The 60,948-nt window shown below is 43.1% G+C and overlaps 1 protein-coding gene and 1 long non-coding RNA gene across 12 annotated transcripts; both read right to left on the bottom strand.

Moving 5' to 3' along the window:
* Positions 1 to 11,366: 11,366 nt before the first annotated feature.
* Positions 11,367 to 11,631, bottom strand: LOC149979011 (uncharacterized). Its single transcript, XR_016486123.1, has 2 exons — positions 11,542 to 11,631; positions 11,367 to 11,483 (listed from the first exon to the last, which is right to left on the bottom strand). It is a non-coding gene; the product is annotated as an uncharacterized LOC149979011 (long non-coding RNA).
* Positions 11,632 to 11,785: 154 nt separating this feature from the next.
* On the bottom strand, positions 11,786 to 52,488 carry LOC118938462 (NLR family CARD domain-containing protein 3). Of its 11 annotated transcripts, XM_090197576.1 has the most exons (15): positions 49,922 to 50,280; positions 43,557 to 43,654; positions 41,062 to 41,244; positions 39,493 to 39,609; positions 38,604 to 38,720; positions 37,503 to 37,587; positions 37,151 to 37,373; positions 34,991 to 36,785; positions 34,533 to 34,706; positions 30,364 to 30,537; positions 27,678 to 27,851; positions 25,015 to 25,188; positions 24,802 to 24,848; positions 15,929 to 15,967; positions 11,786 to 12,669 (listed from the first exon to the last, which is right to left on the bottom strand). In XM_090197576.1, the coding sequence occupies exons 2-15, from the start codon at positions 43,637 to 43,639 to the stop codon at positions 12,116 to 12,118; spliced, it is 3,939 nt and encodes a 1,312-aa protein (XP_090053702.1). In that variant the 5' UTR covers positions 43,640 to 43,654; positions 49,922 to 50,280; the 3' UTR covers positions 11,786 to 12,115. The 11 variants fall into 11 exon arrangements, with proteins under 11 accessions (XP_090053702.1, XP_090053704.1, XP_090053703.1 ...); XM_090197578.1 differs by lacking the exon at positions 41,062 to 41,244; XM_090197577.1 differs by lacking the exon at positions 15,929 to 15,967 and having other exon boundaries at positions 49,922 to 50,242.
* Between the last annotated feature and the right edge of the window lie 8,460 nt (positions 52,489 to 60,948).

Below are 60,948 nucleotides of genomic sequence, written 5' to 3'. Positions count from 1 at the left end.
CTACTACTACTGATCATCATTACTGTATGGAATACTAGGGGTTAAATAATGATGCAGGCAGCTTTCTACTACTACTGATCATCATTACTGTATGGAATACTAGGGGTTAAATAATGATACAGGCAGCTTTCTACTACTACTGATCATCATTACTGTATGGAATACTAGGGGTTAAATAATGATACAGGCAGCTTTCTACTACTACTGATCATCATTACTGTATGGAATACTAGGGGTTAAATAATGATACAGGCTGCTTTCTACTACTACTGATCAAATCAAATCAAATGTTATTTGTCACATACACATGGTTAGCAGATGTTAATGCGAGTGTAGCGAAATGCTTGTGCTTCTAGTTCCGACAATGCAGTAATAACCAACAAGTAATCTAGCTAACAATTCCAAAACTACTACCTTATAGACACAAGTGTAAGGGGATAAAGAATATGTACATAAAGATATATGAATGAGTGATGGTACAGAGCGGCATAGGCAAGATACAGTAGATGGTATTGAGAGCAGTATATACAGTGCCTTGCGAAAGTATTCGGCCCCCTTGAACTTTGCGACCTTTTGCCACATTTCAGGCTTCAAACATAAAGATATAAAACTGTATTTTTTTGTGAAGAATCACAAGTGGGACACAATCATGAAGTGGAACGACATTTATTGGATATTTCAAACTTTTTTAACAAATCAAAAACTGAAAAATTGGACGTGCAAAATTATTCAGCCCCCTTAAGTTAATACTTTGTAGCGCCACCTTTTGCTGCGATTACAGCTGTAAGTCGCTTGGGGTATGTCTCTATCAGTTTTGCACATCGAGAGACTGACATTTTTTTCCCATTCCTCCTTGCAAAACAGCTCGAGCTCAGTGAGGTTGGATGGAGAGCATTTGTGAACAGCAGTTTTCAGTTCTTTCCACAGATTCTCGATTGGATTCAGGTCTGGACTTTGACTTGGCCATTCTAACACCTGGATATGTTTATTTTTGAACCATTCCATTGTAGATTTTGCTTTATGTTTTGGATCATTGTCTTGTTGGAAGACAATGATCCGTCCCAGTCTCAGGTCTTTTGCAGACTCCATCAGGTTTTCTTCCAGAATGGTCCTGTATTTGGCTCCATCCATCTTCCCATCAATTTTAACCATCTTCCCTGTCCCTGCTGAAGAAAAGCAGGCCCAAACCATGATGCTGCCACCACCATGTTTGACAGTGGGGATGGTGTGTTCAGGGTGATGAGCTGTGTTGCTTTTACGCCAAACATAACGTTTTGCATTGTTGCCAAAAAGTTCAATTTTGGTTTCATCTGACCAGAGCACCTTCTTCCACATGTTTGGTGTGTCTCCCAGGTGGCTTGTGGCAAACTGTAAACAACACTTTTTATGGATATCTTTAAGAAATGGCTTTCTTCTTGCCACTCTTCCATAAAGGCCAGATTTGTGCAATATACGACTGATTGTTGTCCTATGGACAGAGTCTCCCAGCTCAGCTGTAGATCTCTGCAGTTCATCCAGTGATCATGGGCCTCTTGGCTGCATCTCTGATCAGTCTTCTCCTTGTATGAGCTGAAAGTTTAGAGGGACAGCCAGGTCTTGGTAGATTTGCAGTGGTCTGATACTCCTTCCATTTCAATATTATCGCTTGCACAGTGCTCCTTGGGATGTTTAAAGCTTGGGAAATCTTTTTGTATCCAAATCCGGCTTTAAACTTCTTCACAACAGTATCTCGGACCTGCCTGGTGTGTTCCTTGTTCTTCATGATGCTCTCTGCGCTTTTAACGGACCTCTGAGACTTTCACAGTGCAGGTGCATTTATACGGAGACTTGATTACACACAGGTGGATTGTATTTATCATCATTAGTCATTTAGGTCAACATTGGATCATTCAGAGATCCTCACTGAACTTCTGGAGAGAGTTTGCTGCACTGAAAGTAAAGGGGCTGAATAATTTTGCACGCCCAATTTTTCAGTTTTTGATTTGTTAAAAAGGTTTGAAATATCCAATAAATGTCGTTCCACTTCATGATTGTGTCCAGCTTGTTGTTGATTCTTCACAAAAAAATACAGTTTTATATCTTTATGTTTGAAGCCTGAAATGTGTCGCAAAGTTCAAGGGGGCCGAATACTTTCGCAAGGCACTGTATATCAATCATTATGGCGACTAAGTCAGGGAAAGCTAAATCTAAGTCTAGAAGATGTCAATGTCTAGCTGTCTGTCTTCTGGACTGCTTTGAGTTCAGCAACAGACACACCTCAGAGAACTTGGCAGAGGAACTGTTGAGAGTGGCCAGAGAATGGCAAGTAGATGGAAAAGTGGTCTGTTGTGTTAGCGACAATGCAGCTAACATAACCAAAGCCATGAAATGTTTAAAATGGACCCATCATCCATGTCTTGCCCAGACAATCATCCTGATTGTCAGAGATGCTCTGAAGGTGATGAAGCCCACTGTGGACAAAGTGAACGCAGCTGTGGAATACTTCCACAGGAGCGCTGAAAACCTAGTCTACACAACGACAGATGGGGATGCCTGAGCTGAGGCCTGAACAAGACTGCACTACAATGTGGAATTCAACATTTTATACGTTGAAACAGTTTCTTGAGTCAAAGGATGCCATCATCTCTACCCTGGCCATTGTCAATGCACCTGTTGATGTTCTGACCCAAGAGGAATGGGAGGTGGTGGAGGAGGTGTGCAGAGTCCTGGAACTCTTTGAGCAGGTCACTGTGGAGATCAGTGGAGAGGTACAGTAAGCAGTTATTACTACATCATTATTTAATCCAGTATTATATATGTATATGAGCAGTAGATGAGAATGTAGTATCAGACAAAACATGAACCTGAACTAATAAGTTACTGTTCTCTCTTTTCAGCTATGCGACAGCCTCAAAAATGATACTCCTGTGTAAGGGTCTGCAGCGAATCACAGCCAGCCGCCAGAGAGAAGCAAATGTAACCACAGGACATGTGACAGAGATGATGGACACCCTATGTTCATCAATGGTTGTTGATTTTGTCGCACTGCTTTGCTTTATCTTGACCAGTTGTAAATGAGAACTTGTTCTCAACTGGCCTACCTGGTTAAATACAGGTGAAATAAAATGTAAATTAAAAATACATAAAATGGATAGAAAGTTCCACAGGATGGAATATAATCACGTGCTATCAGAAACCGCTGCACTTGACTCCAGGTTTAAGAAGTTAGCCTTCAGTGATGCCAGAGAGATTGATGAGGCTTTTCAAAGAATAACCTCAGCAGCAGGGAGGGACAGCCCCAGCAGTCAGCTGGCTCAGGCACCAGGGAAACAGGCAGAAGACGAATCAGATGGAGCAGAAGCACCAGCATTAGTGCCACAACCGTCTGCTGTTTGGATGCTGTTTGACAAGAGAGCAACTGGGGATGCAGCACGAAGGAATCCCTCAGCAGGTGCAAGCCCATAATGGAGGTCCGATCCTATTTGGAGGATCCCCTCAAAGATCTGCAGATCCTCTGAGCCGGTGGAAGAATAAAGCCTCTGTCTACCCACGGCTTACTAAAGTCAACTTTACTTTCTGCTCAGCTGTCTCTCCACCCTGATAATAAATTGTTAACTGGTATCTTCCACCAGATGGCAGTAAACACCTGCTGTTACTCGACATTACGTGACTGTTCGGTTTCTTGGTCCTGATGACTCCTGTGAAATGTCTCAGCGGTGGAGTGCTGATCGAGGATCAGGTCCCCCTTCCCCATGTAATCTTATCCATTATGGTCTAAAAGGATAAACTTGTGGCGTCACTGGTGTACGGGATAATGATGACAGAACACTGTGTTTGTGATCCTTATACTAAGTAATAATAATGTCATTCAATGTATTTATCCTCTTACTCTGTCCTCAAGCATACAGCACTAAACATACAGCCATCTCAGGGCATCAACATCTCCTGGGGGGCATATCAACATTCTACATGGACTTCCCCTCCTTGTCTCCTTTCCTTCATCTATCAACATTCTACATGGACTTCCTCTCCTTGTCTCCTTTCCTTCATCTATCAACATTCTACATGGACTTCCTCTCCTTGTCTCCTTTCCTTCATCTATCAACATTCTACATGGACTTCCTCTACTTGTCTCATTTCCTTCCTCTCAACTACATAAGAGAACTGGACAGGTGAAAGCAATGTTTCCACACCTAGTTGTCACACCCTGACCTTAGAGAGCCGTTTTATTTCTCTATTTGGTTAGGTCAGGGTGTGATGTGGGGTGGGCATTCTATGTTTTGGTTTTCTATGATTTTGTATCTATGTTTTGGCCCGGTATGGTTCTCAATCAGGGACAGCTGTCTATGCTTGAGGGACAGCTGTCTATGGTTGTCTTCAGTAACGATGTTATGTCTGGGTCTATACCTGTGTCCTCATCCTCATTCAGTAACTATGTTATGTCTAGGTCTACATCTGTGTCCTCATCCTCATTCAGTAACTATGTTATGTCTGGGTCTATATCTGTGTCCTCATCCTCATTCAGTAACTATGTTATGTCTGGGTCTATATCTGTGTCCTCATCCTCATTCAGTAACTATGTTATGTCTGGGTCTATATCTGTGTCCTCATCATCATTCAGTAACTATGTTATGTCTGGGTCTATACCTGTTTCCTCCTTCAGTAACTCTGTTATGTCTGGGTCTATATCTGAAGGCCCTGAAATCATAGCCTCATACCAGACTTGGGTAAAGGTCATTGTAAGTATTTGAGGTGAACTTGATTTCCACTGATCATTAAACATTTGGGACTATTCCATTCCATTTCAACAACAACTTGAAGTTTTGGTAATAAATCATGGTGTGACAGTGACACTCTGCCTCCACCTAGTGGTATCCACACAGTTCTATAGGGGTCCACCTAGTGGTATCCACACAGAGTTCTATAGGGGTCCACCTAGTGGTATCCACACAGAGTTCTATAGGGGTCCACCTAGTGGTATCCACACAGAGTTCTATAGGGGTCCACCTAGTGGTATCCACACAGAGTTCTACAGGGGTCCACCTAGTGGTATCCACACAGAGTTCTATAGGGGTCCACCTAGTGGTATCCACACAGAGTTCTATAGGGGTCCACCTACTGGTATCCCTACCGAGTTCTACAGGGGTCCACCTAGTGGTATCCACACAGAGTTCTATAGGGGTCCACCTAGTGGTATCCCCACAGAGTTCTACAGGGGTCCACCTAGTGGTATCCACACAGAGTTCTACAGGGGTCCACCTACTGGTATCCACACAGAGTTCTACAGGGGTCCACCTAGTGGTATCCACACAGAGTTCTATAGGGGTCCACCTAGTGGTATCCCTACATAGTTCTACAGGGGTCCACCTAGTGGTATCCACACAGAGTTCTACAGGGGTCCACCTAGTGGTATCCACACAGAGTTCTACAGGGGTCCACCTAGTGGTATCCACACAGAGTTCTATAGGGGTCCACCTAGTGGTATCCCTACAGAGTTCTACAGGGGTCCACCTAGTGGTATCCACACAGAGTTCTACAGGGGTCCACCTAGTGGTATCCACACAGAGTTCTACAGGGGTCCACCTAGTGGTATCCACACAGAGTTCTGTAGGGGTCCACCTAGTGGTATCCCTACAGAGTTCTACAGGGGTCCACCTAGTGGTATCCCCACAGAGTTCTACAGGGGTCCACCTAGTGGTATCCCCACAGAGTTCTACAGGGGTCCACCTAGTGGTATCCACACATAGTTCTACAGGGGGAACCCTGCACACCTGCCATGTCATTTCAACACATATGGTTTAGGGTTCAGATCTGGCATCATTGGTTTCACTCAGGTTCTGTAGTACAGGAAGTGTCCTGGATCTCTTTCTACTCTGAGGACAGTCATAGTCTCCTGAAGGAGCAGGTTTCTCCCAGTATCTGGTGATGCACTGTCTGCAGAACGTGTGTCCACAGGTGATAGAGACAGGATCCCTCTGCACCTGGTGACACACTGGACACCTGGACTGATCCTCTGGCAGAGAGCTGAAAGAACATTATTAAAACATAAAGACATTGTCATTCTTCACGGCTATTTCTCAGCTAATCTTAATATCATGATTAACTTCTTAATATATTCCGAGATTAAAGGGCATTGGTCCACTTTGAACATATTCAGGAAGATCCATTGACCAGTCAGTCACTCTTCATAGAGACAGCTGGGTACCGGAGACCGATCTCAGGGTCTGGTTGGAGCCTCAGGAATTATCAAGTAGATTTCAACAATGCATCTTTAGTTATTAAACCCCATAGTATTACGGACATATTCAATGAATCCCTATCCCAGTCTGTTGTTCCCACATGCTTCAAGAGGGCCACCATTGTTCCTGTTCCCAAGAAAGCTAAGGTAACTGAGCTAAATGACTAGCACTCACTTCCGTCATCATGAAGTGCTTTGAGAGACTAGTCAAGGACCATATCACCTCCACCCTACCTGACACCCTAGACCCACTCCAATTTGCTTACCGCCCAAATAGGTCCACAGACGATGCAATCTCAACCACACTGCACACTGCCCTAACCCATCTGGACAAGAGGAATACCTATGTGAGAATGCTGTTCATCGACTACAGCTCGGCATTTAACACCATAGTGCCCTCCAAGCTCGTCATCAAGCTCGAGACCCTGGGTCTCGACCCCGCCCTGTGCAACTGGGTACTGGACTTCCTGACGGGCCGCCCCCAGGTGGTGAGGGTAGGCAACAACATTTCCACCCCGCTGATCCTCAACACTGGGGCCCCACAAGGGTGCGTTCTGAGCCCTCTCCTGTACTCCCTGTTCACCCACGACTGCGTGGCCACGCATGCCTCCAACTCAATCATCAAGTTTGCGGACGACACAACAGTGGTAGGCTTGATTACCAACAACGACGAGACGGCCCACAGGGAGGAGGTGAGGGCCCTCGGAGTGTGGTGTCAGGAAAATAACCTCACACTCAACGTCAACAAAACTAAGGAGATGATTGTGGACTTCAGGAAACAGCAGAGGGAACACCCCCCTATCCACATCGATGGAACAGTAGTGGAGAGGGTAGTAAGTTTTAAGTTCCTCGGCGTACACGTCACAGACAAACTGAATTGGTCCACCCACACAGACAGCATCGTGAAGAAGGCGCAGCAGCGCCTCTTCAACCTCAGGAGGCTGAAGAAATTTGGCTTGTCACCTAAAGCACTCACAAACTTCTACAGATGCACAATCGAGAGCATCCTGTCGGGCTGTATCACCGCCTGGTACGGCAACTGCTCCGCCCACAACCGTAAGGCTCTCCAGAGGGTAGTGAGGTCTGCACAACGCATCACCGGGGGCAAACTACCTGCCCTCCAGGACACCTACACCACCCGATGTCACAGGAAGGCCATAAAGATCATCAAGGACAACAACCACCCGAGCCACTGCCTGTTCACCCCGCTATCATCCAGAAGGTGAGGTCAGTACAGGTGCATCAAAGCTGGGACCGAGAGACTGAAAAACAGCTTCTATCTCAAGGCCATCAGACTGTTAAACTGCCACCACTAACATTGAGTGGCTGCTGCCAACACACTGACTCAACTCCAGCCACTTTAATAATGGGAATTGATGGGAAATGATGTAAAATATATCACTAGCCACTTTAAACAATGCTACCTAATATAATGTTACATACCCTACATTATTCATCTCATATGTATATGTATATACTGTACTCTATATCATCTACTGCATCTTTATGTAATACATGTATCACTAGCCACTTTAACTATGCCACTTTGTTTACATACTCATCTCATATATACAGTGCCTTGCGAAAGTATTCGGCCCCCTTGAACTTTGCGACATTTCAGGCTTCAAACATAAATATATAAAACTGTATTTTTTTGTGAAGAATCAACAAGAAGTGGGACACAATCATGAAGTGGAACGACATTTATTGGATGTTTCAAACTTTTTTAACAAATCAAAAACTGAAAAATTGGGCGTGCAAAATTATTCAGCCCCTTTACTTTCAGTGCAGCAAACTCTCTCCAGAAGTTCAGTGAGGATCTCTGAATGATCCAATGTTGACCTAAATGACTAATGATGATAAATACAATCCACCTGTGTGTAATCAAGTCTCCGTATAAATGCACCTGCACTGTGATAGTCTCAGAGGTCCGTTAAAAGCGCAGAGAGCATCATGAAGAACAAGGAACACACCAGGCAGGTCCGAGATACTGTTGTGAAGAAGTTTAAAGCCGGATTTGGATACAAAAAGATTTCCCAAGCTTTAAACATCCCAAGGAGCACTGTGCAAGCGATAATATTGAAATGGAAGGAGTATCAGACCACTGCAAATCTACCAAGACCTGGCTGTCCCTCTAAACTTTCAGCTCATACAAGGAGAAGACTGATCAGAGATGCAGCCAAGAGGCCCATGATCACTCTGGATGAACTGCAGAGATCTACAGCTGAGCTGGGAGACTCTGTCCATAGGACAACAATCAGTCGTATATTGCACAAATCTGGCCTTTATGGAAGAGTGGCAAGAAGAAAGCCATTTCTTAAAGATATCCATAAAAAGTGTTGTTTACAGTTTGCCACAAGCCACCTGGGAGACACACCAAACATGTGGAAGAAGGTGCTCTGGTCAGATGAAACCAAAATTGAACTTTTTGGCAACAATGCAAAACGTTATGTTTGGCGTAAAAGCAACACAGCTCATCACCCTGAACACACCATCCCCACTGTCAAACATGGTGGTGGCAGCATCATGGTTTGGGCCTGCTTTTCTTCAGCAGGGACAGGGAAGATGGTTAAAATTGATGGGAAGATGGATGGAGCCAAATACAGGACCATTCTGGAAGAAAACCTGATGGAGTCTGCAAAAGACCTGAGACTGGGACGGAGATTTGTCTTCCAACAAGACAATGATCCAAAACATAAAGCAAAATCTACAATGGAATGGTTCAAAAATAAACATATCCAGGTGTTAGAATGGCCAAGTCAAAGTCCAGACCTGAATCCAATCGAGAATCTGTGGAAAGAACTGAAAACTGCTGTTCACAAATGCTCTCCATCCAACCTCACTGAGCTCGAGCTGTTTTGCAAGGAGGAATGGTAAAAAATGTCAGTCTCTCGATGTGCAAAACTGATAGAGACATACCCCAAGCGACTTACAGCTGTAATCGCAGCAAAAGGTGGCGCTACAAAGTATTAACTTAAGGGGGCTGAATAATTTTGCACGCCCAATTTTTCAGTTTTTGATTTGTTAAAAAAGTTTGAAATATCCAATAAATGTCGTTCCACTTCATGATTGTGTCCCACTTGTTGTTGATTCTTCACAAAAAATTTTGAATACGTTCGCAAGGCACTGTATAAACAGCTGAATATGCACATTTACCAAACAATGCAGTGCCTAATATGTTTCTCCTTCCGGTATGAAACTTCAATAGCGAATGACTCACTTTACGCTGGAGCTTACTACATGGGTTGGTCTTGCAACACATAAACGTGACCAATTGCCGTTTACCTCAGCTCATTGGCTATCTACCCAGCTAGATTTCAAGACGATCAGTGGTCATTGGGTTAAAAGACAGTCAATCAACGAAACAGCGGGCAAATCATTGATGCACAATGATGTCATGACTTGTCTTCAAATCGGGTGATGGGCCATTTCGTCCCGCGAAATGGCCCATCACGTATGATTGTGTTACAAACAAACCAGTTGATTGCAGTGAAACCAAACATGACTGGAAAAGTCATGTTCCGTGTGGGTGATTTACCTGGAATATGTCGTCGAAAATGGAATGAGACGGAATTCACGACACAAGCGGTTCACAAAATGTTTTGTGTTAGGCTATAAAAATGGATTTTATCAAACAAAAGATAATTCATTGTGTAACAATGAGCATTGGAATTGCAAACAGACGAAGATCATCAAAGGTAAACAATTTATTTGAATGCAGTTTGTGATTATGTTACGCCTTTGCATATTGTTTTTTATGGGGCTCTATGCTCAGATAATTGCATCGTATTATTTCGCAGTAAATCCTTTTTTAAATCTGACAACGCAGTTGGATTAGCAAGATTCTAGGCTTTCGATACATGTGAGACACTTGTATTTTCATGAATGTTTAATATGACTATTTATGTAGCGATCACCGTATGTTGTGGAATTTCAGCCCGCTAGCGGGTTCCGTGCGCAGGGAGATACATGTCACATATCAGTTTGCAAACAATGTAAAAAAAAATATAATAATTGCGTTAATAAAGCCGCATACAAACATGGTCTCCTTTTTGCTTTCTTAAGTATGACAGCTCCAAATTGCAGGTAATTCAGCATAGTTTAGTGCTTTCTATGGTGGTGGGGCAGCCAGTGGAACATAAGGAGCATAGGGGTTGATAATGTTCTCTAGTTGTGCCGTGATTGACTCAATGTTCTGTCACTCATGGGGACACTACATCACCGCAAAATGTACAGGTAGAGCTTGAAAATTCAAGCCCCTTTGGTGCTGCCATAGAGTTACATTAGAAGTTCCCATCCAAGAAGGCTCAAGGTCATTGGCCACAGATAAAATTACGTCAAATCACATATCTACCGTAGCTTTGATTAGACTGATCACGTCAACATCATACTTTCAAAATCTTAGCTAGCAGTCATCCTCATGAATCACGTTGACAATCTACTGGCAAATAATTGTTAATCCTTGTCATATGAAGATAAATAATGAAGAGAAATGACAGATAAAATGTATCATTGCTCATCGGCAGTTGGATATAAATGACTAGGAGGACAAGAGATCTTTCACCACTCGGCTGGAAAACAGAGAGATTTTTGAATACCTTTTGTAGTTGTGGCCAGGGAGATGTCTGGGTCCAAGCCAAGTGAAACAGGTCAAAAGTCACATCGCTTTCATCACGATTCAAAGATCAAGGCAGAGTCTATTTCATTGTATATGAGAAAAACCTTTAATCAAGCAGCTGCGAGGGAGAACTGATTTCACAGGGAAGGAGCTCAAAGAGTAAACGGTTACATGTCCCTTATAGAGTGGGAGGTAATAACACAATCATATTGTTATACAACAGAGAATTATTTTATACAAGCAAAAGTTCCGGAACACAATGGCATTGTGTTAGGGTGAGACATACCAGGAGTCTATGAAAGGCATGACATCACAGTCCAACACAGAACCTATCCTTTTAGAAATTACAACACCAATTCTGCCACCACACTGTACATTCATTCAGTGTACTGTCATATTCTGATCAGTATTAAAACATTTACACCTCTCTTCTTCCATCTATTACTGTACTGTCATATTGTGATCAGTATTAAAACATTTACACTTCTCTTCTGTCATCTAGTGATCAGTATTAAAACATTTACACTTCTCTTCTGTCATCTATTACTGTACTGTCATATTGTGATCAGTATTAAAACATTTACACTTCTCTTCTGTCATCTATTACTGTACTGTCATATTGTGATCAGTATTAAAACATTTACACTTCTCTTCTGTCATCTATTACTGTACTGTCATACTCTGAACAGTATTAAAACATTTACACCTCTTCTTCCATCTATTACTGTACTGTCATATTGTGATCAGTATTAAAACATTTACACTTCTCTTCTGTCATCTATTACTGTACTGTCATATTGTGATCAGTATTAAAACATTTACACTTCTCTTCTGTCATCTATTACTGTACTGTCATATTGTGATCAGTATTAAAACATTTACACTTCTCTTCTGTCATCTATTACTGTACTGTCATATTGTGATCAATATTAAAACATTTACACCTCTTCTTTCATCTGGTTGATTAACTTTATTAGTCACATGTACATTTCATTCAGTGGAATTGAGTTTATACAGAAACAAGATTGTCGTGCCAAGACAAATAAATATTTTTGACAACAATATTTACAAACCCCAAGAATCCCAATAACAACAAGATCAATGATTTCGAAAGGAAACCAGTTTTTACAATTAATTAATGACCCCAGTTGACCCCAATGTCTGTCAACTTCAATGGTGTTTATTCATGAATATTTAAAATCATATGTTTACACACTAGAGAGATATTCTACATTGTTGCTCCAGTATGTCTTACTGAACATGACCATTAGAGTGAAACATCATGTTGTGTTAGACAAAGGGACCACCTGACACAGGGACACCGAAGTGCCCTCATACCAAACATAAAAACCTGGATAGAGGGGCTCAGTGAATGTGGTGTAGAATGTGTACAGGTGGGTCAGTGTGTCAGAGGAGACTCTGTAGAAGGACAGAGTGCCGGCTGGCCAGTCCAGATACACTCCTAGTCTGTGGGAGCTGGAGGGGGGGACGTCTATGTGAGTGTGACCATTATTGTGCCAGGCGTTGTTTTTAGGGCAGAACAGACTCCAGGACTTGTCATTGTATCCAAGCCCACAGTCTCTTTGCTTTCCTGTCCTGCTGATTCCTTTATAAGTCACTCCTATGTAACTATCTTTTCCACTCCACTCTACCTCCCAGTAACAGCGCCCAGTCAGACCCTCTGTACACAGCACATTTCCACGGTCCATAAATCTCTCTGGGTGATCAGGATATGGCTGCTTCATCAATCTCCTACATGTCACCTTTCTGTTCTCCTCAGACAGAGAGAGGTATCTGTATGCTGTGTTTGGGTCCAGTTTGAGATCACAGGCATCTGATGGATGAAACCAGACACAATATTAGGAATCATCATCATTAACATTAGAGCCTTAACTCACTTTTCACTGATTCATTTAGGGCATGTTCTCGACTTAGGAATGTATGCCTTTCCTACGCACTTCTCAGTATTTGGTATTTAGACTTATCTTATTCAGTCGTGTAAAACTCTGCAGGTGTGGCTACCTTGCGCACTCTGAATGCATTTCATTCAACAGATGAAAACCCTCCCACTTGCTGGCCAACAGATTTTCCCGTGGAGTTTTCATTCAGTGGGGTTTTTAGTGCATTTATCTTAAGCCATCACTTTAAATACAGTGTACCTTTCAGTTAGAATTTAGTCAACAGATACAATAGAATATATGGAGAGAAGGTGTTCAGAATATAAGGGATCAATGAAAGAAAGCCATCCTAAATATATGCATTTTCATCTCTGTTTCAGCACCAATTCGTAGATTAGAAAATTAATTATTTAGGGTTCATTTTATGAACCTTCAAAAACAGGGTTGGAGAAGGAATGAAAACAGTGGTTTGATTCATTCTGAAAATTGCAACATTCAACCTATGGTAATGCTGGAAGGTTAATGTACATAGAATTATAACAGGGAGAATAGTGTACAATAGTAGGCTGTACCCTGGTCTTTTGCTGCTCTAACCATGGAACTGTGTGATGACATAGCCAAGTTCAGCGCCATGAGTCGGGTTCAAACTTTTAAGGCATGGGTTGCACTTTTGAATCATACAGATTGAATTAGCCTACATGTATTTGTTGTGTTATCAACTGTTACTAACGATTCTCAGCAACAGTCACACGGCCGTGACAGCATTTACAGATGACGCAAGTGAAGGTAAACAAAACAATGTAAATTAATGGAATGATAATGTAGGCTATACGAACTGAAGGGAACTAAATGTCAATTGGCAATTGAATGTGTTATTATTATATGGGCTATTGGGCTTCTTATTTGGGATTTGGGAGAAATGTTGCCAGTAACCACCCAGGGGGAAAAAAATTGAGGTCACAGGATTTTCTATGGGAAACCCTATTTATTAGGAACCTGGTTGCAGTTCATATGGCTTCCACTAGATGTCACCAGTCTTTAGAAATTGTTCAATTTTGTTATTTTAAGAAATTAAGAAGTAGTCCTATTCATTGTAAGTGTCACTCCAGGTGGACTCTACTGTTTAGGTGCACGTGAACAGGAGCGCACTCCACATTGTTTTTATCCTGTATTAGAAACAGTTTATTCCGTCTTAAATTGTATCGATTATTTACATTTTAGGATACCTGAGGTTGGATTAGGAACGTTGTTTGAAATGTTTGGACCAAGTTTACAGGTAACTTATTAGATATTTTGTAGTCATGTTGGGTGAGTTGAAACCGTGTATTTCTGAATCAAATGCTCCAAATAAAATGGACATTTTTGGGACATAAAGAAGGACATTATCGAACAAAAGGACCATTTGTGATGTTTCTGGGACAATTTGGAGTGCCAACAGAAGAAGATCTTCAAAGGTAAGGCATTAATTATATTGCTATTTCTGACTTTCGTGGCGCACCTGCCTTCATGGTTTTGTATGCGGAACGCTGTCCTCAGATAATAGCATGGTTTGCTTTCACCGTAAAGCCTTTTGAAATCTGACACGGCGGCTGGATTGACACGAAGTTTAGTTTTAATTGAATATACATTTGTTATTTAACCGTTATTAACTAGCAAGTCAGTTAAGAACAAATTATTCTTTACAATGACGGCCTACAACTGTCAAACCTGGGCGTCGCTGGGCCAATTGTGCGCCGCATTATGGGACTCTCAATCACGGCCAGTTGTGACACAGCCTGGAATCGAACCAGGGTGTCTGTAGTGATGCTGCAATCACTGAGATGCAGTGCCTTAAACTGCTGTGCCACTCGAGAGCCCTATAATCCGAGATTGTCTGGAGTCCCTGCAATGCACGTCTCGTGTCTGAGCCACTGAATTGCAACTCCACTTTATCTCTGTACTGACGTTTTGCCTGTTTGGTTGCCTTACAAAGGGCATAACTGGTGTTGTGACAATACTGTCATTAATCTGATGACTTATTTATTTAATCCACTAACTATGTTTAATTGTTACCCAATTAAATGAATCATGTAACAGTTAACCTGTTGAGTGTAGGGGGCAGTATTTTGATGTTTGGATGATAAACGTACCCAAATGAAACTGCCTATTTCTCAGGCCCAGAATCTAGAATATGCATATAATTGTCAGATTAGGATAGAAAACACTCTAAAATTTCCAAAACTGTCAAAATATTGTCTGTGAGTATAACAGAACTGATATTGCAGGCGAAAACCTGAGGAAAATTCAACCAGGAAGTGGCCTCTATTTTGAAAGCTCCATGTTCCATTGCATACCTTCCCTCCATTTAAAGGGATATCAACCAGATTCCTTTCCCTATGGCTTCCCCGTGTTGTGAACAGTTTTTAGACATAGCTTCAGGCTTTTATTTAGAAAAATGAGCGAGAAAGATCACATCGTGTCAGTGTATAGCTGGGTGTCACAAGAATTTTGCTTGCGCAACAGTTTGGAGCAGTAATTGTGTCTCTCTATCTCCTATTGACGAAGCTAAAGTCCCGGTTGATATATTATCGATTATATATTTTAAAAACAACCTGAGGATTGATTATAAATAACGTTTGACGTGTTTCTGTGGACATTACGGATACTATTTGGAATTTTGTCTGTGATGTCGTGACCGCTCTTTCCTGTGGATTTCTGAACATAATGCGCCAAACAAATGGAGGTATTTTGGATATAAAAATTATCTTTATGGAACAAAAGGAACATTTATTATGTAACTGGGAGTCTCATGATTGCAAATATCCAAAGATCAAGCGATTTAATTTATGGCTTTTCTGACTTTCGTGACCAATCTACTTGGCGGCTAGCTGTTTGTAAATGTGTGTGAGAGTGTGTATATATAAATAATGATTGACTAAGACATGTTCCTTGGGCTGTTTTCTTCTTAGCCAGACATGTTCCTTGGACTGTTTTCTTCTTAGCCAGACATGTTCCTTGGGCTGTTTTCCTGGCCCTCATATCTGAAAGGTTATCCATGTATTACTTGGCCTAACTGTACTTTAGCCATTGTCATTATGTAATGTATATCAGATCCTTCAAACATCTCAGAACGGACTAGGGAACATTGAGACGGCATCACCAAGACGTCACACTAAGAAGACTGTGGCCTTATGAAGAGACGGACATTATGTTTACCTTTGTTTTCAAAGTGTTGCCAACAAAAAAAAACATGACCTGCAAAAAAAACAAAAACAATTTAGTGGTCAGCTCCACCTCTACTTACATAAACGCTTGGATAGCTTTCGCCGAAAAGCATTATTGAAATCTGACAGGTGGATTAACAACAAGCTAAACTGTGTTTTGCTATATTGCACTTGTGATTTCATGAAAATTAAATATTTTTTGTAATTTAATTTGAATTTGGCTCGCTGCAATCCAGCTGATGTTGACGTAAATGATCCCAAGAAGTTTTTTTTACATGTTTTTATTTTCTATTTCACCTTTATTTAACCAGGTAGGCTAGTTGAGAACAAGTTCTCATTTACAACTGCGACCTGGCCAAGATAAAGCATAGTAATTCGACACATTCAACAACAGAGTTACACATGGAATAAACAAAACAGTCAATAATACAGTAGAACAAAAGAAAACAAAAAGTCTATATACAGTGAGTGCAAATTAGGTAAGTTAATGAAATAAATTGGCCATGGTGGCGAAGTAATTACAATATAGCAATTAAACACTGAAGATGAATGTGCAGGTAGAGATACTGGGGTGCAAAGGAGCAAGATAAATAACAGTATGGGGATGAGGTACGTAGATAGATGGGCTGTTTACAGATAGGCTAAGTACAGGTGCAGTGATCTGTAAAATGCTCTGACAGCTGGTGCTTAAAGCTAGTGAAGGAGATGCGAGTCTCCAGCTTCAGAGATTTTTGCAATTCGTTCCAGTCATGGGCAGCAGTGAACTGGAAGGAAAGACGACCAAAAGAGGAATTGGCTTTGGGGGTGACCAGTGAGATATACCTGCTGGAGCGCGTGCTACGAGTGAGTGCTGCTATGGTGACCAGTGAGCTGAGATAAGGCGGGGCTTCACCTTGCAGAGACTTGTAGATAACCTGTAGCCAGTGGGTTGGGCGACGAGTATGAAGCGAGGGCCAACCAACGAGAGCGCACAGGTCGCAATGGTGGGTAGTGTATGGGGCTTTGGTGACAAAACAGATGGCACTGTGATAGACTGCATCCAGTTTGTTGAGTAGAGTGTTGGAGGCTATTTTATAGATGACATCACCGAAGTCGAGGATCGGTAGGATGGTCAGTTTTACGAGGGTATGTTTGGCAGCATGAGTGAAGGATGCTTTCTTGCGATATAGGAAGCCGATTCTAGATTTAATTTTGGATTAGAGATGCTGAATGTGACTCTGGAAGGAGAGTTTACAGTCTAACCAGACACCCAGGTATTTGTAGTTGTCCACGTATTCTAAGTCAGAGCCGTCCAGAGTAGCGATGCTGGACGGGCGAGCAGGTGCGGGCAGCGATCGATTGAAAAGCATGCATTTAGTTTTACTTGCGTTTAAGAGCAGTTGGAGGCCACGGAAGGAGAGTTGTATGGCATTGAAGCTCGTCTGGAGGTTAGTTAACACAGTGACCAAGGAGGGGCCATAAGTATACAGAATGGTGTCGTCTGCGTAGAGGTGGATCAGAGAATCACCAGCAGCAAGAGCAACATCATTGACGTATACAGAAAAGAGAGTCTGCCCGAGAATTGAACCCTGTGGCACACCGATAGAGACTGTCAGAGGTCCAGACAACAGGCCCTCCGATTTGACACACTGAACTCTATCAGAGAAATCGTTGGTAAACCAGGCGAGGCAATCATTTGAGAAACCAAGGCTGTCGAGTCTGCCAATAAGACTGTTGTGAAAGCCTTGACCAGGTCGATGAATATGGCTGCACAGTAATGTCTCTTATCGATGGCGGTTATGATGTCGTTTAGAACCTTGTGCGTGGCTGAGGTGCACCCATGACCAGCTCTGAAACCAGATTGCATAGCTGAGAAGGTATGGTGAGATTCGAAATGGTCAGTAATCTGTTTGTTAACTTGGCTTTCGAAGACCTTAGAAAGACAGGGTAGGATAGATATAGGTCTGTAGCAGTTTGGCTCCCCCTTTGAAGAGGCGGATGACCGCGGCAGCTTTACAATCTTTGGGAATATCAGACGATACGAAAGAGAGGTTGAACAGGCTAGTAATAGGGGTTGCAACAATTTCGGCAGATAATTTTAGAAAGAGAGGGACCAGATTGTCTAGCCCGGCTGATTTGTAGGGGTCCAGATTTTGAAGCTCTTTCAGAACATCGGCTATCTGGATTTGGGTAAAGGAGAAATGGTGGGGGCGGGATGCTGTGGAGGGTGCCGGGCAGTTGACCGGGATAGGGGTAGCGATGTGGAAAGCATGGCCAGCCGTAGAGAAATGCTTATTGAAATTCTCAATTATAGCGGATTTATCAGTGGTGACAATTTTTCCTAGCCTCAGAGCAGTGGGCAGCTGGGAGGAGGTGCTCTTATTCTCCATGGACTTTACAGTGTCCCAGAACCTTTTTGAGTTAGTACTACAGGATGCAAATTTTTGTTTGAAAAAGCTTGCCTTAGCTTTAGCTTGCCTGTGTATATTTGTTCCTAACTTCCCTGAAAAGTTACATATCACAGGGGCTATTCGATACTAATGCAGAACGCCACAGGATGTTTTTGTGCTGGTCAAGGGCAGACAGGTCTGGCGTGAACCAAGGACTATATCTATTCCTAGTTCTACATTTTTTGAGAGGGGCTTATTTAAGATGGTGAGGAAGGCACTTTTAAAGAATAGGCATCATCTACTGACGGGATGAGGTCAATGTCATTCCAGGATACCCCAGCAAGGTCGATTAGAAAGGCCTGCTCGCAGAAGTGTTTCAGGGAGCGTTTGACAGTGATGAGGGGTGGTCGTTTGGTCGCAGACCCATTACGGATGCAAGCAATGAGGCAGTGATCGCTGAGATCTTGATTGAAAACAGCAGAGGTGTATTTGGAGGGCGAAATAGTTAGGATGACTTATATGAGGGTGCCCGTGTTTACTGATTTGGGGTTGTACCTGGTAGGTTCATTGATGATTTGTGTGAGATTGAGGGCATCAAGCTTAGTTTGAAGGATGGCCGGTGTGTCCCAGTTTAGGTCACCTAGTAGCACGAGCTCAGAAGATAGATGGGGGGCAATCAGTTCACATATAGTATCGAGTGCACAGCTGGGGGCAGAGGGTGGTCTATAGCAAGCGGCAACCGTGAGAAACTTGTTTCTGGAAAGGTGAATTTTTAGAAGTCGAAGCTCAAATTGTTGAAGCTCAAAATGATTCAGACACGGCTAAGACATCTGGGTTGGCAGAGTGTGCTAAAGCAGTGAGTAAAGCAAACTTGGGGAGTAGGCTTCTAATGTTAACATGCATGAAACCAAGGTTTTTACGTTTACAGAAGTCAACAAATGAGAGCACCTGGGGGTGGGAGGTGAGCTAGGCACTGCAGGACCTGGATTAACCTCCACATCACCAGAAGAACAGAGGAGAAGTAGGATAAGGGTATGGCTAAAGACTATACGAACTGGACGTCTAGCATGTTCAGAACAGAGAGTAAAAGGAGCACGTTTCTGGGAACGATAACATAGATTCAAGGCATAGTGTACAGACAAAGGTAAGGTAGGATGTGAGTACATTGGAGGTAAACCTAGGCATTGAGTAATGAAGAGAGAGATATAGTCTCTAGAGATGTTTAAACCAGGTGATGTCATTACATATGTAGGAGGAACAACATGGTTGGTTAAGGCATATTGAGCAGGGCTAGAGGCTCTACAGTGAAATAAGACAGTAATCACTAACCAGGACAGTAATGGACAAGGCATATTGATATTAGAGAGAGGCATGCGTAGCCAAGTGAACATATGGGTCCAGTGAGTGGTTGGGCTGGCTGGGGACACGGCGATTCAGACAGTTAGCAGGCTAACAAGCTAACAGTTAGTAGGCCGGAGCTAAACAAGCTAGTAGACCAGGGCAGGCTAGCAAGCAAGCAGTTAGCATGGGCTAGCAGTTAGTAGACCAGGGTAAGCTAGCAGTTAGCAGACCGGGTTAGCAAGCAAGCAGTTAGCAAGAGCTAGCAGTTAGCAGACCGGGCAGGCAAGCTAGCAGTTAGCAGACCAGGGCCCGGCAGTTTAGCAGTTAGCAGACCGGGTTAGCAAGCAAGCAGATAGCAGGGGATAGAAAGTTAGCCTTTTGGGGGGGGGCATCGCGATGGGGGTAAGTCTGTTTTTGCCTCTTCGTGCGCTGACGTCGATAGACCAGTCGTGGAATTAGCAGGGTTCCAAGTAGCTCTAGGTAGCTAGCAGGCCAATATTGTAGCCCAGGAGTATGCTTCGGTGGTAGCACAGGAGCCCTGGCCGGGCTAGCTTCAAGCTAAATTGGTGCTTGCTCTGGGATGGAAACGCGAGCCAGGAGTAGTCATCCGGGATTGCGGTTAGCTAGTTGTGAAGTTCCAGATGAAAATGTTATGTTTGCGGTAGGAATCCGGGGATAAAAATAACAGGTCCGTTATGCTCTGGTTAGAGTCACGTTATTCGAACTGGCGAGAGCTTTCCGAGCTGAAGGTTAGCTGATGACTGCTGGCAATGGTTTGCTGACTAATATCTGGAGTTAGCTGGCTAGCTTCAGTTGAGGGATTCCAGATCCAAAGTAAATATAAATACTTTAGGAAATAAAAGCAGATCCACGCCACATTGGGTGAGGCGGGATGCAGGAGAGTATTTAGATGATGTTTAGCAAAAGTTTAATCATTAGGATTTGGGGCACCACAGACGAAGTTGTTTAACAAGTTACAATCTCCTGAATTAAACTCTAGAAGATATAAGTTCTATATCGATAACAGTCACTTATTAATCATTACCTCAAATCAATTCTTATTCTGAACAGTTGTAACCTTCTTGGGTCTGCAAGAACCCCAGCCTTGCTGATTATCCAGTACTACACAAATTGGTTTCATTATTTATTTACTAACCAATAAATAATTACACAGAATACATTTACATGAGACAAAAGTGACAAGATACGATGGCTTGTTACAAAATAGATGGAGAGGGGGGAGATAGAGGAAAAGAACACTTATCGTGGATACATTCTAGGACAGTCCTCACATTAAATCATATACCTTGCACACGAACCATCGCCCATTTGAGACAAGAAATAATGAATGTATTTATGTGTTGAATGCCGTTCGCTGTTTATCTCAGGCGGAACCAAGCCTTCTCAGAAAGTTGTTGGTCTTCCAACTGTGTGGCTCTGATTGTCCAAAAAGGGTCACCCCTTTCCCGTCTTCTAATGTTGTTCACTCTGAAAGATAACCAGCCATGTCGACAGTTCCCATTGGTGATGAGCATAGTAGGATAGTCTCACTTAGATTTTCTTTTCTCGATATCTGATTCAAGACAGCTAATCAGCTGTACCAGTGATTGTCTGAGGTGAACTTCTGGCGTCGTCCTCCTCGTGTTGGTATTCAGGATTCGGACTACGATGGACAAGAGCTGCAGCTCTTCATCTCTCTTGTCTAAAGGAAGGTGAGTTTATTTTTTCACCTCTTGTTTAGGTTCAATGTTTCGACCATTTCCCACATTTAGCTAATGCTCCTCGCTCTACTGGTCTGATATGTTCATTCTTTGTCAGTCCTTTTAAACACTCTGTCGAAATGGGCGGTTCCATCATACTGACACGCTCTTCTAACCTCCCTTGGGGCGTGGCTAGTTACCGTGCAAGGTTTTCTCAAAACATTTATCCTATTAGAAAACTAAAATCACAGTTTATTGGATGAAGAATTGACAGCTAAATGGGGTATCCTTTCCAAGTTACAGTATTTTCATTACACCATTTTAAACCATTTATAATGACATCAAAAAATAGACATTCGTTTTCATAAACCATCTCTCATCATTCCCCACATTCTGATGTTCGGAATATTGTTCCAGTGGTCACTTTTTGGACACTAGAGTTTTTGGGCAGCAAAACTCTTCTGGAGACAAAGGACATTCCATCCCAATACTAGAGAGCCAGAGAGAATTCTTTCCTGTTTAAATTTTATGACTGGGTGTGAGCTGTCAAAACCTCTCACATCAATCCTTCCTCCCCTCTGCGGGTGAAAGGGGTCTGGTAGAAGTTGATCCATTGTGAAGCTGATCTTTGGATCCTCACAGGAGAGTCCTGACAGTGGACTGTTTCTCCGTCTTAAATTTTATTGTTTATTTGCGTATTAGGGTACCTAAGGTTTGATTATAAATGTTGATTGACTTGTTTGGAAAAGTTTATTGGTAACGTTTGGGATTCATTTTGTATGCATTTTGAAGGAGGGAAACAGTGGATTATTGACTGAAGCGCTCCAGCTAAACTGAGTTTTTATGGATATAAAGAAGGACTTCATTGAACAAAAGGACCATTTGTAATGTAACTGGGACCTTTTGGAGTGCCAACAGAAGAACATTTTCAAAGGTAAGGCATATATTAGATCGCTATATCTGACTTTCGTGTCGCAACTCCCTGGTTGAAAATGATTTGTTATGCGTTTGTGTGCTGGACACTGTCCTCAGACAATCGCATGGTTTGCTTTCACCGTAAAGCCTTTTTGAAATCTGACAACAGCTGGATAAAGTTAAGCTTTATTTTGATGTATAACACATATTTTTGCGCTCTGCAATTTCACCGTGCTACCATCCCACGTAGCCATAAGAAGATAATTAAAGTCCTCAAGCTACAATAAATGCGGCATCAGGATGTGCAGTTAAGTTTGCACAAGATCCAGTGTAGTTCGTTGAGAGCCACCGTGGTATCGGCTTGAGGGGGAATAAACGCAGCTGTGACGATAACGGAAGAATATTCTCTAGGTAGGTAATGCGGTCGGCATTAGATTGTGAAGTATTCTAGGTTGGGTAAACAAAAGGACTTGAGTTCCTGTACTTTACCACAATCACACCATGAGTAGCTAATAATGAAACATACACCTCCACCTTTCTTCTTCCTGGAGAAAAGTTGCCTGAAGAAAGCTGGACATCAGTGTTTCATTGTACTTATAAATTATAAATATATATAAATAAATACGTGTGTGTGTATATATATATATATATATATATATATATATATATATATATATATATATATATATATATATATATATATATATATATATATATATATATATATATATGTATGTGTATGTATCTATATATATATCTATCTATCTATCTATACATATATATCTATATATCTATAAAAACATCCCTTTGTCGGATTTAGTTTTACCTTTCTAGTTTGCTTCCTGTCTAAGTTTGGTGTGGGTTTTTATTTTGTTTGCCTCTTCTTTGGAAAATGTAGTGTTCATGGTGGGTGCCTTTTAGGTCCCAGTTGTTGTCAGTGGACACCCCCCCATGAGTTTCTTTCAGAACCCCTCCTAAAACCTGTTTCATTTTGGTTGTTGGTCAGTGACTCTTTGTTAGCTCTCCCTTCTATTTGAGGGACATTTGGGCTTTTCTCGTTGGGGAACGTAACAATATTCATGTGATTGAACTAAATCACCCACTTGTTTGGATGTGTGTAGGCCCACACAAACACACAAAGTGTCAAAGCAACTCTTTCTAAACTTTGGTGTTTTCTGCTTCTGTAGAATTACAGCCTTACTGTGCATTCGGAAAGTATTCAGTCACCTTGACTTGTTACGTTACAGCCATATTGTAAAATGGATGAAATCATTATTTTTTTTTACCCTCATCAATTTGCACGCAATAACCCATACTGACAAAGTGAAAACTGGTTTTAAGAAAATGTTGTAAATGTATTTTTTTTTTTAAATATTCAGGCCCTTTACTCAGTACTTTATTGAAGCACCTTTGGCAGCGATTACAGTCTCGAGTTTTCTTGGGTATGACGCTACAAACTTGGCACACGTGTATTTGGGGAGTTTCTCCCATTCGTCTCTTCAGATCCTCTCAAGCTCTGTCAGATTGGATGGGGAGTGTTGCTGCACAGCTATTTTCAGGTCTCCCCAGTAATGCTCAATCGGGTTAAAGTCCGGGCTCTGGCTGGGCCACTCAAGGACATTCAGAGACTTGTCCTGAAGCCACTCCTGCGTTGTCTTAGCTGTGTCCTTAGGGATGGTACCAAGTTTCCTCCATACGTGATGCTTTGCATTCAGGCCAAGGAGTTCAATCTTGGTTTCATCATGGTCTGAGAGTCCTTTAGGTGCCTTTTGGAAAACTCCAAGGGGCTGTCATGTGTCTTTTACTGAGGAGTTGCTTCTGTCTGGCCACGTTACCATAAAGGCCTGATTGGTGGAGTGCTGGTTGTCCTCCTGGAAGGTTCTCCCATCTCCAAAGATTAACTCTGGAGCTCTGTCATAGTGACAATCGGGTCCTTGGTCATCTCCCTGACCCTTCTACTCTGTTTGCTCAGTTTGGCAGGTCGGCCAGCTCTAGGAAGAGTCTTGGTGGTTCCAAACTTCTTCTATTTAAGAATAATGAAAAAGCTTCTGTGTTCATGGGGACCTTCAATGCTGCAGAAATGTTTGGTACCCTTCTCCAGATCTGTGCCTCAACACAATCCTGTCTCGGCGCTCTACAGACAAGTCTCTTATTAAAGGTTCTGAATACTTATGTAAATAATGTAGCTGTTTTTTTATTTGCAATACATTTGCAAAACTTTCGAAGAACCTGTTTTCCGCTTTGTCATTATGGGGTATTGTGATGTCATTATGGGGTATTGTGATGTCATTATGGGGTATTGTGATGTCATTATGGGGTATTGTGTGTAGATTATTGAGATTGAAAAAAAATCAATTTTAGAATAAGGCTGTAAGGTAACAAAATGTGGAAAAAGTGAAGGAGTCTGAATACTTTCTGAATACACCGTTTTTTTTAATATGATCAAGTAAGTAATGATGGTGGTCTTTGACTTAATAATGGTAGTCTTTGATTTAACTTCAATTACGACTTATTCTTAGTCATATTCAGTCAATACTCACATTTTCTAAGCTCAGACTTCATTGTGTACTCTCCACCATGGTCCACACTGTAGGGGTGAGCCGAAGAACAGACAGTCATTGAGTGATACACGTGAACACACACAAACACACACACACACACCTTTGTCCAAGTGGTGGTAAGAATATTTGTCTTAAATAGCCTGATAACTCAAACACATCTGAAATGAACATTGACATAAACCCTCTACATACTTGAGTTTCTCCAGTCTGCAGTGTGGATCCTCCCGTCCAGCAGAGAGCAGTCTGACTCCTGAGTCTCCTGGGTGATTGTAGCTCAGATCCAGCTCTCTCAGGTGTGAGGGGTTTGACTTCAGAGCTGAGACCAGAGAAGCACAGCCTTCCTCTGTGACTAGACACCATGACAGCCTGCAAAGAGTCAAATCATATTAAAACCACACTGCTATTCTTTGGTGGTGAAAATAGTGGCAGTATATTTTTTGCTACATTTTCACATACATCCCTCCATAATTATTGGGACAGTGAAGCATTATTTCTTATTTTGTCTCTGTTGGGGAATAATCAGAATTGGTTGGTAACATAGGTAAGATGTTTTATTTTCATGATATGCTTATGAGTTATTTCTCATAAGAATGTATTTTGTTGTACTATAGTGGTGGCCATCGGCAGTTATCTGTTCTATGTCAAGACTAAGTTGCATGGGCCGCAGAGAGGGAAGAGGTCATCATGTGTAAACATATCTTTTGCTCCACTGTGTATGTGTGCCATTCATATCGGGAGAACCGTTTAGAAATTACAACACCCCACCTTAGGGGACAAAAAGTATCGGGACAAATTCTCATGTGTATAAAAGTAATACAACATTTTGTATTTGGTCCCATATTCCTAGAATGCAATGATTACATCAAGTTTGTGACTAAAAACTTGATGATTTTGCCATTTCTTTTGGATGTTTTTCCCAATAGAAACTAAATGGTGGAGTCACTTCACACATATTGTCAATAAGAATTGAAGATGTTTCTGAACACTTCTAGATTCATGTGGATGCTACCATGATTATGATCATGAATGAATTGTGAATGATAACGAATGAGACAATTACAGAGGCACAAATTATTTTGACAACCTCCCCTGTTAGTGTAATGATGAGAGGTTAGTATTGAAGTGTTCAGAACCATATTCTACTTTCATTTTCAATAAAAGCGACAAAAAAAAATACATAATACATTCTTTACTATTAATTTATAATATTTTCGGTATTTCTGAAAAACAACCAAAACAAAACAGTCAATGACCTCAGAGCTGAGACCAGAGGCCAGAGAAGCACAGCCTTCCTCTGTGACTAGACAGCCTGCAAAGAGTAAAATCATTTTAAAACCACACTGCTATTTTTTAGTGGTGAAAATAGTGGCAGTATATTTTTCTACATATTCAGATATATCAGTGTCCTGAAACCTGCCATATCTATTCATAAATGTATCATTATTGGAAATGACAAATTATCAAAATATTGCTTGTAGAGAGAAATGCATAGTGCAAATATTTGAGTAGACTGACCAGAACAGTCTAAAAAGCAGTATCAGTCAAGACAGAAATATCTATTTTGACAGTGAAGCTAACATTTTAAATTTGTCTCTGTACTCCAGCCTTTTTTATTTGAGATCAAATGTTTCATATGAGGTGACAGTGTATAATGTCATTTTTTATTTGAGGTTATTCTCATACATATCTGCTACATATCTGCTACATATCTGCTACATATCTGCTTCAACATTTACAAATGAAAGAGCTTTATGTATCTAGTCCCCCCATTTGAAGAAGTCATATGTATTCTGACCAATTCACTTATAGTGTATAACATTTGTAAAAAGTTTAGTATTTGGTCCCATTTTCCTTGCACGCAATGACTACATCAAGCTTGTGAGTCAAACTCAATGGTTGTATTTGCAGTTTATTTTGGTCGTGTTTTGGTGTTGTTTTGCCCAATAGTAACTGAATGACTGGATTCATTTGATGTCTACGTGGGTAGATAACATGTTTCTAAACACCACTAAATGAATCCTGATGATGCCATGATTAAGAAAAATCATGAAAGAATCATGAATGATAATGAGTGAGAAAGGAGGGGGGGGGGGGGGGGGTATGATCTTTGTGGCTCTAACTTTCTCATTCATCATTATTCACGACTCCTACATTATTATGGTAGCATCCACAATAACATAGAAGTGTTCAGAAACATATTCTATTCTTACTATTAATACAAGTGAATTGTCTCCAAAATGACGCAGGACATTATTTACCATTGGGAAAAACAACCCAAAACACAACCAAAACACATATGATGTGGACTATGTGTCTGGTAAACACATATGATGTGGACTAAGTGTCTGGTAAACACATATGATGTGGACTATGTGTGTCTGGTAAACACATATGATGTGGACTATGTGTCTGGTAAACACATATGGTGTGGACTATGTATCTGGTAAACACATGTGGTGTGGACTATGTGTCTGGTAAACACATATGGTGTGGACTATGTGTCTGGTAAACACATGTGATGTGGACTATGTGTCTGGTAAACACATATGGTGTGGACTATGTGTCTGGTAAACACATGTGATGTGGACTATGTGTCTGGTAAACACATATGATGTGGACTATGTGTGTCTGGTAAACACATATGATGTGGACTATGTGTACCTGGTAAACACATGTGATGTGGACTATGTGTCTGGTAAACACACATGTGATGTGGACTATGTGTGTCTGGTAAACACATATGATGTGGACTATGTGTACCTGGTAAACACATGTGATGTGGACTATGTGTCTGGTAAACACATGTGGATCTGGTGAACAGTTATCACTTGTTGATCAACTAGAGGAATACTGACCTCAGAGTCTCCAGTTTACAGTGGGGATTCCCCAGTCCAGCAGAGAGCAGCTTCACTCCTGAATCCTTCAGGTCATTGTTACTCAGATCCAGCTCTCTCAGGTGTGAGGGGTTTGACTTCAGAGCTGAGACCAACGAAGCACAGACTTCCTCTGTTACTTTACAGTGTGACAGCCTGCAAAGAGAAAAAATATTTTAAAAAATCACTCTGCTATTCTTTGTCTGTGAAAAAAGTGGCAGTATATTTTTTCAAAATGTTCAGATACAATAGATATACAAAGGTTTGAGGACACTGTCGTGGAAAATGGCCAGATTATGTTATAGTGCTTGTAAAATTATATTATAATCTTTGTATTGCATTAGAATGGTTGTTTTATTTGACAGAATACAGTATTCTGTTAACTATCGTGTGTGTGTGTTCCACTGAGGATGGGCCTCTATGAGATAACACTGACAGAGGAGATTTACGATGTCTTTGGGTAATAAAGCCTCAAGAGCATTCCAGATAGTAAAGGTAATGTTTTTGTGCTATACCGTACCAGGGTGAGACAGGTTCCAGTTTGTAGTAGGAGGGGGCCAGACACTGGTCTTTACAACGAGAACTGTTGACACAGCAGTAACTGTCTGCTATGTTTTATAGATATCTTTCATACAAAGCTTAACCTTTGTGAACTGTTCCTAAGATCTGTGGTTCGTCATGTAAGTTGAGAAGGGTGTATCTTGGCTATAAAGGATCTTTGTACTTTTCTGTATTCACTTTTTTTCAATAGTTGATTAGAGATAGCTCATCATTGAAAGTCAAAAAGGGCTATTGCAAGCTCTTAATAAAAATATGTAGTTTAAGTGTAACTCTGACTGGTGTGTAGTTTGTAACTCTCATTTGGTAAAGCAGAAAAATGCCACGACAACACCCATTCAAATGAGTGGATTCAGCCGTTTCAGCCACACTCGTTTCTAAAATCAAGCACATAGCCATGCAATCTCCATAGACAAAACATTGGCAATAGAATGGCCTTACAGAAGAGCTCAGTGACATTCAACTTCACATCGTAATAAGATGCCACCTTTCCAACAAGTCAGTTCGTAAAATTTCTGCCCTGCTAGAGCTGCCCCGGTCAACTGTAAGTGCTGTTATTGTGAAGTTTAAACATCTAGGCGCAATAACAGCTCAGCCGCAAAGTAGCATCACAAGCTCCCAGAACGGGACCGCTGAGTGCTGAAGTCTGTAAAAATCACCTTGCATCAATCACCAAACTGCCTCTGGAAACAACGTCAGAACAACAACTGTTCGTCGGGAGCTTCGATCATTTTTTTATTTTATTTCACCTTTATTTAACCAGGTAGGCTAGTTCAGAACAAGTTCTCATTTACAATTGCGACCTGGCCAAGATAAAGCAAAGCAGTTCAACACATACAACAACACAGAGTTACACATGGAGTAAAACAAACATACAGTCAATAATACAGTATAAACAAGTCTATATACGATGTGAGCAAATGAGGTGAGATAAGGGAGGTAAAGGCAAAAAAAGGCCATGGTGGCAAAGTAAATACAATATAGCAAGTAAAACACTGGAATGGTAGATTTGCAATGGAAGAATGTGCAAAGTAGAAATAAAAATAATGGGGTGCAAAGGAGCAAAATAAATACAAATTAAATACAGTAGGGAAAGAGGTAGTTGTTTGGGCTAAATTATAGATGGGCTATGTACAGGTGCAGTAATCTGTGAGCTGCTCTGACAGTTGGTGCTTAAAGCTAGTGAGGGAGATAAGTGTTTCCAGTTTCAGAGATTTTTGTAGTTCGTTCCAGTCATTGGCAGCAGAGAACTGGAAGGAGAGGCGGCCAAAGAAAGAATTGGTTTTGGGGGTGACTAGAGAGATATACCTGCTGGAGCGTGTGCTACAGGTGGGAGATGCTATGGTGACCAGCGAGCTGAGATAAGGGGGGACTTTACCTAGCAGGGTCTTGTAGATGACATGGAGCCAGTGGGTTTGGCGACGAGTATGAAGCGAGGGCCAGCCAATGAGATCTGGGTACTACCGTAAGTCCCTTAGTTCAAGTGAAGGGAAATCTTAACGCTACACCATAAATTGACATTCTAGACAATTCTGTGCTTCCAACTTTGTGGCAACAGTTTGGGGAAAGCCCTTTCCTGTTTCAGGATGACAAGGCCCCCATGCACAAAGCGAGATCCATACAGAAATTGTTTGTCGAGATCGGTGAGGAAGAACTTGACTGGCTGCACAGAGCTCTGACCTCAACCCCATCGAACACCTTTGGGATGAATTGGAACGCCGACTGCGAGCCAGACCTAAACAGCCAACATCATTGCCTGACCTCACTAACGCTCTTGTGGCTGAATGGAAGCAAATCCCCGCAGCAATGTTCCAACATCTAGTTGAAAGCCTTCCCAGAAGAGTGGAGTTCACATCAGCAAAGGGGAGATGAACTCCATATTAATGACCATGATTTTGCAATGAGATGTTCGGCGAGCAGGTGTCCATATACTTTTGGTTTTGTAGTGCGTATCAGTGTCCTGAAACAAGCTATATCTATTCAGAAATGGATGTATCATTATTAACAATGCCAAATGATCGAGTTTTGCTTGTAGATAGAAACATGTACAGTACAAATATTTGATAAGATGAACAGATATCACTTGTTGACCAACTACAGGAATACTGACCTCAGAGTCTCCAGTTTACAGTGGGGATTCCCCAGTCCAGCAGAGAGCAGCTTCACTCCTGAATCCTTCAGGTCATTGTTACTCAGATCCATCTCTCTCAGGTGTGAGGGGTTTGAACTGAGAGCTGAGACCAGAGAAGCACAGCCTTCCTCTGTGACTTGACAGCCTGACAGCCTGCAAAGAGTCAAATCAATTAAAAATCACACTGCTATTATTTGGTGGTGAAGATGGAGTGGCAGTATATTTTTTACAACATTTTAAATGGATGTATCATTATGAAAAATAATAAGTCCTGCTTGTAGAGAGAAATATAAAACACAAATATGTGAGTAGACTGACCAGACCAGTTTACAAAGCAGTATCAGTCAAGATACAGACAGTGAGGTACTAATCAGAATTAGTTTGTATTGTGTACACAGTCCACACCATATCTATTTTGACAGTGAAACTCACATTTTGGCTCTATACTCCAGCATTTTGAGGTGACAGTATATAATGTCACCTTTAATTTGAGAGCATATTCACACGTCTCAATCACATTTCAAAATTAAAGTATTTTATTTATCTATTCCCCCATTTGAAGAAGTCATACGTATTCTGACCAGTTCACTTATCAAATCAAATCAAATTTTATTTGTCACATACACATGGTTAGCAGATGTTAATGCGAGTGTAGCGAAATGCTTGTGCTTCTAGTTCCGACAATGCAGTAATAACCAACAAGTAATCTAACTAACAATTCCAAAACTACTGTCTTGTACACAGTGTAAGGGGATAAAGAATATGTACATAAGGATATATGAATGAGTGATGGTACAGAGCAGCATAGGCAAGATACAGTAGATGGTATCGAGTACAGTATGTACAAATGAGATGAGTATGTAAACAAAGTGGCATAGTTTAAAGTGGCTAGTGATACATGTATTACATAAGGATACAGTCGATGATATAGAGTACAGTATATACGTATGCATATGAGATGAATAATGTAGGGTAAGTAACATTATATAAGGTAGCATTGTTTAAAGTGGCTAGTGATATATTTACATCGTTTCCCATCAATTCCCATTATTAAAGTGGCTGGAGTTGAGTCAGTGTCAGTGTGTTGGCAGCAGCCACTCAGTGCTAGTGATGGCTGTTTAACAGTCTGATGGCCTTGAGATAGAAACTGTTTTTCAGTCTCTCGGTCCCAGCTTTGATGCACCTGTACTGACCTCGCCTTCTGGATGATAGCGGGGTGAACAGGCAGTGGCTCGGGTGGTTGATGTCCTTGATGATCTTTATGGCCTTCCTGTGACATCGGGTGGTGTAGGTGTCCTGGAGGGCAGGTAGTTTGCCCCCGGTGATGCGTTGTGCAGACCTCACTACCCTCTGGAGAGCCTTACGGTTGAGGGCGGAGCAGTTGCCGTACCAGGCGGTGGTACAGCCCGCCAGGATGCTCTCGATTGTGCATCTGTAGAAGTTTGTGAGTGCTTTTGGTGACAAGCCAAATTTCTTCAGCCTCCTGAGGTTGAAGAGGCGCTGCTGCGCCATCTTCACGATGCTGTCTGTGTGAGTGGACCAATTCAGTTTGTCTGTGATGTGTATGCCGAGGAACTTAAAACTTGCTACCCTCTCCACTACTGTTCCATCGATGTGGATAGGGGGGTGTTCCCTCTGCTGTTTCCTGAAGTCCACAATCATCTCCTTAGTTTTGTTGACGTTGAGTGTGAGGTTATTTTCCTGACACCACACTCTGAGGGCCCTCACCTCCTCCCTGTAGGCCGTCTCGTCGTTGTTGGTAATCAAGCCTACCACTGTTGTGTCGTCCGCAAACTTGATGATTGAGTTGGAGGCGTGCGTGGCCACGCAGTCGTGGGTGAACAGGGAGTACAGGAGAGGGCTCAGAACGCACCCTTGTGGGGCCCCAGTGTTGAGGATCAGCGGGGAGGAGATGTTGTTGCCTACCCTACCCTCACCACCTGGGGGCGGCCCGTCAGGAAGTCCAGTACCCAGTTGCACAGGGCGGGGTCGAGACCCAGGGTCTCGAGCTTGATGACGAGCTTGGAGGGTACTATGGTGTTGAATACTTTAATAGTATATTAAAGTAGTAAAAAGTTTAGTATTTGGTCCCAAACTCATTGGTTGCATTTGCAGTTGTTTTAGTTGTGTTTTGGGTTATATTTTTCCCAATAGTAACTGAATGGTGGATGATGACTGAAGTAAAAAATAGCGTGAACATGTTTATAAACAATACTAATAATGATGATGCCCTGATTAAGATAACTTTTTTTTTAAGTTACAAAAGCTAACCTCTCACAATGACCAATAACAGAGGCGGGATTGGGGGTGATCTTTGAACCTCTAACTTTCTCAATCATCATTATTCATGATTTCATTCATGATTATTCTTAATCGTGGTAGCATCCACATGAATGTAAAAGTGTTCAGAAACATAATCTATTCTTACTTACGATACAAGTGAAGTCACTCCAAAATGACATTCACATTCAGTGTCTATTGAGAAAAACATCATCCAAAACACAACCAAGACAAACTGCAAATGCATTCAACAAGTTTGTAGAGTCATAAGCTTGATGTAATCACTGAAGGTAAGGAATATGGGAACACATACTAAACTTTTGTCTACTTTATTACAATATAAGTGAATTTCTCCAAAGAATTACAACTTCTTCAAATGGGAGAACTAGATACATAAAGTGCTTTCATTTCTAAACTGTAAAACCAATATGAAACAGTCCATCTCAAATAAACAATGCTGCAGCATGGCGTCACATTTATAACAGTAACTTCACTGTCCAAACACATGTGGTGTGGACTATGTGTCTGGTAAACACATATGGTGTGGACTATGTATCTGGTAAACACATATGGTGTGGACTATGTGTCTGGTAAACACATATGGTGTGGACTATGTGTCTGGTAAACACATATGGTGTGGACTATGTGTCTGGTAAACACATGTGGTGTGGACTATGTGTCTGGTAAACACATGTGGTGTGGACTATGTGTCTGGTAAACACATGTGGTGTGGACTATGTGTCTGGTAAACACATGTGGTGTGGACTATGTGTCTGGTAAACACATGTGGTGTGGACTATGTGTCTGGTAAACACATGTGGTGTGGACTATGTGTCTGGTAAACACATATGATGTGGACTATGTGTCTGGTAAACACATATGATGTGGACTATGTATCTGGTAAACACATGTGGTGTGGACTATGTGTCTGGTAAACACATGTGGTGTGGACTATGTGTCTGGTAAACATGTGGTGTGGACTATGTGTCTGGTAAACACATGTGGTGTGGACTATGTGTCTGGTAAACACATGTGGTGTGGACTATGTGTCTGGTAAACACATGTGGTGTGGACTATGTATCTGGTAAACACATGTGGTGTGGACTATGTGTCTGGTAAACACATATGGTGTGGACTATGTGTCTGGTAAACACATATGGTGTGGACTATGTGTCTGGTAAACACATATGATGTGGACTATGTGTCTGGTAAACACATATGGTGTGGACTATGTGTCTGGTAAACACATGTGGTGTGGACTATGTGTCTGGTAAACACATGTGGTGTGGACTATGTGCCTGGTAAACACATGTGGTGTGGACTATGTGTCTGGTAAACACATGTGGTGTGGACTATGTGTCTGGTAAACACATGTGGTGTGGACTATGTGTCTGGTAAACACATGTGGTGTGGACTATGTGTCTGGTAAACACATGTGGTGTGGACTATGTGTCTGGTAAACACATGTGGTGTGGACTATGTGTGTCTGGTAAACACATGTGGTGTGGACTATGTGTCTGGTAAACACATATGGTGTGGACTATGTGTGTCTGGTAAACACATATGGTGTGGACTATGTGTGTCTGGTAAACACATATGGTGTGGACTATGTGTCTGGTAAACACATATGGTGTGGACTATGTGTCTGGTAAACACATATGATGTGGACTATGTGTCTGGTAAACACACATGTGATGTGGACTATGTGTCTGGTAAACACATGTGGTGTGGACTATGTGACTGGTAAACACACATGTGATGTGGACTATGTGTCTGGTAAACACATGTGGTGTGGACTATGTGTCTGGTAAACACATGTGGATCTGGTGAACAGTTGTCACTTGTTGACCAACTAGAGGAATACTGACCTCAGAGTCTCCAGTTTACAGTGAGGATTCCCCAGTCCAGCAGAGAGCAGCTTCACTCCTGAATCCTTCAGGTCATTGTTACTCAGATCCAGCTCTCTCAGGTGTGAGGGGTTTGAACTGAGAGCTGAGACCAGAGAAGCACAGCCTTCCTCTGTGACTCCACAGCCTGACAGCCTGATAAAGAGATCATCATGATTTCACAAACACACTGTTAATTTAACACCAGTAGTGTAGAAGGACAATGGCCGATGCATTTGGTTTATTCTCTCAAACAACATATAGATTCATCTTCTGTCTCTTAGAATTGTATGGTCATATTGTTATACTAATGTGAACAGCAACGCATTGATTCAGTATGTATTTCAATATAATATATACATATTATAGTACATATTTTTCCTCTAATCTGAGTATTTAATTCTGCTTATTAGTATTTAAATGTCTTGTTATGTACTCACAGAGCAGCTCTGGAGGCTTTGACCACTGGCAGCAGCCTCAGAAGACCTTCCTCTGATCTGGAGTATTTCTTCAGGTCAAACACATCCAGCTCATTTTCTGAAGTCAGCAACACAAAGACCAGAGCTGACCACTGTGCAGGTGAACGTTTGGCTTCTGAGAGACTTCCTGATCTCAGGTAGTTTTGGATTTCCTCCACTAAAGAATTGTCCTTCAGTTCATTCAGACAGTGGAACAGATTGATGCACCTCTCTGGAGAGGGATTCTCCCTGATCTTCTTCTTGATGTACTTCACCGTTTCTTCATGGCTCTGTGAGCTGCTTCCTGTCTTTGTCAGTAGACCTCGTAAGTGCTTCTGATTGGACTCCAGTGAGAGGCCCAGAAGGAAGCGGAGGAAAAGGTCCAGGTTTCCTGTCTCACTTTGTAAGGCTTTATCCACAGCACTCTTGTAGAAAGTAACTCCAGGCTTGTTTCTGAACAGAGCAAAACGGTTCCTGGACGTTGATTGCGGATTGGTCATTCGATTCTCATTGTTGCTGAATGAAAGGAACACATATACAGCAGCCAGAAACTCCTGAATGCTCAGATGTACGAAGCAGTACACCTTGTCCTGGTACAGCCCACATTCCTCTTTAAAGAGCTGTGTGCACAATCCTGAGTACACTGAGGCTTCATTGACATCAATGCCAGACTCTTTCAGGTCTTCTTTATAAAAAATCAGATTGCCCTTCACAAGCTGTTGAAAAGCCAGTTTTCCCAGTGACAGAATGCTCTCTTTATTCCAGTCTGGACCTGTCTCTTCATTCCCAAGATACTTTTCATTCTTCTGTTTGGTATGAAACACCACAAGGTGTGTGTACATCTCAGTCAGAGTCTTGGGCATCTCTTCTCTCTTATGTTTCAGCATGTCTTCAAGGACTGTTGCAGAAATCCAACAGAAGACTGGAATGTGGCACATGATGTGGAGGCTCCTTGATGTCTTTATGTGTGAGATGATTCTGCTGGCCAGGTCCTCATCACTGAATCTCTTCCTGAAGTACTCCTCCTTCTGTGGGTCATTGAACCCTCGTACCTCTGTCACCTGGTCAACACACTCAGGGGGGATCTGATTGGCTGCTGCAGGTCGGGTAGTTATCCAGAGGAGAGCAGAGGGTAGCAGATTTCCCTTAATGAGATTTGTCAGCAGAACATCCACTGAGGATGACTTTGTGATGTCACAACATATCTTGTTCTTCTGGAAGTCTAGGGGCAGTCGGCACTCATCCAGACCATCAAAGATGAACAGAACTTTGTACTTGTCGAAGTTGGAGATTTTTGATTCTTTGGTTTCCATTGAGAAGTGATTGAGAAGTTCAATCAAAGTGTGTTTTTTCTCTTTCATCAAATTCAGCTCCCGAAAAGGGAATGAAAATACAAATTGGACATCCTGATTTGCTTTTCCTTCAGCCCAGTCCAGAATGAACTTCTGCACAGAGACTGTTTTTCCAATGCCAGCAACTCCCTTTGTCAGCACAGTTCTGATAAGTTTGTCTTGTCCAGTTAAGGGTTTGAAGATGTCGTTACATTTGATTGCAGTCTCTGGTCTTGCTTGTTTCCTGGTTGTTGTCTCAATCTGTCTCAGCTCATGTTCATTATTGACCTCTCCTGTTCCACCCTCTGTGATGTAGAGCTCTGTGTAGATCTTATTGAGAAGTGTTGGGTTTCCTTGTTTAGCGATCCCCTCAAATACACATTGAAACTTCTTCTTTAGATTAGATTTGAGTTCACGTTGGCAAATCACAGCAAGCTCATCTGAATCTAGAAATGAAACACAGGATATCAATATTACATCTGTTTCAATGCCTAAAGTTGTACATTATTATAATTTATTATCTTACCTGCCTGTATAAATGTGTTAATGTTTTCATAATGAATTGCACACTGGTTTGACTGATTATATTATTATTGGTTTAATTGGTGGAATAGTTAATGAATAATAATTATCTGTCTCTTCTGTCTAAATTAATCAACACATCCCTGCTGCTACTTGATGAGGTCACTAGGTGTTTTGTTAAGGCTGCTACAATATCATTGTGTTACACAGCTACTTTAGCTGTACTTTAGCTACAGATTTTAAATGTTTGTTGTAAAACAGCATTCAACATGAGGCAGACAGCTCTTACTTTTCTCCAGTGTGTCAGCAAGCTCCTTCTGATTCATTTTCCTCAGGACGTGCAGTGTGATCTTCAGAGCCCCCTCTCTGGCACTGCTCTCCTGCTTCTCATCTTCAGCATCCACCACTTCCTGCTTCTGACTCTCAAAGCCTTGTGGGAGTTCTGGACTCAGAATCCTCTTGAACATCTTCAGCTCGTTCTTCACAAATGTGATAATATTCTCTTCAAGCAACTGAAATAAATTAAGTTAATAAGTTAAGCAAGAGAATAAATACTTTCTCATGAACACATTAATGAATGATTGACAGATCAACTTTACTGGAGGTAAACAAAAACAAATGTACATAACAGGACCACATACATTGAATATAGAGGCCAGGTCTGTTTGATGACTCTGGGAAGACTGACCACTGAGAACCTCTGACTCTGATGTCTCCTGTTGGTTTCTGTGGACAAAAGATGAGATTACCTCATCCAGGGAGTGCACTCACACACACACAGGGAATGATAACAGGTGTACATTTCAGTGTGAAATACTTACTTACGAGCCCTTTCCAACAATGCATTTAAAAAGTACGAAAAATCGGATAAATAAGGAGATGGTAACACAATAAAATAACAATATCGAGGAAATAAGGAGTACCAGTCCTTTATTTAAACACACTGGGTCAATGTGCAGGGGTACCAGGTAGTTGATGGTAATAATGAGACTATAAGGAGTACCAGTACTGAGTCAATGTGCAGGGGTACCAGGTAGTTGAGGTAATAATGAGACTATAAGGAGTACCAGTACTGAGTCAATGTGCAGGGGTACCAGGTAGTTGAGGTAATAATGAGACTATAAGGAGTACCAGTACTGAGTCAATGTGCAGGGGTACCAGGTAGTTGATGGTAATAATGAGACTATAAGGAGTACCAGTACTGAGTCAATGTGCAGGGTACCAGGTAGTTGAGGTAATAATGAGACTATAAGGAGTACCAGTACTGAGTCAATGTGCAGGGGTACCAGGTAGTTGAGGTAATAATGAGACTATAAGGAGTACCAGTACTGAGTCAATGTGCAGGGGTACCAGGTAGTTGAGGTAATAATGAGACTATAAGGAGTACCAGTACTGAGTCAATGTGCAGGGGTACCAGGTAGTTGAGGTAATAATGAGACTATAAGGAGTACCAGTACTGAGTCAATGTGCAGGGGTACCAGGTAGTTGTGGTAATATGTACATGTAGGTAGGGGTAAAAGTGACTAGGCAATCAGGATAGAGATCACATCTCCTCCAGGGAGTGCACACTTTGTCATACACACACACAGGGAGGGAATGTTGTGTTTGTTTGATATTGTTGTAGGTTGAAAAAATGGTTTGCCTATGGATTATGAAAACAACTAAAAGAAATGGGAAAATGGGAGAGGAGAAATAACTAGAGACAGTGTTGTTTAACTCCCTGACCCATGAGTTCTTCTTACCTTTGTTCAGTAGAAAAGTCTCCCTCTCTGAACACTATAGGTACCTCCATAGACTGGTCACTCTTCATGGACACACAACTGGGAACAGGGGAGGCTGGTCTCTCCTGCTTGATTGGACTTCAACACAACAGAGACAAACATTACATCTCTCATCTACTCTGAGCTCAGATGGGGAAACATAATAATAGTTTCATTCCAAATCGCTATATATCCATTTTTAGAAACAATTGTAAATGGTTAAAGAAATTATTAATGAAATTGTTGTGTTTTTTCCATTATCTAATCATTACATGGGGTTGTTAAATGACAGATTTTAAACAAATGGGTTAATTTCAGAGACAAATATTTTATTTTTCTAAATGCTATACATCTGCCTCACTCCTAGAGAAATATGTAGTACTGCTAGGTTTATACAGTCAAGTGATTATTATTTGACTCTGCTGGTCGTCTGTTAACATTTTAAAATCTTGAAGAATGATCTGGCCTTAATGGCCATGTACTCTTATAATCTCACCCCACAGCCAGAAGAGGACTGGCCACCCCTCAGAGCCTGCTTCCTCACTAGGTTTATTCCTAAATTCAAGCCTTTCTAGGGAGTTTTTCCTAGCCACCATGCTTCTACATCTCAGCTTGCTCTTTGGGGTTTTAGACTGGGTTTCTATATAAACACTTTGTGACAACTGCTGATGTAAAAAATGTATTCTGGGAATGCACACAAACACACACACAGGGAGGGAATGTTGTGTTTGTTTAGGATTGTTTTAGGACTTTTGAAAATGGAAAATAGGATTAGCCTATGAATTATGAAAACATCTAAAATAAATAGAGGAGAAATTACTACAGACAGTGTTGTTTAACTCCCTGACCATGACCCATGAGTTCTTCTTACCTTTGTTCAGTAGAAAAGTCTCCCTCTCTGAACACTATAGGTACCTCCATAGACTGGTCACTCTTCATGGACACACAGCTGGGCACAGGGGAGGCTGGTCTCTCCTGCTTGATTGGACTTCAACACAGAGACAAACATTACATCTCTCATCTACTCTGAGCTCAGATGGGGAAACATAAGAGGAGTTTCATTCCAAAACGCTGTTTATCCATTTCCAGAAATGTTGGTAAATTAGCTTTATTGTTTCAAGAAATTCTGAAAGAGATTGGTGTGTTTTTTCACGAGCTAATCATGGCGATTGTTCAATGACAGACATGTATTTGTTTAAAATCTAATCACTTGATGGTTTCTTTTCAGAGACAAATAATCATGTTATTTTTCGAAATGCTAAATATCTGCCTCACTCTCAGAGAGATAAGTAGTACTGCTAGGTTTTACACTGTCAAATGTAACAAATAACTACATTTATAATAAAGAACTGTACACATATTAAAAAATAACTATTCAATACAGTAATAAATAAATATAAATAAATATTTTCATTCAACATTTTAGTAATTTAGCAGATGCTCTTATCCAGGGCCTGGTTTCCCAAAAGCATTTTAAGGCTACCTTCATTTTTAGAACCTTCGTAGGAGCATCGTTAAATCTCAGATCTGTTTTCTAAAACAATCCTTATTAACGTTGCACTTGAAACTGTTAATATTCTAACGCATGTCTCAGACCTCCGTGTGTGAAGGAGAGCGACCCTCTACGTATTTTACTGGTTTGTGCCTCACTAACTCCGCCCCCAGTTAGAAGGGAATAAATCAGCCCAAGACTTAACACACAGGAACTTTATTTAAACACACCGAGGAAGATGAACATGGGGATTTTTATTTATTTAATATGAACTGTTGTCCTCCTTCCACTATGTCTCCCTGTAGGGAACAACAGCTTACACACGTTACCAGTCCACTATGTCTCCCTGTAGGGAACAACAGCTTACACACGTTACCAGTCCACTATGTCTCCCTGTAGGGAACAACAGCTTACACACGTTACCACTCCACTATGTCTCCCTGTAGGGAACAACAGCTTACACACGTTACCAGTCCACTATGTCTCCCTGTAGGGAACAACAGCTTACACACGTTACCAGTCCACTATGTCTCCCTGTAGGGAACAACAGCTCACACACGTTACCACTCCACTATGTCTCCCTGTAGGGAACAACAGCTTACACACGTTACCAGTCCACTATGTCTCCCTGTAGGGAACAACAGCTCACACACGTTACCACTCCACTATGTCTCCCTGTAGGGAACAACAGCTTACACACGTTACCAGTCCACTATGTCTCCCTGTAGGGAACAACAGCTTACACACGTTACCAGTCCACTATGTCTCCCTGTAGGGAACAACAGCTCACACACGTTACCAGTCCACTATGTCTCCCTGTAGGGAACAACAGCTTACACACGTTACCAGTCCACTATGTCTCCCTGTCATGGCTTTTGCACCATCAGTACAGATACCAACACATCTTGACCACCAAAGTCTATTTGATGTCACAAAGCTGTCCAGTACTTTAAAAATATCCTCTCCTGTTGTCCTGGTTTCCAGTGGTTTGCAGAAGAGGATGTCTTCCTTAATAGACCCCATAAACGTAACAGACATGTGCCAGGCCCACCACGTCTGTTGACTCGTCCAGCTGTAACAGACATATACCAGGAGCTGTGCCAGGCCCGCCACGTCTGTTGACTCATCCAGCTGTAACACATAGAATTCACTGGCTTGTATGTGAAGCAGTAATTGTTTCAAAACATCCCCTGCCATGTCACTGATGCGTCGTGAAACAGTGTTTGATGAAGGCATTGTCTGTATAGTTTTTGTTGGCCTTTTCCCCATTGTTACAGCCATATCCGCGGCAGCAGGAAGAATTATGTCCTCTACAATAGTATGGGTCTTGCCTGTCCTAGCCGTCGGTAGCTGACCATTTAAGACTCTTCTAGCCCCTTCTTATTAATGGTATCTGTTGCTTTTATACAGTCTTACTACTCGAAAGTCACCTTATTTCTCGCTCAAAACACTCCTGTGGCTTATTTTTCAAATTGGCATGTTTTGTTTCTAAATGTAAGTGAATATTTAAATCGCTATTTGTGAATTTATGAAACCTGTGCCGCAATAAAAATATTTTGATGTGGGGTGCTGTCATCAAACAATCGCATGTTTTCGCTGTAATAGCTACTGTAAATCGGACAGTGCAGTTAGATGAACAAGAATTTAAGCTTTCAACCGATATAAGACTATATGTACCTAAATGTTTAATATCCATAATATTTATGATTATTTATTTGAATTGCACGCCCTCCAGTTTCACTGGAAGTTGTCCCGCTAGCGTGACACCTAGGCCTAAACATTTTTTTAAAGAGGTACCAGAAGGTGTCTGGATAATAAACTCATGAGCTGTCCTAACCAGTTAAGAGGTACCAGCAGGTGTCTGGATAATAGAAACATACAGCTAGTCAGTGGTTCCTGAACCACATGTAAATGCTTTGGAGCAGTGGCAACCTGTTATTCAGGGCAAAAGGTAACAAAATGTGGCAGAATCCTTTTTTTTCCCTTTAACGAGCCCGACGAGCCTGAAGCCTTCTGAGAATTCGTAGGCGATCTAATAAACCCCCCCCCCCGCCTTCCATTCTGCTAGCAAACACGCAATCATTGGAAAATAAAATCAACGACCTACAAGGAAGATTAAACTACCAACGGGACATTCAAAACTGTAATATCTTATGCTTCACGGAGTTGTGGCTGAATGACGACATTATCAACATACAGCTAGCTGGCTGGTTATACACTGCACCGGCAGGATAGAACAGCGGCATCTGGTAAGACAAGGGGCGGCGGACTATTTTTATAACAGCTGGTGCACGATATCTAAGGAAGTCTCAAGGTTTTGCTCATCTGAGATAGAGTATCTCATGATAAGCTGTAGACCACACTATCTACATACCACCACAGTCAGAGGCTGGCACTAAGACAGCACTGAATGAGCTGTATTCCGCCATAAGCAAACAGGAAAACGCTCACCCAGAGGCGACGCTCCTAGTGGCTGGGAATTTTAATGCAGGGAAACTTAAATCAGTCTTATCAAATTTCTATCAGCATGTTAAGTCTTGGTCCAAAAGGCTTCTAAACAGCTTCTACCCCCAAGCCATAAGACTCGTGAACATCTAAAAAAAAATGGCTACCTAGACTATTTGCATTGTCCCCACTCCTTTGCAGAGTCACTTTAAACTCTACCTACATGGACATATTACCTCGACTAACTGGTGTCACCGCACATTGACTCTGTAACGGTACCTCCTTGTATATAGTCTCGCTATTGTTATTTTACTGCTGCTCTTTAATTACTTGTTACTTTTAACTCTTATTTGAATTTTTTAAAACTGCATTGTTGTTTAAGGACTCGTAAGTAAGCATTTCACTGTAAGGTCTACTACACCTGTTGTATTCGGTGCATGTGACTGATTTTAAGTGTTTCCACAAATCCGTATGGGAAAATGTATGGTGGAAAAACTATTGGAACAATTTCCCTGTTTGACCGCTAGGTGTTATAATACCCATAACACCTCCACTGTGGGGCTCTATAGCTCAAATGAAATGGGATGATCTAGAGAATGCAGCCATTTTTTTGTTTCATCTTGCTGTGGTGTTCTCAGCCAAATTTTCTGCCCTCAAAATGAAAAAATAAGATACTAAATAATTTCATATAATTTAACTGACCACTTTCTCTTGGTCACAGACGGACAAAATCACGTTGTGTTTACAGCTGAAGTTGTAACAAGTCTGCACACATTTGAATGGTGTCTCTGCACCGCTCAGTGGACGTTTTAGGAGAAAAGGTCATACACTAAAATCTATGAATAAAAAAATCTTAGAACAGTAATATTCTACACATACATTGAAGGTACTTATAAGCCTTAATTTCTGATGTAAAAAACACAAATGTGAAGAAATGGTGGATACAGCATTTTGGATATAAACTTTTCATAAGTTCTTAAACAAAATTGTCATCTCACCTCTTAGATTTGGTGACATGTTTCCCAGAGAGACTCATTTTAGAGGCAGGGCGCCCCTCCTCTCTCTCCCCAGAGAGACTCATTATCGAACACTGACCCTTAAACAGAGATCCAACATGTTGGTTGTGGTTAACACAGTGACAACTAAACAGAGATCCAACATGTTGGTTGTGGTTATTAACACAGTGACAACTAAACAGAGATCCAACATGTTGGTTGTGGTTATTAACACAGTGACAACTAAACAGAGATCCAACATGTTGGTTGTGGTTAACACAGTGACAAAAAAACAGAGATCCAACATGTTGGTTGTGGTTATTAACACAGTGACAACTAAACAGAGATCCAACATGTTGGTTGTGGTTAACACAGTGACAACTAAACAGAGATCCAACATGTTGGTTGTGGTTATTAACACAGTGACAACTAAACAGAGATCCAACATGTTGGTTGTGGTTATTAACACAGTGACTAAACAGAGATCCAACATGTTGGTTGTGGTTAACACAGTGACAACTAAACAGAGATCCAACATGTTGGTTGTGGTTAACACAGTGACAACTAAACAGAGATCCAACATGTTGGTTGTGGTTATTAACACAGTGACAACTAAACAGAGATCCAACATGTTGGTTGTGGTTATTAACACAGTGACAACTAAACAGAGATCCAACATGTTGGTTGTGGTTATTAACACAGACAACTAAACAGAGATCCAACATGTTGGTTGTGGTTAACACAGTGACAACTAAACAGAGATCCAACATGTTGGTTGTGGTTATTAACACAGACAACTAAACAGAGATCCAACGTGTTGGTTGTGGTTAACACAGTGACAACTAAACAGAGATCCAACATGTTGGTTGTGGTTAACACAGTGATAACTAAACAGAGATCCAACGTGTTGGTTGTGGTTAACACAGTGACAACTAAACAGAGATCCAACATGTTGGTTGTGGTTATTAACACAGTGACAACTAAACAGAGATCCAACATGTTGGTTGTGGTTATTAACACAGTGACAACTAAACAGAGATCCAACATGTTGGTTGTGGTTATTAACACAGTGACAACTAAACAGAGATCCAACATGTTGGTTGTGGTTAACACAGTGACAACTAAACAGAGATCCAACATGTTGGTTGTGGTTATTAACACAGTGACAACTAAACAGAGATCCAACATGTTGGTTGTGGTTATTAACACAGTGACAACTAAACAGAGATCCAACATGTTGGTTGTGGTTATTAACACAGTGACAACTAAACAGAGATCCAACATGTTGGTTGTGGTTATTAACACAGTGACAACTAAACAGAGATCCAACATGTTGGTTGTGGTTAACACAGTGACAACTAAACAGAGATCCAACATGTTGGTTGTGGTTATTAACACAGTGACAACTAAACAGAGATCCAACATGTTGGTTGTGGTTATTAACACAGTGACAACTAAACAGAGATCCAACATGTTGGTTGTGGTTATTAACACAGTGACAACTAAACAGAGATCCAACATGTTGGTTGTGGTTATTAACACAGTGACAATTCATTATTGAATGTCTTTTGTTCCATTTTATTCATTATCTCTTAGAAATAAAACATTACTAACAGACAAAAACATTCAGGTTATTTTAGGCAATCACATGAACATGTAGTCATGACGGCACTGAGCCTTTTTGTAGAATACTTTGGGAGTGATTTTAGACCATTCCTCCATACAGAATCCTTAAAAACTGCAGGAAGAAATAAACACACAATAATGAAACAAAGCTCCCTAATTGACGGGAGGTTTTAATCTTAGTCATTTACACACCAGCCGTTTACTACTATCCCAACTTCAACATTCTACCAACATCATACATAAATAATCCCTGGTAGGATCCTTACTACTATCCCAACTTCAACATTCTACCAACATCATACATAAATAATCACTGGTAGGATCCTTACTACTATCCCAACTATCAACTACCAACATCATACATTAATAATCCCTGGTAGGATCCTTACTACTATCCCAACTTCAACATTCTACCAACATCATACATGAATAACCCCTGGTAGGATCCTTACTACTATCCCAACTTCAACATTCTACTAACATCATACATAAATAATCCCTGGTAGGATCCTAACTACTATCCCAACTTCAACATTCTACCAACATCATACATAAATAATCCCTGGTAGGATCCTTACTACTATCCCAACTTCAACATTCTACCAACATCATACATAAATAATCCCTGGTAGGATCCTTACTACTATCCCAACTTCAACATTCTACCAACATCATACATAAATAATCCCTGGTAGGATCCTTACTACTATCCCAACTTCAACATTCTACCAACATCATACATAAATAATCACTGGTAGGATCCTTACTACTATCCCAACTTCAACATTCTACCAACATCATACATAAATAATCACTGGTAGGATCCTTACTACTATCCCAACTTCAACATTCTACCAACATCATACATAAATAATCCCTGGTAGGATCCTTACTACTATCCCAACTTCAACATTCTACCAACATCATACATAAATAATCACTGGTAGGATCCTTACTACTATCCCAACTTCAACATTCTACCAACATCATACATAAATAATCACTGGTAGGATCCTTACTACTATCCCGACTATCAACTATCAACAGCATACATAAATAATCCCTGGTAGGATCCTTACTACTATCCCAACTTCAACATTCTACCAACATCATACATAAATAATCACTGGTAGGATCCTTACTACTATCCCGACTATCAACTATCAACAGCATACATAAATAATCCCTGGTAGGATCCTTACTACTATCCCAACTTCAACATTCTACCAACATCATACATAAATAATCACTGGTAGGATCCTTACTACTATCCCGACTATCAACTATCAACAGCATACATAAATAATCCCTGGTAGGATCCTTACTACTATCCCAACTTCAACATTCTACCAACATCATACATAAATAATCCCTGGTAGGATCCTTACTACTATCCCGACTATCAACTATCAACAGCATACATAAATAATCCCTGGTAGGATCCTTACTACTATCCCGACTATCAACTATCAACAGCATACATAAATAATCCCTGGTAGGATCCTTACTACTATCCCAACTTCAACATTCTACCAACATCATACATAAATAATCCCTGGTAGGATCCTTACTACTATCCCGACTATCAACTATCAACAGCATACATAAATAATCCCTGGTAGGATCCTTACTACTATCCCAACTTCAACATTCTACCAACATCATATCATACATACAGTGGGGCAAAAAAGTATTTAGTCAGCCACCAATTGTGCAAGTTCTCCCACTTAAAAAGATGAGGCCTGTAATTTAGCATAGGTACACTTCAACTATGACAGATAAAATGAGAGAGAAAAAAAATACAGAAAATCACATTGTAGGATTTTAATGAATTTATTTGCAAATTATGGTGGAAAATAAGTATTTGGTCAATAACAAAAGTTAATCTCAATACTTTGTTATATACCCCTTGTTGGCAATGACAGAGGTCAAACGTTTTCTGTAAGTCTTCACAAGGTTTTCACACACTGTTGCTGGCATTTTGGCCCATTCCTCCATGCAGATCTCCTCTAGAGCAGTGATGTTTTGGGGCTGTTGCTGGGCAACACGGACTTTCAACTCCCTCCAAAGGATTGTCTATGGGGTTGTGATCTGGAGACTGGCTAGGCCACTCCAGGACCTTGAAATGCTTCTTACGAAGCCACTCCTTCGTTGCCCGGGCAGTGTGTTTGGGATCATTGTCATGCTGAAAGACCCAGCCACGTTTCATCTTCAATGCCCTTGCTGATGGAGGTTTTCACTCAAAATCTCACGATACATTGAAAGTCAATATATATTTTTTTAAAAATCAAGATATAAAAAGTATAAAAAATAAATAAAAAGAGTTCTTAACAGGGCGTTTTTTTTTTTTTTACCCTCGCAGGTGTCGTCTCCTTGAGACATTCATTCTTTCATTTACACGGATCAGTCGTCCTGGTCCCTTTGCAGAAAAACAGCCCCATGATATTTCCACCCCCATGCTTCACAGTAGGTATGGTGTTCTTTGGATGCAACTCAGCATTCTTTGTCCTCCAAACACAACGAGTTGAGTTTTTACCAAAAAGTTATATTTTGGTTTCATCTGACCATATGACATTCTCCCAATCTTATTCTGGATCATCCAAATGCTCTCTAGCAAACTTCAGACGGGCCTGGACATGTACTGGCTTAAGCAAGGGAACACATCTGGCACTGCAGGATTTGAGTCCCTGGCGGCGTAGTGTGTTACTGATGGTAGGCGTTGTTACTTTGGTCCCAGCTCTCTGCAGGTCATTCACTAGGTCCCCCCGTGTGGTTATGGGATTTTTGCTCACCGTTCTTGTGATCATTTTGACCCCACGGAGTGAGATCTTGCGTGGAGCCCCAGATCGGGGGAGATTGTCAGTGGTCTTGTATGTCTTCCATTTCCTAATAATTGCTCCCACAGTTTATTTCTTCAAACCAAGCTGCTTACCTATTGCAGATTCAGTCTTCCCAGTCTGGTGCAGGTCTACAATTTTGTTTCTGGTGTCCTTTGACAGCTCTTTGGTCTTGGCCATAGTGGAGTTTGGAGTGTGACAGGTTGTGGACAAGTGTATTTTATACTGATAACAAGTTCAAACAGGTGCCATTAATACAGGTAACGAGTGGAGGACAGAGGAGCCTCTTAAAGAAGGTCTGTGAGAGCCAGAAATCCTGCTTGTTTGTAGGTGACCAAATACTTATTTTCCACCATAATTTGCAAATAAATTCATTAAAAATCCTACAATGTGATTTTCTGGATTTTTTCCCCTCATTTTTCTGTCATAGTTGAAGTGTACCTATGATGAAAATTACAGGCCTCTCATCTTTTTAAGTGGGAGAACTTGCACAATTGGTGGCTGACTAAATACTTTTTTGCCCCACTGTATATCTAAAGGAGTTGTCTAAAGCACACACAGATCTGGGACCAGACTAATGTTTCCGTGGGTTGCCAGTTACTGTTTGTCTGGTTTCTGGTCTGTGGTCAGCAGTGGTGGCTGGTGGCATGGAGGACAGGCTCATAATAATGGCTGGAATAAAAAATAATAGAATGGTATCAAATGCATCAAACACATACAATTCCATTCACTTCATTCCAGCCCTGATTGTGAGCCGTTCATCCTCCCCTTAGCAGGCTCCTCTGGTGGTCAGTGGGCACAGCGTGGTTGTGGTCAATTCCATTTAAATTTCAATCAATTCAGAAGGTAAACCTCATTAAGAAGCATTGAAGAAAATTGGAATGTCAGTGTACTTCCTGACATTTTTATTTTAATTGTATTTAACCTTTATTTAACTAGGCAAGTCAGTTAAGAACACATTATTATTTACAATGACGGTCTACCAAAAGGCAAAAGGCCTCGTGGGGACAGTGTCTGGGATTAAAAATATAAATAAATAAAAAATATGTAGGACAAAACACACATCACGACAAGAGACAAAACACAACACTACATGAAGAGAGAACTAAGACAACAACACAGCATGGCAGCACCACATGACAACACAGCATGGTAGCAACACAACATGACAACAACATGGTAGCAACAAAACATGGTACAAACATTATTGGGCACAGACAACAGCACAAAGGGCAAGAAGGTAGATACAACAATACATCACGCAAAGCAGCCACAACTGTCAGTAAGAGTGTCCATGATTGAGTCTTTGAATGAAGAGATGGAGATACAACTGTCCAGTTTGAGTGTTTGTTGCAGCTCGTTCCACTCGTTAGCTGGAGCGAACTGAAAAGACGAGCGACCCAGGGACGTGTGTGCTTTGGGGACCTTTAACAGAATGTGACTGGCAGAACAGGTGTTGTATTAGATATCTCAGATAGGGGGGAGTGAGGCCTAATAGGGTTTTATAAATAAGCATCAACCACAGACAGAGAGAGAGAGAGCTGTTGAGGATCATTCATTTTTTCCAAGTTGACACACCTAATATTTCGATAATATGCATATTTATATCCACAAATCTCGGTTTACATTGACGCCATATTCAGAAATGCCTCAAATACCCGGAGTAATTACAGAGCGCTACGCCAGATAACAGAAATACTCATCACAAACTTTGACTAAAGATACATGTTCTACATATAATTAAAGATACACTGGTTCTTAATGCAACCGCTGTGTCAGATTTTTTTTAAACGTTACGAAAAAAGCCTATCGTGCAATAAACTGACAGTGCCCAGACATAAATATATTTCTCCGCCATGTTGGAGTCAACAGAAATACGAAATTACATCATAAATATTCCCTTACCTTTGATGATCTTTCATCAGAATGCAGTGCAAGGAGTCCTAGTTCCGCAATAAATTGTTGTTTTGTTCCATAATGTCCACTACTAGTGTCCAATTAGCTACTTTTGCTTGCAGGTTTAGCTCACATGTCCAAAAGCTGGCGCTGGTCCAGGCGTACTTGGACGAAAACTTAAAAATATATATTCCAGGTCGAATAAACTGGTCAAACTAATTAGAGAATCAATCTTCAGGATGTTATTTTCATATATCCTATAACGTTCCAACCGGAGCATACCTTTTCATCTGCAGCCAAATGGAAAGATGGTGACACCCACAGACAAATGCGCCACAGGGAAATGGCATTCTGCCAAGACAGTGACTATTTCCCCTCCCATTCGGTCAAAGTTCATACCAGAGGCTCCAATCCACGTTCTACTGAATGATGACATCTAGTAGTGGAAGGCGTAGGAAGTGCTAACAGATCCATATCTTATTTGGAAGTGGAGAGGCGATGACTTAAAATTAGACCCGCATACAGATTTTCACTTCCTGTTTGGAAGATTTTTTTATTTTTTATTTCACCTTTATTTAACCAGGGAGGCTAGTTGAGAACAAGTTCTCATTTACAACTGCGACCTGGCCAAGATAAAGCATAGCAGTGTGAGCAGACAACACAGAGTTACACATGGAGTAAACAATTAACAAGTCAATAACACAGTAGAAAACAAAGGGGGAGTCTATATACAATGTGTGCAAAAGGCATGAGGAGGTAGGCGAATAATTACAATTTTGCAGATTAACACTGGAGTGATAAATGATCAGATGGTCATGTACAGGTAGAGATATTGGTGTGCAAAAGAGCAGAAAAGTAAATAAATAAAAACAGTATGGGGATGAGGTAGGTGAAAATGGGTGGGCTATTTACCAATAGACTATGTACAGCTGCAGCGATCGGTTAGCTGCTCAGATAGCTGATGTTTGAAGTTGGTGAGGGAGATAAAAGTCTCCAACTTCAGCGATTTTTGCAATTCGTTCCAGTCACAGGCAGCAGAGTACTGGAACGAAAGGCGGCCAAATGAGGTGTTGGCTTTAGGGATGATCAGTGAGATACACCTGCTGGAGCGCGTGCTACGGATGGGTGTTGCCATCGTGACCAGTGAGCTGAGATAAGGCGGAGCTTTACCTAGCATGGACTTGTAGATGACCTGGAGCCAGTGGGTCTGGCGACGAATATGTAGCGAGGGCCAGCCGACTAGAGCATACAAGTCGCAGTGGTGGGTGGTATAAGGTGCTTTAGTGACAAAACGGATGGCACTGTGATAGACTGCATCCAGTTTGCTGAGTAGAGTGTTGGAAGCCATTTTGTAGATGACATCGCCGAAGTCGAGGATCGGTAGGATAGTCAGTTTTACTAGAGTAAGCTTGGCGGCGTGAGTGAAGGAGGCTTTGTTGCGGAATAGAAAGCCGACTCTTGATTTGATTTTCGATTGGAGATGTTTGATATGAGTCTGGAAGGAGAGTTTGCAGTCTAGCCAGACACCTAGGTACTTATAGATGTCCACATATTCTAGGTCGGAACCATCCAGGGTGGTGATGCTAGTCGGGTTTGCCTGTCCTATGAGTGCTGTTACACTCACAGACACTATTAAAACAGTTTTAGAAACTTCAGAGTGTTTTCTATCCAATAGTAATAACAATATGCATATATTAGCAATCTAGGACAGAGTAGGATGCAGTTCACTATGGGCACGCAATTCATCCAAAGTGAAAATACTGCCCCCTATCCCCAACAAATTTTAAGGGACCTAACATTGAGGCAGTAAACCAATCGCCCTGTTGTGACCATTCTGAGAAATCATATGAAACTTATTTGAATCACACCTTCATTATGCAGAATATATTACTTGTTTGCTGATAAGTACAACTTTAACTTCTCTAGAGCCTGTAAAGTATAAACTTTTTTCTCTCACTGAGTGGTGGGATGTGACTGGTAGGATTAAATGTGTTAAGGCTGCTACAATATCATTGAGTTACACGGCTACTTTAGCTACAGATTTTAAACTGATAACAAGTTCAAACTGGTGCCATTAATACAGGTAACGAGTGGAGGACAGAGGAGCCTCTTAAAGAAGAAGTTACAGGTCTGTGAGAGCCAGAAATCTTGCTTGTTTGTGGGTGACCAAATACTTATTTTCCACCATAATTTGCAAATAAATTCATTAAAAATCCTACAATGTGATTGTCTGGATTTTTTTTTCTCATTTTGTCTGTCATAGTTGAAGTGTACCTATGATGAAAATTACAGGCCTCTCCCATCTTTTTAAGTGGGAGAACTTGCACAAGTGCAATACTTTAGCTGTACTTTAGCTACAGCTTTTAAACGTTATAAAACAGCATTCAACATGAGGTAGACAGCTCTTACTTTTCTCCAGTGTGTCAGCAAGCTCCTTCTGGTTCATTTTCCTCAGGACGTGCAGTGTGATCTTCAGAGCCCCCTCTCTGGCACTGCTCTCCTGCTTCTCATCTTCAGCATCCACCACTTCCTGCTTCTGACTCTCAAAGCCTTGTGGGAATTCTGATCTCAGAATCATCTTGAACATCTTCAGCTCGTTGTTCATTTCATAATATTCTCTTCAAGCAACTGAAATAATGTCAATAAGTGTATGAATGATTGACATATCAACTTTACTTGAGGTAAACAAGTGTCTAAACTCACAGATACTAAAGGCTACTTCAATAAACAGATAAATACAGGTGTATATATCTATTGTTTAAATGTTTATGTAACCTTTATTTAACTAGGCATGTCAGATAAAGAACAAATTCTTATTTACAATGTCAGCGTCCCCCGGGCCAAACCCGGACGACGCTGGGCCAATTGCGCACCGCCCTATGGGACTCCCAATCCACCCTATGGGACTCCCAATCCGCCCTATGGGACTCCCAATCCGTCCTATGGGACTCCCAATCCGCCCTATGGGACTCCCAATCCGCCCTATTGGACTCCCAATCCGCCCTATGGGACTCCCAATCCGCCCTATGGGACTCCCAATCCGCCCTATTGGACTCCCAATCCGCCCTATGGGACTCCCAATCCGCCCTATGGGACTCCCAATCCGCCCTATGGGACTCCAAATCCGCCCTATGGGACTCCCAATCCCGCCCTATGGGACTCCAATTCCGCCCTATGGGACTCCCAATCCCGCCCTATGGGACTCCCAATCCGCCCTATGGGACTCCCAATCCGCCCTATTGGACTCCCAATCCGCCCTATGGGACTCCCAATCCCGCCCTATTGGACTCCCAATCCGCCCTATGGGACTCCCAATCCGCCCTATGGGACTCCCAATCCGCCCTATTGGACTCCCAATCCGCCCTATGGGACTCCCAATCCGCCCTATGGGACTCCCAATCCGCCCTATGGGACTCCCAATCCGCCCTATGGGACTCCCAATCCGCCCTATGGGACTCCAAATCCGCCCTATGGGACTCCCAATCCCGCCCTATGGGACTCCAATTCCGCCCTATGGGACTCCCAATCCCGCCCTATGGGACTCCCAATCCGCCCTATGGGACTCCCAATCCGCCCTATTGGACTCCCAATCCGCCCTATGGGACTCCCAATCTGCCCTATGGGACTCCAAATCCGCCCTATGGGACTCCCAATCCGTCCTATGGGACTCCCAATCCGCCCTATGGGACTCCAAATCCGCCCTATGGGACTCCCAATCCCGCCCTATGGGACTCCAATTCCGCCCTATGGGACTCCCAATCCGCCCTATGGGACTCCCAATCCGCCCTATGGGACTCCCAATCCGCCCTATGGGACTCCCAATCCGCCCTATGGGACTCCCAATCCGCCCTATTGGACTCCCAATCCGCCCTATGGGACTCCCAATCCCGCCCTATGGGACTCCAATTCCGCCCCATGGGACTCCCAATCCCGCCCTATGGGACTCCCAATCCGCCCTATGGGACTCCCAATCCGCCCTATGGGACTCCCAATCCGCCCTATTGGACTCCCAATCCGCCCTATGGGACTCCCAATCCGCCCTATTGGACTCCCAATCCGCCCTATGGGACTCCAATTCCGCCCTATGGGACTCCCAATCCCGCCCTATGGGACTCCCAATCCGCCCTATGGGACTCCCAATCCGCCCTATTGGACTCCCAATCCGCCCTATGGGACTCCCAATCCGCCCTATTGGACTCCCAATCCGCCCTATGGGACTCCCAATCCGCCCTATGGGACTCCCAATCCCGCCCTATGGGACTCCAATTCCGCCCTATTGGACTCCCAATCCGCCCTATGGGACTCCCAATCCGCCCTATTGGACTCCCAATCCGCCCTATTGGACTCCCAATCCGCCCTATGGGACTCCCAATCCGCCCTATGGGACTCCCAATCCGCCCTATTGGACTCCCAATCCGCCCTATGGGACTCCCAATCCGCCCTATTGGACTCCCAATCCGCCCTATGGGACTCCCAATCCGCCCTATTGGACTCCCAATCCGCCCTATGGGACTCCCAATCCGCCCTATGGGACTCCCAATCCGCCCTATGGGACTCCCAATCCGCCCTATTGGACTCCCAATCCGCCCTATGGGACTCCCAATCCGCCCTATTGGACTCCCAATCCGCCCTATGGGACTCCCAATCCGCCCTATGGGACTCCCAATCCGCCCTATTGGACTCCCAATCCGCCCTATGGGACTCCCAATCCGCCCTATTGGACTCCCAATCCGCCCTATGGGACTCCCAATCCGCCCTATTGGACTCCCAATCCGCCCTATGGGACTCCCAATCCGCCCTATTGGACTCCCAATCCGCCCTATGGGACTCCCAATCCGCCCTATTGGACTCCCAATCCGCCCTATGGGACTCCCAATCCGCCCTATTGGACTCCCAATCCGCCCTATGGGACTCCCAATCCGCCCTATTGGACTCCCAATCCGCCCTATGGGACTCCCAATCCGCCCTATTGGACTCCCAATCCGCCCTATGGGACTCCCAATCCGCCCTATGGGACTCCCAATCCGCCCTATGGGACTCCCAATCCGCCCTATTGGACTCCCAATCCGCCCTATGGGACTCCCAATCCGCCCTATTGGACTCCCAATCCGCCCTATTGGACTCCCAATCCGCCCTATGGGACTCCCAATCCGCCCTATGGGACTCCCAATCCGCCCTATTGGACTCCCAATCCGCCCTATGGGACTCCCAATCCGCCCTATTGGACTCCCAATCCGCCCTATGGGACTCCCAATCCGCCCTATGGGACTCCCAATCCGCCCTATGGGACTCCCAATCCGCCCTATTGGACTCCCAATCCGCCCTATGGGACTCCCAATCCGCCCTATTGGACTCCCAATCCGCCCTATTGGACTCCCAATCCGCCCTATGGGACTCCCAATCCGCCCTATTGGACTCCCAATCCGCCCTATGGGACTCCCAATCCCGCCCTATGGGACTCCAATTCCGCCCCATGGGACTCCCAATCCCGCCCTATGGGACTCCCAATCCGCCCTATGGGACTCCCAATCCGCCCTATGGGACTCCCAATCCGCCCTATTGGACTCCCAATCCGCCCTATGGGACTCCCAATCCGCCCTATTGGACTCCCAATCCGCCCTATGGGACTCCAATTCCGCCCTATGGGACTCCCAATCCCGCCCTATGGGACTCCCAATCCGCCCTATGGGACTCCCAATCCGCCCTATTGGACTCCCAATCCGCCCTATGGGACTCCCAATCCGCCCTATTGGACTCCCAATCCGCCCTATGGGACTCCCAATCCGCCCTATGGGACTCCCAATCCCGCCCTATGGGACTCCAATTCCGCCCTATTGGACTCCCAATCCGCCCTATGGGACTCCCAATCCGCCCTATTGGACTCCCAATCCGCCCTATTGGACTCCCAATCCGCCCTATGGGACTCCCAATCCGCCCTATGGGACTCCCAATCCGCCCTATTGGACTCCCAATCCGCCCTATGGGACTCCCAATCCGCCCTATTGGACTCCCAATCCGCCCTATGGGACTCCCAATCCGCCCTATTGGACTCCCAATCCGCCCTATGGGACTCCCAATCCGCCCTATGGGACTCCCAATCCGCCCTATGGGACTCCCAATCCGCCCTATTGGACTCCCAATCCGCCCTATGGGACTCCCAATCCGCCCTATTGGACTCCCAATCCGCCCTATGGGACTCCCAATCCGCCCTATGGGACTCCCAATCCGCCCTATTGGACTCCCAATCCGCCCTATGGGACTCCCAATCCGCCCTATGGGACTCCCAATCCGCCCTATTGGACTCCCAATCCGCCCTATGGGACTCCCAATCCGCCCTATGGGACTCCCAATCCGCCCTATGGGACTCCCAATCCGCCCTATTGGACTCCCAATCCGCCCTATGGGACTCCCAATCCGCCCTATTGGACTCCCAATCCGCCCTATTGGACTCCCAATCCGCCCTATGGGACTCCCAATCCGCCCTATGGGACTCCCAATCCGCCCTATTGGACTCCCAATCCGCCCTATGGGACTCCCAATCCGCCCTATTGGACTCCCAATCCGCCCTATGGGACTCCCAATCCGCCCTATGGGACTCCCAATCCGCCCTATGGGACTCCCAATCCGCCCTATTGGACTCCCAATCCGCCCTATGGGACTCCCAATCCGCCCTATTGGACTCCCAATCCGCCCTATGGGACTCCAATTCCGCCCTATGGGACTCCCAATCCCGCCCTATGGGACTCCCAATCCGCCCTATGGGACTCCCAATCCGCCCTATGGGACTCCCAATCCGCCCTATGGGACTCCCAATCCGCCCTATGGGACTCCCAATCCGCCCTATGGGACTCCCAATCCGCCCTATGGGACTCCCAATCCGCCCTATTGGACTCCCAATCCGCCCTATGGGACTCCCAATCCGCCCTATGGGACTCCCAATCCGCCCTATGGGACTCCCAATCCGCCCTATGGGACTCCCAATCCGCCCTATGGGACTCCCAATCCGCCCTATGGGACTCCCAATCCGCCCTATTGGACTCCCAATCCGCCCTATGGGACTCCCAATCCGCCCTATGGGACTCCCAATCCGCCCTATGGGACTCCCAATCCGCCCTATTGGACTCCCAATCCGCCCTATGGGACTCCCAATCCGCCCTATGGGACTCCCAATCCGCCCTATTGGACTCCCAATCCGCCCTATGGGACTCCCAATCCGCCCTATGGGACTCCCAATCCGCCCTATGGGACTCCCAATCCGCCCTATGGGACTCCCAATCCGCCCTATTGGACTCCCAATCCACCCTATTGGACTCCCAATCCGCCCTATGGGACTCCCAATCCGCCCTATGGGACTCCCAATCCGCCCTATGGGACTCCCAATCCGCCCTATTGGACTCCCAATCCGCCCTATGGGACTCCCAATCCGCCCTATGGGACTCCCAATCCGCCCTATGGGACTCCCAATCCGCCCTATGGGACTCCCAATCCGCCCTATGGGACTCCCAATCCGCCCTATTGGACTCCCAATCCGCCCTATGGGACTCCCAATCCGCCCTATGGGACTCCCAATCCGCCCTATGGGACTCCCAATCCGCCCTATGGGACTCCCAATCCGCCCTATGGGACTCCCAATCCGCCCTATGGGACTCCCAATCCGCCCTATTGGACTCCCAATCCGCCCTATGGGACTCCCAATCCGCCCTATGGGACTCCCAATCCGCCCTATGGGACTCCCAATCCGCCCTATTGGACTCCCAATCCGCCCTATGGGACTCCCAATCCGCCCTATGGGACTCCCAATCCGCCCTATTGGACTCCCAATCCGCCCTATGGGACTCCCAATCCGCCCTATGGGACTCCCAATCCGCCCTATGGGACTCCCAATCCGCCCTATGGGACTCCCAATCCGCCCTATTGGACTCCCAATCCACCCTATTGGACTCCCAATCCGCCCTATGGGACTCCCAATCCGCCCTATGGGACTCCCAATCCGCCCTATGGGACTCCCAATCCGCCCTATGGGACTCCCAATCCGCCCTATGGGACTCCCAATCCGCCCTATGGGACTCCCAATCCGCCCTATGGGACTCCCAATCCGCCCTATGGGACTCCCAATCCGCCCTATGGGACTCCCAATCCGCCCTATGGGACTCCCAATCCGCCCTATGGGACTCCCAATCCGCCCTATGGGACTCCCAATCCGCCCTATGGGACTCCCAATCCGCCCTATGGGACTCCCAATCCGCCCTATGGGACTCCCAATCCGCCCTATGGGACTCCCAATCCGCCCTATGGGACTCCCAATCCGCCCTATTGGACTCCCAATCCGCCCTATGGGACTCCCAATCCGCCCTATGGGACTCCCAATCCGCCCTATGGGACTCCCAATCCGCCCTATGGGACTCCCAATCCGCCCTATGGGACTCCCAATCCGCCCTATGGGACTCCCAATCCGCCCTATGGGACTCCCAATCCGCCCTATGGGACTCCCAATCCGCCCTATGGGACTCCCAATCCGCCCTATGGGACTCCCAATCCGCCCTATGGGACTCCCAATCCGCCCTATGGGACTCCCAATCCGCCCTATGGGACTCCCAATCCGCCCTATGGGACTCCCAATCCGCCCTATGGGACTCCCAATCCGCCCTATTGGACTCCCAATCCGCCCTATGGGACTCCCAATCCGCCCTATGGGACTCCCAATCCGCCCTATGGGACTCCCAATCCGCCCTATGGGACTCCCAATCCGCCCTATGGGACTCCCAATCCGCCCTATGGGACTCCCAATCCGCCCTATGGGACTCCCAATCCGCCCTATGGGACTCTGAATTTCTGTCGTAGTTCAAATGTATTTATTACTCACAAGTTAATGGTCCATAGTTTGTCACACAGATTCCAGGTTGGTGAAAGAAAGCATTGTGATCCAGATGAGGTTAAACAGGTTCCATGTGACATGAATGGCAAAAAGGTCAAATCCCAGCGTACAAAATGATAAGTAGCAACAGGATAATTAAATCCCAAAAGAAACGGTAGCACCCTGTATCTCTACTAGGTGTCTTCCATCAGGTCAATCACCTGTCCTAATGAGTTACCGACGCCATCTTTACCCATAACCCTCCATTCTCTAGACTTACAGGTGAACCATAGGAGTCCACCAGGGGACAAAATAGCATCCCTGACAGTTTTTGAATTTACATATTTAACATAATTAACACTTTACATGAATTCCTGTACAATAATAAGCATTTTCAGTTGATCACATTTACATAAGTATTCAGACCCTTTACTTAGTACTTTGTTGAAGCATCTTTGGCAGCGATTACAGCCTCGAGTCTTCTTGGGTATGAAGCTACAAAGTTGGCACACCTGTATTTGGGGAGTTTCTCCCATTCTTCTCTACAGATCCTCTCAAGCTCTGTCAGGTTGGATGGGGAGTGTCGCTGTACAGCTATTTTCAGGTCAGAGCAAAATATACTATCAACTCTAAACTGGAGAGGACAGAGCAGGCTATTCTATAAACTAAACTGGAGAGAGGACAGAGCAGGCTATTCTATAAACTAAACTGGACAGAGGACAGAGCAGGCTATTCTATAAACTAAACTGGAGAGAGGACAGAGCAGGATATTCTATAAACTAAACTGGAGAGGACAGAGCAGGATATTCTATAAACTAAACTGGAGAGAGGACAGAGCAGGCTATTCTATAAACTAAACTGGAGAGAGGACAGAGCAGGCTATTCTATAAACTAAACTGGACAGAGGACAGAGCAGGATATTCTATAAACTAAACTGGAGAGGACAGAGCAGGATATTCTATAAACTAAACTGGACAGAGGACAGAGCAGGATATTCTATAAACTAAACTGGAGAGGACAGAGCAGGATATTCTATAAACTAAACTGGAGAGAGTACAGAGCAGGATATTCTATAAACTAAACTGGAGAGGGCAGTACAGTATTGTATTTCAGAACAGTAATGTAACAGAGAGAGCAGAGAGAGTGAATACCAGAAGTAAGGGACAACTTGTGTTATTATTAGATGGGTGTTTGATGGAGGTATGATGTGTCAATCTGTGTAGTACTGCATGTCTTTACGAGCCTGTTACACACTAGTAAGTATATGTTCGATCAAGGAAGTGTGTGTCTCTCATGGTGTGTGTGACTCTTTATACCAGGTGCTGAGGGATCCAGTCTCTATCACCTGTGGACACAGGTTCTGTAGACTGTGCATCACCAGATACTGGGAGAAACCTGCTCCTTCAGGAGACTATGACTGTCCTCAGTGCATCACCAGATACTGGGAGAAACCTGTTCCTTCAGGAGACTATGACTGTCCTCAGTGCATCACCAGATACTGGGAGAAACCTGCTCCTTCAGGAGACTATGACTGTCCTCAGAGTAGAAAGAGATCCAGGACACTTCCTGTACTACGGCACCTGAGTGAAACCAATGATGACAGATCTGAACCCTAAATCATATGTGTTGATATGACATGGCAGGTGTGCAGGGTTCCCCCTGTAGAACTATGTGTGGATACCACTAGGTGGACCCCTGTAGAACTCTGTGGGGATACCACTAGGTGGACCCCTATAGAACTCTGTGTGGATACCACTAGGTGGACCCCTATAGAACTGTGTGGATACCACTAGGTGGAGGCAGAGTGTCACTGTCACTCCATGATTTATTACCAAAACTTCAAGTTGTTGTTGAAATGGAATGGAATAGTCCCAAAGGTTTAATGATCAGTGGAAATCAAGTTCACCTCAAATACTTACAATGATGTGACCTTTACCCAAGTCTAGTATGAGGCTATGATTTCAGGGCCCTCAGAACATTCCATTTGGTTTTCACAGAGAAAGGTAGAGCTAACCTGAAACAAGATACTTTTATCCTCATTGAAATGGGCATTGTGTTTTTCCCCTTTTGTATAAAAAATTTAAATCCCTACTGTAACTATGGCAACTAGGACCAGGCATACTGAATTACTGTGTTGTTGTTTCTCTACAGCTGAACAACATGATGGAGGACCAGGCATACT

The sequence above is a fragment of the Oncorhynchus mykiss genome, chromosome 13, assembly GCF_057628025.1.
Source record: "Oncorhynchus mykiss isolate SJ-2025 chromosome 13, ASM5762802v1, whole genome shotgun sequence".
Classification (NCBI taxonomy): domain Eukaryota; kingdom Metazoa; phylum Chordata; class Actinopteri; order Salmoniformes; family Salmonidae; genus Oncorhynchus; species Oncorhynchus mykiss.
The sequence above is the reverse complement of the archived record's forward strand: the minus strand, read 5'-3'. Positions and strand labels throughout refer to the sequence as shown.

Excerpts from the sequence above, each read along its gene's own strand:
- LOC118938462 (XM_090197572.1), bottom strand. The coding sequence starts at position 44,323 with ATGTTGGATCTCTGTTTAGTTGTCACTGTGTTAACCACAACCAACATG. Across the intron at positions 37,588-38,603 it reads GACTTTTCTACTGAACAAAG|AAACCAACAGGAGACATCAG; the intron begins GTAAGAAGAACT and ends TTTTGTCCACAG. Across the intron at positions 24,849-25,014 it reads TGCAGACTGGAGAAACTCAA|TGTGGACCATGGTGGAGAGT; the intron begins GTATGTAGAGGG and ends TCACCCCTACAG.